General features: G+C 35.9%; 2 protein-coding genes across 2 annotated transcripts; both read left to right on the top strand.

Moving 5' to 3' along the window:
• Nucleotides 1-2,620: 2,620 nt before the first annotated feature.
• Nucleotides 2,621-48,821, top strand: LOC136218638 (callose synthase 9). The gene is made up of 52 exons (XM_066005653.1): nt 2,621-2,801; nt 2,885-3,099; nt 3,941-4,038; nt 5,001-5,164; nt 6,508-6,604; nt 8,147-8,257; nt 8,335-8,460; nt 9,469-9,558; nt 12,183-12,280; nt 12,390-12,507; nt 12,868-12,993; nt 14,578-14,654; nt 16,633-16,711; nt 18,223-18,345; nt 18,582-18,684; nt 18,843-18,966; nt 19,262-19,451; nt 19,611-19,663; nt 19,993-20,053; nt 20,128-20,212; nt 21,570-21,619; nt 23,434-23,520; nt 23,726-23,811; nt 24,237-24,261; nt 25,709-25,803; nt 29,727-29,808; nt 30,959-31,119; nt 31,213-31,333; nt 31,903-32,000; nt 32,087-32,177; nt 32,269-32,429; nt 32,529-32,638; nt 33,799-33,933; nt 34,960-35,028; nt 35,113-35,290; nt 35,436-35,550; nt 36,802-36,921; nt 38,734-38,849; nt 38,930-39,013; nt 39,107-39,219; nt 41,065-41,117; nt 41,184-41,360; nt 41,900-41,947; nt 42,353-42,511; nt 43,823-43,936; nt 44,025-44,113; nt 44,198-44,356; nt 44,437-44,539; nt 46,454-46,573; nt 46,757-46,807; nt 46,908-47,090; nt 48,291-48,821. Exons 2-52 carry the CDS (start codon nt 2,892-2,894, stop codon nt 48,525-48,527), a joined length of 5,721 nt encoding a protein of 1,906 aa, XP_065861725.1. The 5' UTR covers nt 2,621-2,801; nt 2,885-2,891; the 3' UTR covers nt 48,528-48,821.
• A 9,107-nt stretch (nt 48,822-57,928) lies between these two features.
• LOC136218639 (callose synthase 9-like) lies at nt 57,929-60,335 on the top strand. Its single transcript, XM_066005655.1, has 4 exons — nt 57,929-58,087; nt 58,271-58,321; nt 58,422-58,604; nt 59,805-60,335. Exons 1-4 carry the CDS (start codon nt 57,944-57,946, stop codon nt 60,039-60,041), a joined length of 615 nt encoding a protein of 204 aa, XP_065861727.1. The 5' UTR covers nt 57,929-57,943; the 3' UTR covers nt 60,042-60,335.
• The last annotated feature ends 11,754 nt before the right edge of the window (nt 60,336-72,089 follow it).

The following is a 72,089-nucleotide window of genomic DNA, read 5'->3' on the forward strand; positions in this document are numbered from 1 at the left end:
AAGTTTCATTTTATAGTGAAAAGTCACATATACTCCCGAAAACCAAGTTTATTATGTCCCCCAACCCTATAATCTTCCAAATTAAGCTTTAAATGGGGTGGCACTAAACTTTGACAACTTAGGAGTTGAAAATGTGTGAAAGTTGGAAAGGAATCTTAGGGTTTAATAAATACGTCAACTTGTGACAATATTTTAAGCCTGTTACAGTTGGAATTTGGAAATTATTACTGTTGGTAATTTTTTTCGTCTATCTCCTAGGTTTCCACAACATTTTGAATCGCCTCACTCCGAGTTCATATGAGTGAGTTATGATTAAAATATGAAAATATGTCAAATCTGCCAGCAATGAGAACTAAGGAAGTTTCTACAATTTCTGCATGCACCTCGGCGAGGTGCTTACACACCTCGACGAGGTGTAGAGACTTAAGTGAATAAAACTCACTTAAGTTCCACCTTAGTGAGGTTGGGATGTACCTCGACGAGGTGCATGGACCTGGGTGAAAAATCTTTATTAACTTTTCATCTTGACTAGGTTGTGATGCACCTCGACAAGATGAGTTGTTTCTTTTGCCATAATGATTCCATTTCACCTCGAAGTCCTCGTATTAAGCCCCAACTTTGGTTATTTATAACGAAACCTTGTGAAAATGCATGAAAACACACAAAAATGACTCAGATCCATAAAATGATGAAAGTGAAAACTATCATTATAACTTATTAAAATGGTATGAAACAATAGTAATTAAGTATAAAAATTCTATAATTTACGATGATAACAATGCACAACACCCATATTCTGGAAAACGTCCATAATTAAGATCCAAAGCATCCTTTCCAAACCCCAACCAACTAAACAAAAACACCAACATTATGCCAAACTTACTTTAGGCTTTGTTCTTTATTTCCTTAAGTTTTCAACTCTAACTTCATTCCAAAAACGTCTTTTAAGCCTCAATTTACTATTTAACAACCTATTTTTTAAGTTCTTATCTTACGATTATCAATCACGAGTCAAAAAGTTAACAATTTTATAGCTTAAAGTTCACCAAAATCACTTTCTATCCATTTTTCTACATTCTGCCTAGCCAATTCGTTTCCATATTTCAGACCCTTTACATCCCGTTTTGGTCCTTAATTTTTACACAAACTCGTTTTTAACGTCTTGAATTTGATTTAAGCATTTTGTTTCACTTTATTCCGTGTCCGAAAACTCGTTTTACAAGTCCTTCTTTGGACCCCAAATCATTCTGCATAATCTGCCCAACTTTTATACATTATGTTTAGCCATATCATTTTTACGTTTTTGAGCCTTTAAAGTTCGTTTCTATTCTCGATTCTCATACACACCCATTCTTGACATCCTAAACTTCACTTTAGCCTTTCGTTTTGCTTTATTCCGTGCCCTAAAACTCATGTACGAGTAATCCAAAATCCAACCCAAATCTGCCCAAATTTAGTTACTCTTCCCATTTTTAATCCGTTTAATATCGTTCAAATCAGAAACCCATCGATGAAGTCATTTTTGCTCTTTTTCGACTCAAGGTGCTCGCATTTATGGATCCAAAGCCGACCGTAGTTCAATGCCTCGTCGAGATACCAATTATTGGCCCCAAGTTTGTCGTTTCAATTATTGATTCTGATTTCATTACTTTTATTGTAATTATGCATTTCAATTTCTGCTTATGTTATTGAGTTGTCTACATTCTACAATTGGTTTAACTATATGTTGATATAGAAATTATTTCAATTGTAAAATAAACTTTTTTTTTCCATCAAATCTGTGTCAATTACGCACTTGCACTTCCTTTACTTATTTGCAAGAGCCTTAAATTATCCAGCAAAGTTTCTATAACGGTGCTAGAAACCAAAGAGAGATTTTTTTAATCTTTGCGTCCATCGCCATCGTTTTGTTTAGATTTCAAGTTTTGATGGGCAAAATCCATAAACTTAACCCACATTAATTGAGAATTAATTTCTCTGGTACGTCCGCATCCAAATCACACGTGATAAGATTGAAATTAACATTGTTCGTAAAATAACACTAACAATATATATTTTAGCATTTATTATATATTATTTTCTTAAAAAATTTAAAAATAAAATAACATTAATATTTTTAAAAATAAGGTGCGTACAAGTTCCGGCTTTGGGAAAGATCAAACCAACGCTCACGTTACAGTAGTAGTAGCGTATAGGCCGTAAGTCAGAGAGATCCGCTAAATGAGCAACTCCACTGTATGTTTTTTCTTTTAGTTTTAAGTTATTTTATATTTTATATAAAATTGAAATTTTTTACCATAAAATTTAAAGGTGGATTCTTTTAAAAGGACCAATTGGGGAATTATGCAGGTGGTTAAAAATCTGTAAATTCTTAGAGAATCAAAACGAGGTGGCCTACGGCTATAACCAATTTTTAGAACAGTTTAAGCCCGTTGGCCTATGTATGGGTCTAGTGCCTCCCTTAAGCAACTAACAGCAGCTTAACTAAAGTGAGTTAAGCGCGTGAAACGAGTCTGATCTTTTCGTCTAAAAGGAGTTTTACTTCTCCGCGCAAGCAAATCAAAAGTGAGGTCCATAAACGACCGGCAGTAGCCGGTAAAGTCTGGGTTAGATTCCGTTTTATTATTTTATGCTGTAGAGTTTCTTCTTTTCCGCATTCCCTCCTCCCAACGCTTGTGTTCCTTCCTTCCCTGTTTCATTTTCAAAACCCACCATCTTTTTCTTCATTTCTATTTCTACGACTAGTTGAGACCGATTCAACTTTAGTAATCAGTGTCCAGGGTTTTGTCATCGAGATTCTGGTACTCCATTTTCCATTTCTTAAGCCCTAGAAGATGCATTAATTCTTTGCTGTTACTGAGCTTTATTTTCTACCAATTTTCAGCTAGAAAATGTCTCGAGTAGAGGACCTCTGGGAGCGGTTAGTACGAGCTGCGTTAAGGAGGGAAAGAATAGGGACAGATGCGCTTGGGCGGCCTGCTGGTGGCGGTGGCATTGCCGGATATGTTCCTTCCTCTCTCTCCAATAACAGAGATATAGATGCAATTTTGAGGGCTGCTGACGAAATTCAAGATGAAGATCCGAACGTCTCTAGAATTTGTATGGGATTTTCGTTTTGGGCGTTTCTTCTTCCATATTCTGTTTTCCTTGCATATGCAGAATCTAGCTGAGATGCGTGTCTCGTATTGTAGAATACTTAAAACACTTGCTCATGTAGATGCAACACTTACCTATTATAGAAACTTAAGAACTTCTGGCTTCATGGGGGAATATTTTGGAACAAATATAACCGGATGTCTAAAATCAGGTTCTAAGAAGAAAAAATTGACACTATTGATTGAATTGAAAGATTCAGTACTAAATTGACGAGCCATGAAATTCCTTGGAAGGACTCTTGAACCGTGCAAATTAACATAAAGCTGGAGAGAAATTTCACCATTATGTGGTGCTAATGGTTAATGGTTGACCCCCTTTGTTGCTGGGCCTGTAGCTGTAATGTTGATGTTCTAAAACATTGTTGTTTTAGTACATTCTACTTAATTTTGGAAGTTTAATGGTCTTATATTTCTATGATTGCATAATTTTTCCTTGTATATACCAAATAATTTGGATTGAGTAGTCAGATAGTTCTGGTTTGAATTTAATTGCTGAGTTGTAAGGTGTGAAGTTTCTAAGAAATAACTAAAATATATGTAATAATAAATACGGGATTACAGTTTGACATATATTAGATATTGATCCTTGGTTAAAGTCTTGAGGGTGTTCTTCCAGTATAGTTGGTTTCAATTGTTTATGGATTTCCGAATAGTTAAAAAGCAACTCTAGAACTGGTTTTTCACTTTGGGATGAAGAGTGGAATTTAAGCTAATAACCAATAGTTGGAATAACATTTATGATCTCAATGTAATTGATTATTTGTATTTTCTGTTGTTGCCTATAGTATGTGAGCACGCTTACTCACTTGCACAAAATTTGGATCCCAATAGTGAAGGAAGGGGTGTTCTGCAATTCAAGACTGGTTTGATGTCTGTCATTAAGGTATAGCTCTGGTTCATGAAAGTGTTTGGTTTTTGTCATATTGTGTCCTTTTCGTTTTTGCAATTGAAAATTTTAGATGTATCTTCACTACAAAGCTCTAACCTTGGTGGTTAGCCTTGGGCATAGGGAACGGGTTAGCCCAAGAATTGAATGTGGTTTATTTAGGAAGGGTGTTAGGGCCTCGAACATATGTATGTATCAGTGTCTGTGAACTCTTTGTTCTTTAGAATAACTTAATAACAACTCAAATAAATGCTAACTAGAATTGCATTGTCTATGCATCATAATCTTGAAGATCTAAGGAAAAAAAAAAATATGGAATAGCATTATTTTTGTGTAGGTCCAACACCTTGTTCAAAAAAATAATGGCCCTGATTAATTTAGACCGAAAGTATACCTTATGTTGCAAAAAAGCTTGTGAGCAAATTTTAGATAAATATTGTGAAATCGATACAATTATGGTTCATATGCAAAGTAAATTCTGGTAGGTTGAAAGTTAGGATGTGCAAATGGGTTGGGGAATCATGTATCTCAATATTACAGGTTTAAAAGCTATTCCACAGGTATAATTGTGGTCTCAGTCAGACATTGTAATCTGTATTGGTTGATATGAATTGATGCATATATGAATAAGTGATCAACTTTGCTATCTGTATTGATTGAGGTGAACTGATGCATACATTAACAATGGATGACAGTCCTATTTTTCCCTGAGAATCTATTTCAACTTCAATGTTGTAGACGGCTATATGCAATATTCTGAAGCGAGCTCACTCATTTGGTGTTAGAGAGCCCTTAATGGATGACATTCTTGGACTCTTTGTTTGAAAGATTCAATTACTTACTACCATGCATTTTGCTGCCTAGATTTGCATTATGTAATTGTTTTACGTTGTTCATTGTTCTAGAATGTGTCCTCACGTGATCTACTTACTTTTCTTGTCTCTTTGAGAAAATTTCAGCAAAAGCTTGCGAAGAGGGATAGTGGAACTATTGACAGAAGCCAAGACATTGCTCGCTTGCAAGAGTACTACAAGCTCTATAGAGAGAAGAACAACGTTGATAAGCTTCGAGAAGAAGAAATGAAGCTAAGGGAGTCTGGAATTTTTAGTGGAAATCTTGGCGAGTAAGTGATTTTTACTTAATGCTTTTACTTAATATACTTTTACTTAATGCTTGTGCTTATTCTGGCTTTCGGCATGTGATTTTTTTTGTCATATGGTAGGCTGTCTTATATGATTCAAACATCGCTTTAGCTTCTATCTCCCAACCACAATCACCACCAACCTCAATGCAAAAAGTTAAAGGAACATATCCTCATATGTCAAAGCTATATTTGGTCACCGCTAGCATCTGTGAATGTTGAAGTTGGATAAGCAAGTCGTTTTCCTAATCTTGTATTCAACATGTTGTTTTGCGTAGTTGCACTAGTCCAAGCACTTGTCATGTTAGTAACAATGTGCTTGTGTAAGACTTAAATTTGACAGGTCCATACAAAAATGCATATGGGGTTTTAAATGGGACAGAATACCATTTGACATTCCAGTCCCATTATTTGCTAACCTTCCTAGAAAAAAGCGTTTCCCTTTCATATGGCTCTATTGTGGATATGATGTTTGAGAAATATTTGATTTGCATGCAAATAGGCTTTGAGAAGAATGCTTGATCATTCTGCAAAATTGATATCATTTTACATCGCTTATAATATTCTTCAAGATTTTTCTCAATAAGTTTTAATAGATGATGGTTTTGTTGAGATTATTGCCTTATAAAATACTGAGTGTTGGTATTTAGGCACTAATTAACATGGCATTGGATTTTTCTTTTAATCATTTTTGAGCATTGATCGACATATGATCATATGCCTAGTCTAAGCCAAATGATTACTTGTTGCTGTTTTTTCTGGTTTATGCATGTCTTAGAAACTGACAGGGTTGCAGTTGTTGCTGAGAATGTTCATTTGTATTTTGTGCGACAATACTGTAGCAATTGAGAAATCTAATTATGTAATCCTTACTTAATTCTATTCATGTTTAAGGATGGTGGCATTTTAGTCAAATGTTCACAGTTATTTTTCACGTGTTTATAACATACATTTTGCTTTCCATTCCAGTAGGAACTGCGTTTGTATTTGTTCATGAATGAGAACATGATGAATTTTCTCTGCATAGTGGACTCTACTAAGCAATTGAGAAAATCTAATTATGTTCCTTACTTAATTCTATTCATATTTAAGGACGCTGCCCATTTTTAGCCAAATGTTCACAATTATTTTTCTGTGTGTTTGTAACATAAATTTTTTGTTTTCCATTCCAATAGGAACTTAATGAATGAGACTATGATGAATTTTCTCTGAATAATGGATTTATTATGCTTTGTCCTCTTGGTATTCTAAGGTTTCTGGCATCTTTGGATTTTAGTAGAAGCCCCCAACTTATTCATGCTTGTTGCTTGCTTTTTACACTCTAGGTTGGAAAGAAAAACAGTTAAGAGGAAAAGAGTTTTTGCAACTCTGAAGGTTTTAGGATCAGTACTGGAGCAGCTGACCAAGGAAATTCCTGAAGAGGTTGGATCAATATTCCTGTGATACATTTTTTTTTTCTCCTGCATACCATGGTATAAAATCAGTTGGGCTTGTTGATTTGTGCGTGGTATGTTTGTTTTCAGTTTCTTATTTAATTGTTCATATATATATATATATATATATATATATTGTGTTTCTGTTTGTGGCAATCAAAGACAATCACTAAATGGCATCAAAGGAGCAACTCTAATTCAGAAAGCAAATAAAATTATGAAGCTTGATATTGATGCCTCTATAGTATGTGGAGCATCAACAATAAACCGTCTAGTATGTGAGGAACTTTTTATTCCAATCCAATAATACATCTATACCTCAATAATTCTCCTACTCTTGTCACTCCAAACTGACAAGGGAACAGTGGGAATCAACATGATAACTTATTGCTTTTCTGCAGAGGTGTATGTTACTTTGTGGTCCCAGACTTGCAATTTATTCTGAAGAAACTGTGCAGCCACTTAGCAAGCAGTCGTTTAGTTTAGCCAACCCATCTTTCCCCATCTATCCTCAGAAACAAATTTTTTTCCAGCAACTTTTGCTCTCTTTTTTCTGGAGTTAATCAAAAGTCAGAATTCTCTTCCAAGTTCCAAAAGTCCTAAGTGAGAAAACACAGAATTGCATACCTTTTTCAGAAGCCAATCAACTTTTGCAACTATAAAAATCACTTAATAAAGACAAGAAGAATTCAGTAAAATCCAAATGAGCCATTGATACGAAGTTTAGCCTATGTTTGTAAGTTCCTTTATATGTTCAACATAATTCTCTCAAGCTCTTTGTTTTGGTGTCACACAGAAGAGTGACAAAATTTGTTAGACAGTAGTTTTGGATTGTGTTAATGAGTTGGATGTTGAAATGGTTTTTATTTGTCCTGATACGATGCTTTAGAAAATTTGTTTAAAGAGTGGTGTCCAATGTTTTGGCAAATCTGCGTCAACGCTCCACTGGTGGCACTCTGCCCCTTATTTTTGCCAATCTCATGTTTTCGATGACCTTTGTAATGTTGCTCACATTTGTTTCCTTTAATTTCCCCCCCTTTTGTAATTTTCTATTTTTTTATTAATAATATTCAGGGTTGGTTAAGTGCGTTAGGGGTGCCAACCTAGTTGGGATGTCTAACCTCTTAATCGTGTCCCAATCTTTCATTAAAAAAAAGTTCTGTTACATTGATGACTTTCGTCCCCTAAAATTGGTTTAGACAGTGTTAGGTCTACATTCTGTAAAGTCATGTGCACCACCTATTCCCAAAGGCTGCCGGTCTTTAGGATTAGTTGGTGCACATGATTTCTCTCTTCATTTTTTTTAATTAATTTGATTATCATTCCATGGACACTCCTGCAGCATATGGAAGTAATTCTGATTCTGATTTTCATTTCCTCTGTTATCTACTCCTTACTTTTCTTCTGTGCTTTCTCCACATCCCCCAGTTTACTGTTTTCCTTCCCTTTTCTTGCTCTATTCAATTGTGATCAGTTGCATGCATAATAAAGTTGTTCTATTAATTATTTAAGCAAATATTTTGTTTTTCAGCTGAAGCAAGTAATTGAATCAGATGCAGCTATGACTGAGGACCTAATTGCTTACAACATTATTCCGCTTGATGTTCCAACTATAGCGAATGCTATTGTTGCCTTCCCTGAGGTAAAGTAGTTTCTTCTCTTCTGTCATATTTGTATTTTTCACTTTTGCGTTTTTCATCCAAAAATGTTTATGAGCAGGTGGGAGCAGCAGCGTCAGCTTTGAAGTATTTCCAAGGCCTGCCAAAACTGCCTCCTGATTTTCCTATTCCTGCCACAAGGAATGCTGATATGCTTGATTTTTTGCAGTTTGTGTTTGGATTTCAGGTTTGTCTTTTTCTTAATGCAATTTATGAGATTCAATTATTCTTCTTCTATCTTTTTCTTTTTTAAGTTCTTATTTTCTAAATTGTTATTGGTAATCATTTTCATGTGGGCCATCTCTTCTTAGTTAGTCAATGTGATTAGGTCCAATGTTACATGATTCTGTAATTGTTTTTATAGAGTGTATGAAGTGAGCCATATTGCTCATTCCATGCTATATGGGGGATAAAATAAGGAAAAGGGTCTCATTCTGTTGCCTGGGCTGCAGGAAGTTATTTGGATTAAAATCTGTGCAATTTGATGGTTTACCTGAACATTCTCTCGTCCCATTGTGCAACAGATGCCATCAATAGCTTTCTTCATTTTGCATGAATGAATTAAACCTGAAACTAATAAGTTGATGGTTCCAGATTGGTATTGAAGATGGTTATTGGACATGCTTCAAATTTTTATTCTAGCTATTGTGCCTGGGGAAAATGGGAAGGAAAATGATGAAGTAGTAAAAGAGATTAAATGTTAGCTGTTCACTAGAAAGTGATATGACTTGTTTTCTTTAGTTGGCCTGTGACATGACTTGTTTCTTTTAGTTGGCCTTGGCCCGGTGTCTCATATGTCATTGTGTTGGGCTAGTTCTTAATCCTTGCCTCTAGTCTTGTTCCTTTCTTCCCCTTAAAAGGTGAATAGCTTCAAGCTCTAATCCACTCTTTCCTGGGAAGAAAAACCCAATATAGAAACCATTTATCTCTCTACTTAAAGAGTTGATTAGCTGCCTTTTTGTAGAGGATTTTTATGGTGCCTTGAACCTGATATATTGGTAGTATTGCTCTAAAGGAAATCCACTATTGTACTGAGGAGCGCTGGCTGGTGCAATGAATTAAATTAGTGTTATCCCCTCCTAATTTGTTAAATTGACTATTATATTATTACTTCATATTCATCAAATTCGTTATAGTAATTTATGTTTTCAACTTCAAAATTTCCTTTGTAATTCTTGTTCTTTATGGATACCAGAAAGACAATGTTTCGAACCAGCGTGAACATATAGTTCACCTCCTTGCAAATGAGCAGTCTCGCCTTCGTATACCAGAGGAAGCTGAACCGGTAAGTCTCACATATGCTTGTTGCAAGCTTTAGGTTTTTTTTTTTCTTCTCAAGAATTTTGATTGCTTGCATAAGATGTCCTTTGTCAACCTCTTCCTTTTCTCTTTCAATTTTTCTAATGCAAGCAGAAGCTTCTGATTGGATTGATGCTATCTTGTAACTTATATATGGTATTCTCACATTATATGATTTGTAATATTTATGGTGCATTTAACTTGTTGGCATGTTTATCCAGCTTATTTTGCATTTATTTGTAGTTCTGTGATGCTGTTTATTGTCACATCTACAACAATCACTCAGCAGAACAATTAGATAGTTTCATCTTTGTAATGATCTTTCTAGAAAGTAAAAAACAAAACTTGCCTTCTTGCTGCGGCTTTTGCTGGGCAGGAAGTCACTTGTGCTACATCTATGGTGCGACTGTATAGGTTACTTGAAAATTGAAAAGATGAAATTAAAAAAGCATTCATCTTTGTATTTCTCAGTTCTCAAGATGTTTCATGAGGTATTGATAGTTGAGAAGATCAAATACCTTCTTTATAGTATTTTAATGTTTGGTTGACTCTCTTGGTTAGTAGAAAGAATATCCCAAATGACAAGAAGTTTGCACATGTGCATAGTTTATCACTTTTAGCCAATACTTTTAATTTGTATAAAAAAAAAAAAGGGCGGCCCGGTCGCATTACGCGTCCCCGCTGAGCGAGGGTCCGGGGAGGGGTCCCAAACTCAATTAAATAAAAAAAGATCATTATTGAACGATATGAATTACTATTTTTTTGTCAAACAAAAATGCAGAAGCCCAGAACTGAGGAGAATGAAGGAAAATGTTTTATGCAGTTGATAATTAGTTAAATTGAGATTGAGACAAAGCTGGTTTTGATTAATCATTTCCTCCACTTCTATATGTTATTAATATGTCAATCTATTTTGATCTACCAGTCCGCACATTGAATATTATTGCGTTTTGGGATTTGAAAGAACAAACCTTGATCTTTGAAGTGTCAGTGTTCCAGTGAGGTTTTGGTTGTATGGATGTTGCAAATGGAGATGTCAAGGTTGAATTACTTTTGAGTTTGTGGTCTATTGACTATTGAGATGTTGACAGCTTCCCAAAATGATAGGGCATTTTTCCATTAGGATTTTTACATGTGATGGGACATTGAATTGTTTTGAGATGGATAGTGGCGTTTCTGATGGGTGAAGGAGCTTGATGGCTAAGGAGATTGAAGAAGCTTCACAAGAGCAGAGTTTTTAGCATGACTCTCGCACTGCAAACAGGCTGATATGTGGAGATGGATGTAAATTCAACTTTCATCGGCATATGCTTTTTGCAGATACTGAATCATGGTTTTGTGTATTAGATCTTGGGGTCCTCACTCAATTAGCTCAGATTAAGACAACTGGTTGCACCATTGGTAACAATTACGTCAAAAGATAAATCATAAACTACTAACCATCTTACCTGTTTTCCTGCTCTTGAATGGCTCAAAAAATTGAAAACTTGTGAATATTATTACTTGTGGTCACATGAATTTGTATGCTAAATTTTCTACAACAGAAATATTTGTAACTTGAAACCTTTTTTTTTTTTTTTAGTTTTCAACAATGTTATTGCATTAAGAGTCACTTTGGCCAGCGTCTATTGAGTTCGGGTGATGATGTGTTAATCACATCAACAAAGTTCACATTTAAAAAAAAGTAAGAATTGGGACAAGAAAGTACTTTTTCTTTTGGTTATTAATCTGGCCTGCTCTCTCCTCTCAAAGTTATCTCTCCTGCCTCCCACCTTCACTAGCTCATACTTCCTATGTAATCATAGAATCTTTTCCAAAGTCCTCAATGTTTAATTTAAGTTGTGGATCTTCTCTTCGATTGCACACCATTACTTACATGGAACCATTCTCTGCACTATCCCTAAAAGGGAGGAAGAGCAAAGAGTTCTTCATTATGAGAAAATAAAGATATTTAGAGGTAAACGAGAGTTACTATTTAGCAATGGAAGGAGAGTCAATTACTGGAAATGTAGTTAACTGTTGCTGATGTGCATGTATGTGTGTGAGAGAGAGAGAGAGAGAGAGAGGAAAGAGCAAGTTAGGGAGGAGAAATTTTTTATGAGAGAATTAGATCAAGAGAAAATATGTTATTTTCTTTGGCTCATTTCTATTTGGTTAAAATTAAAATTAAAAATTATATTCTTTGTCGTTATAATCTATCAAGTTTCGTTATAAATCAATCAAGTTTCTCCAGTTCTGATTATAATGATGCGAACTGCAGTAGTATTTAAGGTTGATGGTGTTTTACATACAAATTGGGTTTATATATTGGTTCTGTTATGAGTTAGTTATGAAGTGTAGTGATGTTGGGTGAAATGAAGCCGAATATGAGCTTGGTTATGTTTATTAATTGTGATTTGCATGATTTTATGCTTGATTTTGCAATATTATTGCCAGGACCTTTTAAATACATTAAACTCACTCATGGTGCATGTAATCATTCAATTTTCTACTCAGCTGGTTTGCTTATGTTGTCAGTTCACACAAAAGCATACTGAATAACTTTTTTTTTTTTTTTTAGCTTCTTTAAACAATGTCATACTTCACTGTATGCTACTTCCTTTGCTGCAGATATTAGATGAGGGTGCTGTACAGAGAGTGTTTGTGAAGTCAATGGATAATTACATAAAATGGTGTAACTACTTGCACATTCAACCTGTTTGGAGCAAGTATGGACTCTTTAAAACTTTTTTGTGCTCTGTTGCTGGTGAAATATTAATTTGTTCCTTAATGACTCCTGATGATGATAAAATATTGAGCCCAAATGGTCCACTGCAGTTTGGATTCTGTTAGCAAGGAAAAGGAATTACTCTTTCTTTCACTGTACTTTTTAATATGGGGAGAAGCTGCTAATGTCAGATTCCTTCCAGAATGCTTGTGCTATATATTTCATCATGTAAGTCAATTCCGGAATTATTTGTCATTGGGATTCTGTTTGCACATGGTTTATTTTCCACGATCTTTTTCTTCAATTTTCGTCTATAGCCCTTCTAGGTCCATTGTCATTTCGCTGGACCTTATATAAGCATTTTGAAGTTCTGTTCTTTTCGACATTAACTTTTATGATCTTTGTGATTTCATTTGTTCGTTTTTTATAACTCTGCTATTATATGACTATGTATTTTTAATGCTTGGCTCATTTTTCCCTCTCCACTTTGGAAGTTTCCTACTAGGTTGAATATAGTAAATATTATAAAAAAATTTAGTGCTTCTTCTCATGTTGACTTTGACACTAGACTTTAAACTTGATATGCAGATGGTAAGGGAAATGGATGAGATTTTGAGACAACAAATTGCACAGCCTGCAAATAGTTGCAATTCTGAGAATGGTCCGTCATTCCTTGATAAGGTTATCACTCCGTTATATGAAGTTGTTGCAGCAGTAAGTATCATATTTGTCATTGCAGATTTTCATATTAGTGAAGTGTTCTTTTTCGTGGTGACATTTTTTACAATAATTATATGCATCCTTTTTTCATGTCTCAAGGCATTATACAATATTGTGATATGATGTTATGCAATGCTTAGAATGTCTTCTAACATAACAAGCTTATCCCAATAGGTTGATTGTGAATTCTGTTTGTATGGTGATGGAATATAATGCCATGTTTAGAATGTATGGTTTGCTTATGAGGTAATACTATGTTTAGAATGCCTTATTTGTGAATTCTTGGAGCACCACATTATACTAGATATTTATTCTTAGGTTGATTGCTCATTGTCATGGAACCAATTAAACTAAAAGCTTAAGCTGATAGTTAAAGGCCCAATTCATATTAATATCTGACATCCCCGCAAGCGAATGCCTGCTGGGCTTAAATCGTGCACAACACATGCCCATATTACCATGTCCTGAAATTTAATCAGCAAAGGAGGGTGTCAGGATTCGAACCCTTGACCACTTGATCTCTAATACCATGTCATGGAACCAGTTGAACTAAAAGCTTAAGCTTATAGTTGAAGGCCCAATTCATATTAATATCTGATACTCATGAATGTGGTGGATTTATTGTGCTTGTATCTCAAGTGTTAATTTGAAGAATGTTGTGTACCGATAGAAGACTTAGTATTTGACAAAATACGTTGTTTAGAGGGTTATAGTATGCCTATTTGTCTTGCATTTTTAGTTATTTAAAGTTTTGTTGAGTGATGCATCCTTTCTAATTTGTTGCTCTCCCTGCTTTTAGTTTCGTGTTTCTAGAATAATGAGAAGCAGTCTCATATTGAAGTTCTGATTTTGTTTCCATTTAATACTTTAAATTCCTTTTTCTTCCTCATCCAATTTTTGAAGTATCTGTGCGTTTCTTGATGTATTTTGTTGTTGAAGTTGTGTTAGGCTCTGGCTATAGAATTTGAGCTACCTCTTCTTGTAGTTGAGTTGGTTCTCTGAAAAGAAAGCTTATTACAAAGGAATGCCTGGGTGATTGGTTTAGTTAATAAAGAAATACACACAAATATGTCATCCGATGACAGTAATATCTAAGGAAATCCCATATATAACTTCAAATCATGCTTAAGTTAGATCTTCCTTTCTGAAAAGAAAATCAGCTGGTTTTGTTGGATCTGGTGAGCTTCCTGCGAAGCCTTTTGCAGTTTGAAATGCACCATTTTTTTGCGGGGATAGTTGCTTACTGAATTAGGTTCTTCTTGTGGAAAAGATATTTGAAAATATCTACATTTGGATTCTTGCATGCATATATTCAGTTGTGCTAGGCTATTAACTTAGGGTTTGCATTTTGTTGTATGGTAATTTTGCTTGATACTTTTGCTATTATTACACCTACTTATGCATGCAGCTTATCATATTATAGTTTTGTGGTGAATTAAATGTAGTGTAACTTTTAGTAAATGTTCCGCCTTAAAATAAAATTACCTATTTGTGTCTTAAATATCAGCTTAATGGTGATTGTAGCTCATGTGTTGTTGTGATTGACTTGTTATTTAACTTTTCTGTAACAATACATAGGAAGCAGGAAATAATGAGAACGGGAAAGCGCCTCATTCTGCCTGGAGAAACTATGATGATTTTAATGAATATTTTTGGTAAGATGCCTATATAAATTCGAGTGCCACTTCGTCTTCTATGAATTTGCCCATACAAATTTTACTTGAATTTCATTTTTTGTAATTTATATTCTGAGTGAGAAGTTATTTATGTGCAACATAGTTTAAATTGGTGAACTGGAAATTTTTTCTCTTGCAACCCTTTTAGAGTCCAATGAATTTGCAGAAACAGTTTTGATTCAATTCTTTTAGGCTATTCAGATTGGAGCAGAAGTTATTCATGCACGATAAGTTGATAGTTTAGTTTGGGTGAATTTGCATTAAAAACCAAAACTTTTGGCTTAAGTTTGTCAGTTTATCTGTTAATTCAATTGCAAGTACTTTGAATGGCTCTCTTTCCAAATTTCTTTTAAATTCTATAATTGTTTGTCTTCACATACAAACAAGGCTGAGTGCAGTATAAGAATTATCTTCAACCTTGGTAATGTACATTTTGTGGTTATAGAATTATTAGTTGATTCATAAGTATGTTGGAACAGAAGTAATTCATGCACAATAAATTGATAGTTTAATAGGATGAACTTGCATACTGTTATGGAATATAATTGTACATAACCTTTATCTAATTGTTGGAATCAAATCCCTTAATCATAGGGATCATAAAATAAATGTAATTAGATGTAATTATTTCTCTCCTAGTTTAGGTAGCTCTCCATATGAATACAAGAATTTTATTTTCCATTCTTCATTCTATTTAACATGGTATCAAAGCCTAGTTTTGCTTGTTTTCTAGGTTTAACATGAATACCAGGCTGCTCTAGTGAGCTGACTCTTCCTGTTGGTTTCACAGTCAGTCTGCCCTTGTGAGCATACTGTTGGACCTAGGGTTCCGGGTTTGGTTTCTGGGTTGAGTTTCCCGGGATTTATATTCTGCTTTGAGAGCAGTGTGGATTTTTGTTTGATGATGTAAATGTATTTCCAGATCTGCCCTTGAGAGCAGATGTTAGGGTTCCAGAACTCTGATTGGATTTTTTCTGGGTTTGGTTTCTGGGTTGCGTTTCCCAAGATTTATTTTCTGTCCTAAAGAACAACCTTGGATTTCTTTTGGGTGATATTGTTTTTGAGACTCTGTCTCACTGCCCCTTCCACTTGATTGTACTGGTGCTGATCAGCCTCTCCCCAGAATACACTCGCCACCTTCCTCTGGCGTCGTCTCCTTCTCCTCTGTCTGATTATCCTGTTGATTTCTTCTGGGTCCTGCTGTTCAGTGTTGGTGTGTGCGGACAGACCTGCCTTTTGACATGGTTTATTTTGTTACCTGTATTTTTACGAAGCTGGGCATGATTAGTATCTATGCTCCAGCTTGAGGGGGAGTGTTATGGAGTATGATAATTGTATATAGCTGTTATCTAATTGTAGGAATCAAATCCCTTAATAATAGGGACAATAGAATAAATGCATTTAAGTGTAATTATTTCTTTCCTAGTTTAGGTAGCTCTCTCATGTATATACAGTGTGTTTATGCACCGTATGAAATACAATAATTTTATTTTCCATTTCTGATTTCTATTTAACACACAAATAAATAAACTTGATGGCCGTACTTTAAATGGTTCTACTTTAATGGGATGAACTTGCAGTCATTCTTGCAGAATAAATTCATAGTTTACCTGTAAATTCATAGCTGACACGACTTGATTTCACGGTTTTATATGATGGTTCATGTTAGCCGACCCCGAATCATTTCGGGACTAAGGCTTTGTTGTTGTTGTTGTTGTATGCTAAGCTTGTTTTTATTTTTATTTTCGCTTACAATGAAGTTCAAGTTGCATTATAAGAATTATCTTCAGCTTCGGTCACGTACATTTTTTTTTTTCCTATGAAACAAATAATGAAATTGCAAGTATGTGCCAACTATCATACAATCAATTTGATTAACACCTTAAGTACAGTTCATGATTTCACTTTTCATATTTTTTTGGCTGAATACTCTTTTTTGCCTCTTCCAATGTTTCAGGTCACTTCATTGCTTTGAACTTAGCTGGCCATGGCGCCCGAGTTCGTCTTTTTTCCAAAAACCAAAACCAAGGACAAAGGTTCACTACTCTTCACTTGCAGAATTATGTTTTTGGTTTTTTGATCCCATGTATTTTAATTTTAGTCAGACATAATCTTTCCATTACATGCTTTGCTATCCTTATGAAATATCCGAAGTACAAATGCTCCATGAATTTGATTTCAAGATGGAAAAGAAAGAGGAGTCCTTGCTAAGGGTGTCAATAGTTGGCTAAATAGTCTGTTAGTGAACGTCAATGAGTTATCAATTCACGTTGGCTTTTTAAAGAAATTAACCTCAACCTTAACCATTATTATCTATTGAATAAGTCATATAGCAAGTCAATAGACTTAAGTCCAATTGTCTAAGTTCGATTAAAAATTAAAATAGATAAAAATAATGTGGGTTGTGCGTGTGTGTATGTGTATATTATAAACCAATTTGGTCAAGTTGTCTTGTATAATCATAATGGTTCTGGTGGATCTGTTATTTACTATGTTGTTATTTCTATCCTTAATTCCTATTTTATTTTTTTAATCATTTTCAAATATATTTTTGCTGGCTTGTTCTTTTGGTTTTTACCTTTTCTATGTAAACTCAATCTTTGTGGGTTATCATTGTTTTCCTCAGACTTCTTTTGTTCTTTATTATTTTTTTTAAATCATTTAGCTGCCTTTTTTTTTTAACATGAAACTTAGCCTTTATGAGCTATCTTTGTTTTCCTCATTTTGGGTTTCACACATCTATCTTTTCTTATTTAATTAACTTCTATGTTAAATATGTTTGGGAAGGTTAATTACTAGTTTGAGTGACTTGAAAAAGCCAATTGTTCAACTTTGTTAAAATAACATCTGGAAAATATGAAAAAGAGTAAAAAGAATATTCACAAAATGACAAATAAAAGAAGATACTTATCTAATTTTATTTGAAATAACCATATTAATAAAAATATTGATATGCTGAAAGATGATCAAGTTCGTTCCTTGTTTACAAATTAAAATAGTCAAGCAATAGAGAGGTGCACAACATATAGAGTAGCAATTTTTACAACTTGCATTGTAGACTTTTTAAGTGATTAAGAATAATAAATTATATGTTTGGAAATTAAGTTTCAAGTCTTTTTTTTTTTTTTTTTTTTCCATTTGCATCATCTTCAATAATTTTGCTAGTTATTAGTTATTTAGTTTATTCTGTCTTTATCTTTAGATTAAAATAATAATCTAGCCCATAAATTAGTATTCCGAAAACAGTTTATTTTGAATAACAATGAACTGTTAGTCCTTTTCTGAAGGATGGTAACTTCTGTATACTTTTTGAGTTGCAGAATACTTAATAAATATGCCTTTCAGAGCTCTAGTATCAAGTTGTCTATTCTCTATCACATTTGAACAAGATGGTCCAAAGATTTGATTCTATTATCAAAGAACCATGATTTGAAGAAGTCTTGCTGCTTTTCATGTGCTCTTAATCTTTTATTTCTTTATGCTGATTTTCATGTTTGCTACATTTAAAGCATGTTATTCAGTATTTTTATTTCTTTTATTTTTCTAGTATCTGCTCAAAACTGCTGGGAGTCAACGTCGAGGGAAAACTTCTTTTGTTGAGCACCGGACATTTCTTCATCTTTACCATAGTTTCCACCGTCTTTGGATATTTCTTGTTATGATGTTTCAGGTAAGGTTGTCTAATCAAAGGGTCTTTTAAGTAGTTTTCATTTGCTTCCTTCCTTTCTGCAATCAATGATGCTTCTAGCTTTAGAATTAAGATTTCACTTGCTGTGCATTGCAGATTGTTTACTTTTGTTCAGACTTTTCTAATCCCATTTGATGCCCTTTATCTGAATTCTCATCTTACTATTTGATTAAATTTTTACTGTTATTATGGGGTATACATTCTTTTTCTGTTTCCAGGGACTTGCCATATTTGCTTTCAATAATCAACGTTTCAACTCCAAAACCCTGCGTGAAGTTCTTAGTCTGGGTCCAACATTTATGGTGATGAAGTTTTTTGAGAGTATGGCATCCTTATTGCTTATAGTGGTGTCAACGTTTCGCTAAATTAAGTTAATTTCATTTTGTTACATTAATGCTATATATTACTGATGTGAGAGTGGCTGTTTTAGCATAGTGATTGCAGATTTTGTTGCTGAGGTTGTAAACTCCTTGATGCAGGTGTATTAGATGTACTCATGATGTACGGTGCTTATTCTACATCAAGACGTGTTGCTGTTGCTCGAATAACACTACGTTTTGTTTGGTTTAGCGGTGCTTCTGTCTTTATATGCTTCCTTTATGTGTATGTTTGGTTACTTTTGTCTTTATTTCTTAGCACTCAATATCCATGTCAATATGCCATATGTAAATGATCAGTTCTGATCACATGGACCTTAATGATCATGTAGTATTTGGTCATTCACCGTTAGATCTAGGCTTATTATAATCATAAGGTGGAGATTCAAAGCATCCTAAGGCTTGAATTTAATAAGCCTGTATCTAACGGTGAATGACCAAATTCATTTGGTCATTAAGGTGCATGTGAACATGGCTGTGTAAATGATAGGTTACATTCTGATTATTTGATTAAAATACAGGAAAGCACTTCAAGAACAGAGTGAGCAAAACCCAAGTTCAGTCATATTGAGGTTGTATGTGATCATTGTTGGTATCTATGCTGGTGTCCAATTTTTCCTTAGTTTCCTTATGCGGATACCTGCCTGCCACCGCATGACTGATCGGTGTGATAATTGGTCTGTAATCCGCTTTTTAAAGTGGATGCGTGAGGTTCTTATTGCTTCCATACTCTAATTCCTTCTTTGTTCTTGCATTTTTCTTCTGACTTCATTTCACAGTCCAGCTTTTGTTGATGCATGTCAATGTTTTCAATTGCATGAGTGTACTTTCTAATCTTAATTGTTTATTTATTTTTATTTATATATGAAGGAACGGTACTATGTTGGCCGAGGCATGTACGAAAGGACTACTGACTTTCTGAAGTAATCTCTTTCTCCCTCTGTTTTTGTGTGTTTATGTTCAACAAAAAAAAAGCAATATTAATAAGGATATCTAATGAAAGGTAAAGGAAGAAAATTGACCCAGGTAACTCTACAACGGCCATTATGCTTAAATCATTATGATCAATTATACGATGGATCATGAGAGATAGGAGAGGGAGAGACGTGAGGCAACTAGCTCTTTTGTTTTCTTCTTTCTCTTATTGCAAAATGGGAACTGACATATGAAAGAACTGAAATCTATATTTTCTATATATATATATATATATAGTATTATTTTGTTTCTTACTTACAAATGTGTTGCTGTGCAGGTACATGCTTTTCTGGCTTGTTGTTTTGAGTGCAAAATTCTCATTTGCATACTTTCTCTTGGTTAGTCACATCATAGTTCATTGGTTATATAGGTTTGTGCTATTCTCTTAATATTTTGAATTGTTATGTGGCAGATCAAGCCAATGGTGAAACCTACAAGGGAGATTGTGAAGATGACAGATAATATAAATTATTCGTGGCATGATATTGTATCAAAACGTATGGCTAATTTTACATATTCTCTGCATATTTGTGTTTTAAGTGGCATTCTGAACTATCTTCTCTGGATATGCATGATTTTTTTATTTTACATACACACACAAGTGATATTGAATAAACAAGTTGCTTGTAAATTAGATATTTTCATGTTGACATTGTGGCTTAAGAAAAGTGTCGTACCAAATATGTTTACATAGTCAAAAGGAAAAGTTAAGCTCGAAAAGAAAGAACATTTTGGATCAGTGAACATACTCATATACACTAGTATTCAGACATCTTTGATCATATCAGGTCGTCCATGGTCACTTTTAGCAGTCTCAATCTACTTTATTTTTTTATTTTTTTTATATTCAAGTATTGATTTTATATTTGGAACTTTTGTGTGAATATTTAAACAGCTACAGAAGAAAATTTATGGTTTGCAAATATATTTAAATTTAACCTAAAGTTCTATCACAGTGGTGAACTTCTAGTTTTGCTATAGTTTGTACTTTAAACAAACCAATTTCATAATCGGTTTCTATTTGTGACGGTTATAATTTGTGTATCAGAAAGTGTTTAATACCTAAATTAACACTAAGTTTCCTTGTGTTGTGGTCCAAAATTTCAAATTTTCGCCAATTATATTTACTTTTGTCTTACTTATAAGTACTTTCATTATATTTTGTTTTCAAACCACTAGAATTTAAATTGATACTCATTCAGGACCAAATTTACAGATTAATAAAGAATCAAGCTTTGTATCTCTCTCTCTCTCTACTTTACACCTTATCGTTTATTTAAGAAGGACTATTTAATAACTTATGTAGCACTTTAGATTTTTAGTGACTTTTCTGTCTGGTTCTCAGCCAAAAATAAGGTTAATTGTAGCAATTAAAATTTGCTAATCACAGTGAAACAAGCTGGTGTCCACTAACCATGATAAAATATTAGTGCAAAGCTTAGTGTCTATTTGAATGATTTACCCTAATGTAAACCAAAGGATTATTTTTGGTCATTGGGTAGGATTGTAGCAATTATTTACTTCTTTTTGCCTCAGGATTTCAATGCTGTAATTTCTTTCTCAAAACCAGGGGTTGTTGTGGGCCAGGTTTTGCAAAACCTGTACCTGACATGGCAAGAAAAGTAATACCTAATTAGTCTCAGGGTGTATGGGTTTGGTTTAGGTGTAAAGTAAACACGACTTGGGTTTCATTCTGGAATATGCACCCAAAAAACCTATTGAATGTATTGGTATGGTTGGGCTCCAATGAGTTTCGCCCTCTCATAAGTGTATGCACCTATGTAGTAGTTGTTTAGTTTGACATTGTTATGTCTCGAGTGCTTAGCTGCTTCTGACTTGTTGATGTGCATGCAGATAATCATAATGCCCTGGCTGTTGTGAGTCTGTGGGCTCCAATTGTTGCTGTAAGTAGCATTTAATTTTGAAGCATATATATTTTTTTTTGCATGTGGACATTTTGAGCGTACAGTTAATACTTTGTTCACCTAAGAATTCTGCCTTTTTTTTTGGTTTAATTGCTGTAATTTTGTTTATGGGCCTCGTGGTTATATTTTCTCCTCTGCTTTTCCTATGATTGACTAAATCTGAATTTTGGGAAATTTGGTTCCGAAAGTTTTCAATTTGTAAGTATGTAGGATATGCACGAAAAGTCTTAACTATTATGAAAAAAAATATAAGTGAATAGAAAGAACTAGTATGTTATTGATTCTGCATCAAATGGAAAATAAGAAAATGAAAGGAGAGGAGAATCCTAGAGAACAGAAAAGAGACCTTGAGATAGTCCAATTGAAGCTTAAGATGCGGCGGCTCAATCCCACAAGGCTTTTTCTCGTCTCATTCCAAATGCTGCATCAAGTATATAGTACAGTTTTTGAAATTTCCCTGTACTTCTGTTTCCAAAACTCTCCTGTCTTCCCTCGTTAAGTCTTAATTTGAGTGCAAATGAATAGAAAATCTGGACGGGCTGATGCTTATCTTTTTGCTAGCCTATTATTCTGTAGAGCTATCTTCTGTCACTTGGGAAAAATTTACCAATATTAAGACATTTATGATATTCTAAGAGCTGTATAGAGATGCACACATACCAACCAAGAAAGTTATACTTCTACCAAAATTCTTTAAGGGGTTTTGCCATATTTGATTATTTTTGTGTCATATGAAATCAAAAGAAATTTTATTATCATGGACTTACTAATCCAGAGGGCGAGCCTTGGCGCAACGGTAAACGTTGTTGTCGTGTGACCAAGAGGTCACAGATTCGAGTCATAGGAGCGGCCTCTTGCCAAAAAAAAAAAAATTGGTAGGGGAAGGCTTGCTCCCAATACACCCTTGTGGTGGGACCCCTCCCCAGACCCTCGCTTAGCGGGGACGCGTTGCCGCCCTATGGACTTACTAATCTATTCAGTCAATTTTCTGTAATACGATCTGCTATTCTGCCAAGGCCTTCTTAATGTACATAAAGGCAGAGCTTTACTGTTTCCAAATATACTGAAACGATGATACAGTCTTGATTTATGCCACCAGACTATCATGAATACTTGTTGTAATAACATTCTTGTGTTCTGACTATGTTACATGGAAACGAAACCGGACACCAAGAAATGGTATTTGTAAAAAATATAGGAAAGGTGAACATGGGGGAAATGTGAAAATAATAAAAATACACCTTATCTATAAAAATTTAAAATTATAATGATGTATATTTAATTTTGTTTTTTAATATATATATGAATTAACAAAAGTTGCATACAAGTCACATAATAGAGGGAAAAGAACAAATTTTTTCATTTTAAAAGCTTGTAAAAAATGATCTAGAATTATTGAACATATGATTCACATTGATCTACTTCTGGAAACAGATTACATCCTAGGAAACGAGTTCCCAAATTTTAAGAAAAGAGTTTCCAGGTTTGTTAAATTGCAGAAACGTGACCCATAACATTTTGTACAAATTTTTGAGAGTTTCCATTTCCGAAATGTTTTAGAAACATGAAATGCTCGAAAATCAAGGTTTCCGTGCAACATAGTATTCTGTAAATCAAAAGAAAGTGGCAACACATAGCACAAAGAGTGTATTGGATAAGTAAATAAATAATTACATAAAGGATAAGCCAATTAGTAAATCATGCGATTAACAAGTATCTGCCTCTTTTTATTAGGATAGACATTACTTTTCTTTGGTAAACATGTGATATTTATTACTTCCTTTCATCAACAGATTTATCTTTTGGATATTCATATATTCTACACTATCATATCTGCCATCTGGGGATTCTTGCTTGGAGCAAGAGACCGCCTTGGTGAAGTGAGTAACTTCTTACCTTTCTGCTTGTCTGTGTTCTTGTTTTTCATTTTCTCCTTCAATCTTAACTCACATCTTGCTTTCTGACTGCTTAAAAGTGGTTACTGATTGTTTTGTGTTGGTTACCAATATTTCTACGAGACTTTCATTGAAGTTTTGTTTCTCTTGAGTTTCTTCATTAAGACTCACTCTCAAGTTATATCTACAGATTAGATCTCTAGAAGCTGTACAAAAACTGTTTGAGGAGTTTCCTTGTGCTTTCATGAATACTCTTCATGTTCCACTTCGTGACAGGCAAGATTTTCTTTGTTTTCTTCCTTTCCCATAAGCTCTGTCAGATATTAATATGAAGTGGACCTTTAACTATAAGCTTGAGCTTTTAGTTCAAATGGTTCCATGACATGGTATCAGAGCCAGTTTGACCAAGTGGTCCAGGGTTCGATTCCTGACAGCCCCATTTGTTGAGTTAACTGCAGGACATGGTAATATGGGCCTGTGTTTGCACGCTTCAAGCCCAGTGGGCATTCGCGTGTGGGGCTGTGTCAGATATTAATATGAAGTGGACCTTTAACTATCAGCTTGAGCTTTTAGTTCAAATGGTTCCATGAATATTATGGTGCTTCCTGTTAGTTGAAAATATTGTCACTTTCTTTTATCCAAAAAAAGTAGCTTTTTAGTTATGCTTTTGTTCTGGCATGTGACAACTTTTCTTTCTGCAGGGTATTCGAAAGTACATCTAATCAGGTGAGTTCATTAAGGCTTGGAATTTTTGTGTGCAGTCTTTTTGTTATTTCTTGACACAAGACAGAGGCACAAGAACTATACTAGACATGTCTGAGTCTCAAAGATGCTTGAACATATTATAAAGGGGAGTAAAAGAAAGAACAGCTGATATTTGTTGTTGCGACCCTATCCTTATCTGCTACTAAATAGGAAAACTATTACTAAAATGGAAATCCTAAGTATTCCAGGAATACTTTTAAACAGAAATGTAGACAAATTGATTTACCAGAAGCACAAGAATTTATAACAATCATAAAAGGTTTGTAAGGCTTCTGCATCGGAGTCCACTTGAAGAGTACCCAACCCTAGTTTTGTAGTTGACTACAAATGCTGATGCTTTAGTTTTCTGATTGTCAGTAACATCTGCCTATTATTGAACAATGTTGCCATTGAATTTTGAATCTGAATGCCTATAGTCAATTTATTCCTGTCCTCGAACACTTTAAACATGGACTGATTATATGAGACTTGTGGATTATGCGCTCACTTTGAAACTCTTTAACTTGACCTGCCAAGAAGTTGCTTTGTTATTTTGAAGATATCAAACAATGCTATTAAATTGTTGCGGATTTCTTTCTTCGATTTTGCCCAGTTTTTCTTGATTTTCTTCTGTTATATTATTAACATTGTTATAATAAGGTAAATTTGTCCACCCAAGCTCACCTGTTTGTTCTGTTTATCCAGTTCTCCCCTAAATTCTCATACTCAAATATTATAATCTTCAGAAACTTAATCTGAATGCTCTTGCTCTTAACTTTTTCTTCTGATACCAAATTTTGAGAAGACTGAATTTAGCTTCATCTCAACGAATTTAATAAACACAGGCAAATGACTAATACCAACTGAATTTTATTTAAATTCGTCTTGACATGTATAATGAATATAACCACCTCAATAAATTGAAACCTATTTACATGAATTTATATGCAATAGTTATAAAGGATTTCAATGGCCAATTCCTTTATTATTTATATTGGGTCAACATTCTACTGTTGTTCTATTGCTTACCAAAGTTCCTGCAGTGTTTTCAAGTTAAGTTTATTTGATTATTTCATGTAGTTTGAGGATGTATATAAATATTTAGCAGAAAATGTCTTTCTCCTTTTTTTTTCTTTAATTGTTGAATTATATACTCTTTTGAATGTAAGTACTACCTATGTACTAAACAGAAATACTGTTTAAGTGGGCTGATATTGAGGCTACAAGTCCGAGATTGATGCGTTGTTGGTTCTTGTCCTAAGTCATTGGGAATGGAGACCTAATTGTAGCTGGTTCCCATCCCAGTTCCAGTGGATTCAGAAGTGGACATTCTGTCTTTGTTTCTGTTTTTCTTTTCTAGAAGAGATCTTTTATAAAATATGAAATTGATTATGAACTTCTGTTACTTAATTTCTGTCTGTGCATGAAGGTTTTGGAGAAGAGAAAGATTGATGCTGCCCGATTCTCTCCCTTTTGGAATGAGATTGTAAAAAACCTGAGGGAAGAAGATTATATTACTAATCTGTGAGTTCCACATCTGATAAGCTATTCTATATGTTGCTCATACTTTACGTGATAATGGTTGTGGCTGCTAGACTTTTTTGTTTCTTTTTTATTCATTCTATTGTGTAACCGGTTGCCATATCTATGAAAGAGCATTTTCAGATTTTTTTTTTATATAAATATGTTTCCTGTTAAGTTAATATTTTTGGTATGTAATTATGGTTAGAGTTCATCTTGAGTCAAGTTGTAGAATTATTTCAAACTAGTACAAAGTCTACATAATCATTTCTTGTATTTATTTGTCTAAAGAACAATACAATAGAGATTGACAAATGTTCTTGCTGTCAATTATTGATTAGCTATAGATATTTATACAACAGATAAAATATTAAACTAGGAAAGCTAATAAATTTACAGCAATTGACTATTTACTATGACTATTGACTATTTACATCTATTCACATTGTAACACTCCCCTCAAGCTGGAGCATAGATATTTATCATGTCCAACTTGTTATAGATATAGTTTACTCGAACCCTATTTAAGGCTTTAGTGAAGATATCTCCAATGTAAGCCGTTGAAATGCTGTTTTCTTCTAGCTTCTCACGAACAAAATGGCAGTGGTGATTTTGTATCCAAGTTCGGACAACAGATGACGAATCTACATAACTTCACAAACTGATTGAGACATTGCTCGATACTCAGATTTTGCACTGGAGCGAGATACAATATGTTGCTTCTTGCTCTTCCAAGAAACTAAATTTCCTCGCCTAGGAGTCCCTTTTAAGTAACATAAGATCTTTTCAAGAATATGCTATAGCAGGTCTAAGATAATTCAACTTTCCCGCCGAACGCCTATATCTTCCTGGATCTGCAAAAAGCTCTCCTTCCGATGTGAGATGCCAATTCGGAGTCATAGGCGCACTGCATGACTTAGCTCTAGATTTTCCTTTTTTGACAACAATTCAAGAACATATTTTCTTTGAGATAGTAGGATTCCTTGCATACTCCTTGATACCTCAATTCCCAAGAAGTACTTCAGAGCCCCCAGATCCTGACCATGACGAAAGAATTTAGTAACAATATTGTCTACATATACGAGAGGGCGAGCCTTGGCGCAACGGTAAAAACGTTGTTGCCGTGTGACCTGAGGTCACGGGTTCGAGTCTTAGGAGCGGCCTCTTGCCAATTAAATTGGCAAGGGAAGGCTTGCCCCCAATACACCCTTGTGGTGGGACCCCTCCCCGGACCCTCGCTCAGCGGGGACGCGTAATGCGACCGGGCCGCCCTTTTTTTTTTTTATTGTCTACATATACGATAAGGAGGAGGATACATACCTGATGTAGATGTTTATAGAAAATAGAGTGATCACACTTGCACTTCTTCATCCCAAATGTCTCAACTTCTTGGCTCAACTTCCCAAACCATGCCCGGGGACTTCGTTACAACCCATATAGAGATTTGCAGAGATGACAAACTTTGCCATACTTCCACTGAGCAACAAACTCGGGTGGTTGCTCCAAGTAAACTTATTATTGAAGGCCCCCATGTAAGAAAGCATTATTTATATCCAACTCATGCAAGGACCAATTGGAACTGGCTGGCATTGAGATAAAAAGACGCATAGAAGTCATCTTTGCCACTGAAGAGAAAGTGTCAACTCCATACGTCTGAGCATAGCCCTTTGCAACAAGGCGAGCCTTTAAACAAGCAACTGAACGATCAAAATTGACTTTCACAGTAAACACCCAGATGTGATAGGCCTCTGAGACAGATTTAGGAACAGTAGTAGAATCAAGTGAAGCAATAAAAGAACGTGGAGAGGATAATTTGTCATAGGAAACAAAAGCAGAAATAGGATATGTGCAAGATTGTTTACCTTTGCGAAGAGGAAGGTCATCACTATCTTGACTGGACTCAAAGGTTTGATCTGATGGAGAAATAGTGACTGGTACTGGATCAGATGCAGGAGGATGTTGTCGCCTTGAATACACCCGTTGATAGGAGTCCTAGATGGCTGTGAGGGCTGAGACTGAGGAATATGGTTGACTTGATAGACCAACATACTGTCAACATCAGTTTCGGAAGTGGATGTATCTGAAGGTAGGGGATATAAGGTAGGGCGCTCCAGAAATGTGACATTGGAAGACACAAGGTACTTATTAAGAATTGAGGAGAAACAACGATACCCTTTCTGAAGACAAGAGTAACCAAGGAAGACACATTTTAGTGCTTTAGGATTAAGTTTGGTGACTTGTGGTCGAACATCTCGAACAAAGCAAGTGGTCCAAAAAATTCGTGGTGACACCGGAAATAATGGTATGTTCGGAAAGAGAGTGCTGCAGGGAGTCTTACCTTGTAAGATGGAGGAGGGCATGCGATTTATCAGTGGAACATGTGTCTGGATCAAAAGAGCTCTGGCGGTTTGAAGTAGATGATGATTCTTTCGTTTAGCTACACCATTTTGAGATGGTGTATCAACACAGGAATATTGGTGAAGTGAAGGATACCATTCTGGAGCATAAAAGTTTGAAAAGGTCCAGAAAAGTATTCTTTAGTGTCAACGGCTTTGCACAGAGAATGCAAAAAATTTTGGGGGTAACGAGGAAAAATAGCTGCTAGTTAAAAGTCTGGCTCTGAAATATTGGAGAAAATATTCTCTCTATTAGACACTATTATTTACAACGATACTCTATTTATATACACTATATAAAGAAATTAATCATAGATGCAATTAGCATGTCTATGAACTTTTTGTAATGAACCGCTAAAATGTAATACAAGGAATTTTTCTAAATAATCACTCTAGTTACTTGTAAAATCCTTCTAAACATCAATAAACAGTCCTTTTGTCATTCCTATGAACAATTGTAAAAGATAATTTTTTTTTGCTTTAATCATAGTTAAAAGGACTGTTTACCATGGTCATACATAACAAAAATTTGAAAATGGTGAGGGTGGCTTAACTAGGGAAGTAGCATACTTCCATGTTTTTTTCAAGGAAATATGTTATCCCCTATATATTATTATAAGGAAATGATAGTAATATGCAAAGGTTTTCGACTGACTTAATTTAGTAATCTAATTGTCGTTTCTGTTTACTCCATTAGTTATCTATCTGTAATGACCTGCAATGATTACAATTTTCTTCTCTAAATGACATGCATTAAATAAATGTAATTTAATCACATGATTTTCTTTTGTTAATATGAATTAGATACAAAAGAAATTCCTCTTGATTTTTTTAAATGTTTAATTGTTTGCTTGTTTAAATTATCGGGGAAGTAAATGCCATGTATATTTTTGGATCATATTAGTTACAAAAGCAAAACATATGCTAATTTGAGGGTAAAATGCAAATGAGAGTTGCTCAACTCTGGCTATTGTTTCACTATAGTATGGCTATTAAAACTTACACTTGTGTCATAAAAATAATTGAACATTGATTTTTGTCCCACTAAAGTCGTTATGATTTTCCAGCCAAATCTAAATCTGGAATAGATGACGTGGCATTACTTCGGTCATGAATCAAGCCACTTTAAATTTTGAGCCACATCTTAGCTAATGCATTGTCAGCAACAAAATATGCCAATTGCTGTCTATAAGCAACAACAAATTGAAGTTTTGGGGTGTTTCTATTGTTGATGTGCTATTAGTCGAGCTGAAGTGGTGGCTCTTAGACTTTAACGTAGCTTGAGTCCATGGTAGAAGCATGCTAGGTTAGTTTTTGGCTGAGACTTTGGTCGGAAATTCATAACAGTGACTGTAGTGGGATAAAAATTCAAGTTGATTTATTTTTATAGCACAAAAATTGAAGTTTATTGACCATAGTGAAACAATAGGAGAAGTTGAGTGACCCTCATTGCATTTTACCTGTTAATTCGAACTTTACTGCATATCTTTTATGTTAAACTGATTTTTCTCTTATGTATTTTCCTTGAAGCGAAATGGAATTGCTTTTGATGCCCAAAAATTCTGGAAATCTTCCCCTCGTCCAGTGGCCCCTTTTTCTTCTTGCCAGCAAGGTTATTCCTTAGCTTTAAGCACATTGCTTCTCTTATGTTCTCCATATATATTAGGGCTAACTTAAAAAAGAAAAATACAGATTTTAGCTTGAAACAAGAACTTTGACAAGGAAAGCAATATACTTTCATATTCACTTCAATAGCAAAATTACATAATTGATCATATATGTATGTATGCGTGTGTGTTTGTATGTATTATGTATTTTCCATCTCTTTTTTTTTTCAATTGTAGCAAAAATATAAATATTTTTTTAAATTCAACTTGAAATCCATTTACTTGATTAAAAAGTGAAAGACAGTAAAATAAGAAGAAATATTGAATACTTATTGGAATGGTAATAGAATAAAATTTAATTACAATATCACTAAAATTTATGTATTCATTTTTATTGAACAATCTAGTAATACTTACATAATGTGTCCTACTTTTTGCATTTCTAAGTAGGAAAATCAAAATTTTAAAAGGTGACAAATGGAAAAATAAGAACAATTGTCCACAATTAGTATGTCCTTTCAAAGTGGAGGTGGGAGTTTCAGTTTCAAAATCCAGCTTTTAATCCCCATTCATCAATTTAGAAGGGGGGGAAAAGAAAAAAAATAACCAATTTAGAAAGATTATTTTTTATTAAAAATACCAAGCAATCTTACTGAATTTCCTTTGGAAGTACTTAATTTCATACACTTTTATCAGTTTATTTCAAATTTTCTTTGAATAACGTTGTTTCTCATTTTACTAATTTGTCGTATTTTCTTTTTTAATGTTAAGGGATTCATGACAAAACATGTTATTTGTCAAAATTGAAGTGAATATTAAAGACCAATGGTTTTTTTCTTTAAAATTTACTTTGTTATGCTAAAAGGGCGGCCCGGTCGCATTACGCGTCCCCGCTGAGCGAGGGTCCGGGGAGGGGTCCCACCACAAGGGTGTATTGGGGGCAAGCCTTCCCTTGTCAATTTAATTGGCAAGAGGCCGCTCCTAAGACTCGAACCCGTGACCTCTGGTCACACGACAACAACGTTTTACTTTGTTATGCTAAAATATGAAAAAAAAAACTAAACTTCGTGATTTTTAATAATTAGCCTGCTCTCTTATAATTTCATCCTTTTTTCTTGTGTGGAGAAACTTACTTTTTACACATGGTCTATGTAGATTTTTTTGGCTAAGGATATTGCTGTTGAGAACAGAGATTCACAGGATGAGCTATGGGAAAGGATTTGTAGAGATGACCATATGAAGTATGCAGTTGAAGAATGCTTTCATGCACTTAAATTTATTCTGACAGAAATATTTGAAGGTGAAGGCAAGATGTGGTAAGTTTGCTTTGAAGTAGTGGTCTCATATGTTTACAAGTTACACTGACAGGAATTGAAAATCTCCCAATCGTGATTATGCCTCCACATCAGGGTTGAGAGAGTTTATGGAGACATCCGATCAAGTATTGATAAGAGGAGTATTCATGTTGACTTTCAGCTAAACAAGCTATCACTGGTTATTTCACGAGTAACTGCTTTAATGGGAATTCTGGTATGTTTATTTCTAGTATTGAAGTTTATAACACTAATATCCCGAGAAATACATATGCATGAATAGCCTAGCTTGTGCCTAAAGTAATGAATAAAAAATTAGGGATTCAGAGAAAGTATCTTTTTTAGAAGAAAAAAAATAGTGTGGTTAGTTATTTTCAATTGTTTTTTCACAAGATGTCAACCTTTGTTGGATGGGAAGAATTACGCGTATTGGAAAGCCCCTTTTGCCCCCCCTTTTTGGCTTATCTTTTTGCGCAGTGGATTCGATAGCCCCTTTGTATCAATGAGGCGAACTCTGTCCACTATGTTGCATGGAACCAAATTTGATATTTGTAAAAGGACTCAATGGACACTGGAAACAGTTACTTGTATAAAGTATGGGAAATGGACACCAAGAAATGATATTTGTAAACAAAATTTTAGTGTCTCCTACTGTTTTAGCATATACTAGGTTTACTAGTACAGTAATCACCATTGTTATCATAATCTTACTAGGACTTGATACTGGTTAATATTTACTTTATGCTTATTTACTTGGGCATTGCGTTTCGAATGTTCCTCCTTTAGAAAGAGTCAGAAACATCAGATTTGAAGAAAGGTGCTATCAAAGCTGTTCAAGATCTCTATGATGTTATGCGGCATGATTTCCTGTCTGTCATTATGAGGTTTGCTTACCTTGCTTGTGTTTGCTTATGAGATGAACCTGTTTGTTGCGCTTTGTGCCAAAGTATTTTATGTGGAACATAATCAGGGAGCACTATGATGATTGGAATTTACTGTCAGAAGCAAGGTCTGAAGGCCGTTTGTTTACAGATTTGAAGTGGCCTAGAAATGCTGAGCTGGTTTGTTATGCTAGATTTTTCTTGTTTCATTTAAGAAGTGGTAATTTTTGTTGTTGTTTTATTTGATTTACTAACACAATAATATATGCAGAGAACACAAATCAAAAGAATGCATTCACTTCTAACTATCAAAGAATCTGCTTCAAATGTTCCTAAAAATTTTGAAGCCAGACGTAGGCTGGAGTTCTTCACAAATTCCCTTTTCATGGATATGCCTCTGGCAAAGCCAGTCCGTGAAATGCTGTCATTCAGGTTATACTTTTTCAGAGCATAAATTGTTCTGAAAGGCACATATACAAATATGTATGCACAATGCATTTAGTTTTCTCATGTATTTTTACTTTCATGCAGCGTGTTTACTCCATATTACTCAGAGATTGTTCTTTACAGCATGGCTGAACTTCTAAAGAAAAATGAGGATGGAATATCAATTTTGTTTTACCTCCAGAAGATATATCCAGGTACTTTCTGCCTGATGTTTTATGTATGCTTTTGAGATGATGTGGTTCAGTGGATATTCTTAGATATCTGGATGCCTATCACTTCATGATCTTGAATGTTCTTATGCTTTTGTGGTTCCCTGTATTTTTGTTTTAGTCTATCACTTATGGGTTTTTTTTTTCTTTTTCTTTTTTCTGGATGTTGTTGGATGTTGATTCATCTAAATACTTGGGAAGAAGACATTATTTCCTGCTATTTGTCTTCTGTTGTTATATATTATTTTGTTTCTTAAATTCTGTAGAGCAGCAATTTGTCATTACACAACTTGACTTTTACTTCTCCATCTAATAGTCCAGTTGTATATGACTGGACGATATCCATTCCAATCTATAAGTTCTTTTCTGTTCCCTTAATTGTTTTTGCTGACCCTTATCTCTTAGTGAACTATGTGAATTCCTCCATATCTCTAACATGGTAGTAGAGGTCAAGGTCAATATGAAGTTCATTTGTTGATTTAGAAGTTGGGAGTTCCAAGTTACTGAAAAAAGGATAGGGACATTTAATAGTCTGAATAAATGTTAGGATTAAAGCTCTATTTGGCCCCTGTGGTATCCAAAATTTTGTCATTTGCCCCCTGTGGTATTATTTGGTAACATTTGCCCCCTAAGGTATTCCCATAGGTGACATTTGACCCATTTTGGATGAAAAATTATCTGATATGTTAAATTTTTCGCATGACACAATTTTTAACACCAATGTGCCAATTGTTTTAAATTTTTTTTGCCATATAGACTTAATATATGGATAAAATAAGGAATTAATTTTTTTTCTTATTTATCTACATATAAAGTCTATATGGAAAAAAAATAGTTAAAATAATTGGCCCGTATCCGTGCCACATGTTAAAAGTTGTGTCATGTAAGAAGAATTAGCAAATCAGATAAATTTTCATCCAAAATGGGTTAAATGTCACATATGGGAATACCACGTGGGGAAGGTGGCAAAATTTTGGATACCACATGGGCCAAGTAAGTCTTTATGCCTAAATGTTATTGTTACATTTCTTGCAATTAATTTTTTGGCATGCCATGTTGTCTTCAGAGATGGTTGACTTTGTAACAAGCATTATATTCTTTTTTCCAACTGCTTGTGGCCTGAACACAATTGGATTCTATCACAGATGAGTGGAAGAATTTTCTTTCCCGAATTGGCCGTGATGAAAATGCTTCTGATGTTGATCTCTTTGATAGTCCTAATGATATCCTTGAACTTCGATTTTGGGCCTCTTACAGGGGTCAAACGTTAGCGAGAACAGGTAAACATCATCTCTCTCTCTCTCTCTCTCTCCCTCCATACATTTTTATGGGGGCATGATGCTTTTCAGTCCTATTTTATTATAATAAAAATACTCTTTCTATTCTTGATTCTTGAATTACACATCTTTCATGTAAACATGTACCTTTTTGTCCGTATTCTATACTGGCGAACTTTTATATATAGGTAGTAGGAAACCCAAGCTCGGGCATGAAAATTGAGTGTTGACGTCAGAGGGGCTATAACAAAACATGAAGGTCCTAAATAGGTACACGGAGAATTATGAAGGGGCCATGATATTTAATAGCCCACCTCCACATTGGCTTGTGAGAAAGTGACAGGAAAACTAAGCTCTGTTACCACTTAATAGGAAACCTAAGTATAAACTCAAAACCCAGTTGTTGAGGTTATAGGGGCTAATAAACAATGGACTTCTTTAACAGATTATGGAAGGGAAAAATGGGGAACAAATTATTGCTTGTCCTCAAATTTTATTGTTACATTTGAAATCAGTTCTATATGTCTTTTGTCTTTGGCTGCAAACTCATATATTTTTATGTAGCATATTCTTCGAAAACTTTGCTAAAGATGACTTTGGGCTGTCACTTTAAATTAAAATTTTGTTTTTTTTGTACCTATAAAATGTTGTCTTCTTGTCATGTTTGTAGTTCTATATGCAATCTACAAGCAACCCTTCTTCTTCTTCTTCTTGTTAATTTTCTGTTTTAAAGGGCCTTAAAGATAGGGTACATGGTAAGGTTACTGATATGAATTTCTATCAGTGTTTAGATTTTTTGTACGTTGTTTGACTGAAATTTGATATGGAAGAGTGATAGAGGAAGCAACTTCTTGTTTTGTTGCACGAATTTAAATGGCTTCATGAAAAGATTAATAATTCAAAATATGATCATCTTGGGAGGAGAATGAACATATATTTTGTGATTTCTACTGATGCTTAGTTGGAAAAATACATATATGTTTCTATGCACCATTGGATACATAGTTTAATTTTATTTTGTATTTCCAGTTCGAGGAATGATGTACTACAGGAAAGCTCTTATGCTTCAAAGTTACTTGGAAAGAATAACTGCTGGAGGTTTGGGCTTCTTTGAACTTCACCCTTTTTTTTTTTTTTCACTCTTCTGCTTGTATTCTCAATGATCTTACTTACCTGCATCAGATACTGAAGCTGCAATTCAGAATAATGATGCAACTGATACTGGAGGCTTTGAGTTGTCTCCTGAGGCACGTGCTCAGGCTGATCTGAAGTTTACGTACGTGGTTACATGTCAAATTTATGGGAAACAGAAAGAGGATCAAAAACCTGAGGCTGCTGATATTGCCTTGCTCATGCAAAAGTGAGTGAAACCACCTTCTACAGCCTCTTTCTCTTTCTTTCATCCTCGCGTTCTGGGTTTTAGATATTCAAGGATTTCTTTTGGTAACCTTTCACTTTCATTTTCTTTTTGTTATGTAATATTCATTCATTCCTTATACTGTCAGAAATGAAGCTCTTCGTGTGGCTTTTATTGATGATGTTGAAACTATGAAGGATGGCAAAGTGCAGAGAGAATTTTACTCAAAGCTAGTGAAGGCAGATATTAACGGCAAAGACAAGGTCATTGTTTTAGCCTTCTATTATCCACCATCTGTCTGTAGCTGAATGTAAATCTGGGCAACAATAAGATTTCTGCTTTGTTATAGATGGTCCCGGGTTGGGATGACAGTCACAAAACAACCTTTCTTGTAGGAGCTGGAGGAAGGATTTGTACAGTAGACCTTTCTCCCCAACTCCTGCAAAGCAGGGAGTCCTATACACTTTAAGCGTGCACTGTTGTCGCCCTTTATCTTAAATATTAGCATTGAATCACCAATGGTTTCAAAGTTGTTTCATATATCATTTTTTTTTAACTAGGTATTCTATATAGGCAATTAACAGATTTTGTCCACTAAATATGGATAAGATGGTTGGGTACACTTGACTGTGATTCCACGGTCAAAATAATGTTGAAAATGAAAAAAAATGCTTCACGACTCAAAGAAATCTAAGGTTGAATTGTTTTATTCATTGGGGATTCATAGTGGATGTAAGGGGAAAACCATCGTAGTTATATGTAATTGTAAATTTGGAGGTGCTCAACCCCCTAGTCCTTACGGAGTTTGGAGTTCAAACATAAATTTAGACTTGATTACTTAACTACTTAGCACTTCAATATGGTAGGATCTAATAATTTTGAGGCGTGCAACTGGTATTTTGCCTGCACTGCTGGATTTTTAAGTTGTAAAACACGCAAGATGGGCCAATTATATTAGTAAACATGGAACCAAGACCATGAAACCTATAAAGTATTACATGGTTTCTGAAAATGCTGTAGTGACAGACATCACAGGCCTGCTACATCATTTACCCATTTGAAACATTGAGACTCGAGGTAATTAGCCTGTGTTAGCAGAGGTCTGAGTGTATAAGTTTCTATTGAGCTTGCTATTTGCATTTGAATGGCAAAACCTGGTTGATAAACTAAGTAGACACTTCACAACATAAATCTATGAAGTTTCTTATGCATGAACCTTCTATGCATTGAGATGTCTTGGCTAGTAACTTTGTAGGTATCCTTTTCTTCCTGGAATATGTATTGTCTGCGTCAACGTCTTCTCTTCAATAAAGTTATAGTTGGCTACTGCATTGAGAGTGCCTAATATGATTTGTTTTATTCTTACGTTTCTCCTGCACAAACATGAATGAAAATGTTTAGCTTCCTTGGCTGCTGTTAACCATGCTTCATCTGTTGCACTTTACTCTGATGCAGATTTTAAGAGCATTTCTCGTATTATTGTTTCTGTTATTTAATCTTTTAAACTTATGCAGGAAATTTACTCTATAAAGTTGCCTGGAAATCCTAAACTTGGAGAAGGAAAACCAGAGAACCAAAACCATGCAATTGTGTTTACTCGTGGAAATGCAGTTCAGACAATTGATATGAACCAGGTAACTAATTGCTTTAGTAGCCTGTTTGTTGAGATAATTTTCTTGGGCTAGCGTAGCTTAATGCTAGTAGAAGGGGTATTTTTAAGAAGAAAAAAAACTCTAATCATCCCTAACTTATATATATGGCATAACTGTATATTAAACTGTTAATACCTTTTCGATTCTCGTTTAGTACTCTATATCCTTTGTCGCCAGAGCATCTTATAACTTATTGCAAATATATGTAGTATCCTACAAAACTGATTTGGAGCAAGTTTAACTTAACTTTGCATGTGTGCTTGTTTTGTGGAAGTGAGGAATGTGATTGAACATAGAAGAATCCTGCTTAGCTTTGTTACTTAAGTTGGGTAGCATGTAGTATCAAGTATCCAATATTGGCTAGTTAAAGAGGCAGTATTCAATTTTATAAGTGAGGCAACAAGAGGTGCCTTTTGGGTGGAGTTAGACCCAAATTTCAACATGATATCAATAGTGGACTCCCCTATGTTGCATATTAGCAACAGAAACGAAAACTGAAACAGAAACCAGGAAACAATATTTGTACAAAAGATAGGAAATGAAATGTCGGAGAAACGTGTAAATAATAAAACTATAGGCACATATATTTAAGTTTTTTTTAATGATTATAAGGATGTATTTGTAATTTTATACTTGTATAAAAATAAGAAAAATTATATGCAAATAGTAATAGGAAAGAAAATAAGATATTTTCATTTTCAAAGCTTCAAGGACATCTATAAAAAAATTATGGATATAATGCAATATATGAGAGATCTGATAATGCGTTATTTCCTTCTAAAAAACAAATTGTATTTTAGGAAACGACTTTCCAAATTTTATGATTGGAGTTCCCAATTTTTTTAAATTACATAAAGGTGACTGAAACGTAAAGTTTCAGTTTCCAAGAGTTTTAGAAACTTAAACATTTTCAAAATGTGGAAACTCTTCAAACTCAAGGTTTCCGTGCAAATCTTGCTCTTTAACCCTGGCCACGAGGCTGTATGTTATGGCTAGTTAGAGAGGTAATGTGTCATTTATAAGTGTAGGACAAGAGATGTCCCTTGGGTGCAGTTAGGCCCATGTTTTCGGGTAAATAATATTGGCTGGCTGGAATTTTGATACCAAGTGTTTGTTGCAGGAAAATTTGAGTTGAGAAGAGGTGGAAGGAAAGCTGTAATACATAGTAAATGTAGGAATTGCCAAAAATGTTACACTTGGTAGTATGCATTCTTAGAAGTGAAACTATTCAAATGCTTTGTTCAGGCAGGAATTGGTAACCACTTAAGTGTTGTCAATTTCTGAGACAGACCCGTTTGATACAATTATTATTTTTTAGTTGCATTTCTATTCTATCATATATATTCAGGTGGTGTAAATATATCATATAACATGATTATTGTAACATAATTATGATATGATAACCTATTTTGACACCTTCATATATTCAAAAACTCCATAACTTCCAAACAAGAAAATTCTAGTATTCACTTAATTGGCAATTAAAATCCTTAGTAAGAAAATTTTATGGTTTGGAGATTGGAAACGGAATTCATCTCCTAAAAACCAAGGTAGAATTTGAATTGCCTAGGGTTCATAAATGGAAAGCTAGCAGGGATTTTAAATTATCGATAGAACCTGAATAACTCATGTTGAGTGCAACGAGATTCATATAATTTAGTTACTTTCTTCCTTTATTTTTATTACAAGCGGGAAAATATTTATATTGGTTTGTGACCTTTTCTTTCATGTTCTGTTGTGTAGTTTACTACTAATAATTTGTTGTAATAATGAGTGTTAATGTCAACAATTTAGGATAACTATTTTGAGGAAGCCTTGAAAATGAGAAATCTGCTGGAAGAATTCCATTACGATCATGGTATTCATCCTCCTACAATTCTTGGTGTCAGAGAACATGTTTTTACTGGAAGGTATGTATTTGTTGAGCCTTGTTTACTTATTTTGAATATATTTTATTTTTCCATGTGCATTGATTTAACCTCCTATGCAGTGTTTCTTCTTTAGCATCCTTCATGTCAAATCAGGAAACTAGCTTTGTGACACTTGGTCAGCGTGTTCTGGCTAATCCATTGAAGTAAGAAATGGTTTTGTGGAAGAGATTTGTAGACTCACTCGATAATTAATTCTCAAGCTAATTGATGTTGATAATATTGTATGTCACATGCAGAGTTCGTATGCATTATGGCCATCCAGATGTCTTTGATAGAGTCTTCCATATAACACGTGGTGGTATTAGCAAGGCTTCTCGAGTTATCAACATCAGTGAAGATATTTATGCAGGCATGCTTACTTTCCTAGAGAACTTGTTTCTTTTTTTCTTTGATCTTTTCTGTAATTAGGTTGTCTGTGGGATGCCAGCATATGCGGATATTTGGATTTAACATTTTAACCATGGTAATGAGATCGCTTGTCATTCAATTTCATTCAAAATGGTTTAATTGATACTGGAGTTTTTCTTTTGAAAAATGTTACTGGTTGTCCAACTACTGTATGTAAAGCTTAAGCCACAACTTTTGTGCTGGAATTATGAAACATGTAATAGAAAGCAGTCAATTTAAGTGCTGTAGCATATTTTGTTGGCAGTCACTCTAAAAATGTGGCTTCAATTGGCAGTTGCTGATCCGAAGGAAGGTTGCAGTGTCTAGCTTCTGGAGATAGAAATTATATCTTTTTGAAAGAAAAATACTCTTAGTCAAAATTATTACCTCACAAAGTTCCCTAAGCATAGTACAGTTGGAGCACATGGAAGTAACATGTCCATTTTAATATGGCATGATATTAGATGTGCCGAAAGATAATTCTGTTTGTCAAAGAACCATTTAACCTAAAAACCTAAAGCTGATAGATAAGGTAACAATAATAGTTTTTATTATCTTTAATACACTGATGCACTTGAATGTCCCTTGGTCTTGCAGCGTGTGCAAACATAGCCTCACTCTATTTTGTACTGAAATTTAATTAAAGGGTATTCTTAGGATTCAAATTTTAGACCTTTTGATTCAAGTGGCTCTACTATCACGTCTAAGAACTATTTGACCCAAAAGTTTAAGCCAATAGGTACTGATCCATTTCTTAATACTTCTTTATTTTTTAAACCTCTTTTGTACATATTGCTTGGTGGTCTAGCTGATAGAATGAGTTTTTTTTATATGTATGTATGTACGGATGTATATATGTATATATATATGGATAAATAATTTATTAGTCCCCACCTTTTTATGTAACGCACTGTTTAGTCCCCCTATTTTGAAAAACACATTATAAGGTCCCTATCTTTTGTCAATATTAATCCTTTGGTCCTTTTGTCTTTTTTTTTTTTTTAGATTTTTAACTGAACATATCTTATAGCTTTTAGCACAGCCATAGTACAATACAAAATGGCTATGTTACTCTGTTCTCTTCTGTCTGTTTACGCCAAATATAAGGGTTGAAGATCTAAAAAAGTAGACAGAAGGACCAAAGGGTTAACGGTGACAAAAGATAGGGACTTTATAATGTATTTTTCAAAATAGAAGGGCTAAACATTGTGTTACGTAAAAGGTAGAGGACTAATAAATTATTTACCCTTTATATATATATATATATGACATCAACCTGTTGGTATGGTAGCTACCATACTGTATCTGCAACAAACTAGAACTTCAAATACTAGAAACCGTCAACCGATTTTTGTTATCCAGCTTTTCTTTTTATCTTGTTCCCATACTTGATAGTTTTCCTTTGAGTCGTGGAATTTTTCTTATTATATATATGTAAGTGTGTGTGTGTGTGTGTTTCTTTTGGTCTTAGTAAGTTAATTTTGATGTATATGGCTTTTGTTACAAATATCATACAAATAAAGAGCTCTAGTCTTCATTCGAAAATAACTTGCGTGTTTATATTAATAAATTGTTTAGAATCAGTGTTATTATGCTCGCAATATTTTCTTCCAAGTGATCTATCAACGTTGATTTATTGCTTTTTTTATTTAATGTGATTAGATTTCTCCTTATTTGCACAAATACCAATCCATTTTGAAGTTTAAAAGTTATGGAAGGAAGCAAGAAAAGAAAAGATATATATATATATATATATATATATTCATTGTTTGAAGAATGTAAGTTGTCACTCTTAATTATCATGCAGGGTTCAATTCAACTTTGCGCCAAGGGAATATTACTCATCATGAGTATATCCAGGTATGCCTCCTTTCGACTTTAGCCTCGTTTGTTGCTTTATGATTCTAACCATGATTAAATTTACAGGTTGGCAAAGGACGGGATGTTGGTCTCAATCAGATTGCCTTATTTGAAGGGAAGGTTGCAAGTGGCAATGGTGAGCAAGTGCTTAGTCGGGACATATACAGGCTGGGACAGCTCTTTGATTTCTTTCGAATGATGTCATTTTACTTCACTACGGTGGGATTTTATTTTTGTACAATGGTAAGTGTGTACTATATTTCCATCTCTCAGCTTAAGAAATTTATTTTGGTTGATGAATTGGAATCTGAGATTTGGCTACAATCAATCAATGTAGTTACAGACAAAACATAACACGTACAAGTTAAGGACAGCCATGCTGGTGTTCGTGCAATTTGCCAATTCATCTATCTTTTGTTTTTCTGCCAATTCTTTTAGTGTACGGCTTTCAGATGGCTCTGTTTGCCTTTTCATGCAATTTGCCAATCCATCCAACTTTGTCTATTTCTTCCAAATGCCCCTTCTACTAGTTTTTTGTTTGTCGAATTTAAATGGTTAATTAGATAAGTCCTTTGTGCTCATATTATGAAAGAACTTCACATTCCCTTCATGCCTACCTGAAAATATAATTGCTCAGCATTTTCTGCTATAAAAAGTATTGAATAAAATATAATTTGAAAATAAAATAAGAAGTCTGTGGGAAACTGCATGATGCTTTTTGAACACTTGGCAACCTTTTTATGATTTTTGACGATTCACTTCTCAATTTTTTTTTTTTGCAGTTAACAGTTCTGACTGTCTACATTTTCCTGTATGGAAAGACATACCTGGTAAGGCTTTGGCTTTTTTGAGGGACATTTTAGCATTGTTATATTTCGGCACTTTTGCCTGTGTATCTTTGATTGCTGCATTCTATCAGTAGCAGGGTTTTGGTATTTGAGAAAGTACATCACACATGCCAGTTTTCATAACCATAGAAGTTCTACTGTCCATGTCCTGTTGCATTGTAGTTGCATTTTTTACATATGAACTTTTCAGTTCAGGATATTGTTAATCATTTTTCTCAGACTGGTAAATGAATATTCTTTTTAGGAGATTTTTTTCTTTTTTCCTTTCTTGCTTGGCAACACAGTATTATATTGTGTTTTGCTAGCTCGGCCACACCTCTCACTTGCTCATTGTAAAATGTTAACGTGTTCCATCATTCTTGGCACTCTAATGCAGTTCTTTTACAGGCACTATCCGGACTTGGTGAAACTCTTCAAATTAGAGCTGGAATTATGCAGAACGATGCCCTAAGTGCTGCTCTAAATGCACAGTTTCTGTTTCAAATTGGTATTTTTACTGCTGTGCCCATGATTCTGGGCTTCATTTTGGAGCAAGGTTTTTTGAAGGTATTGATTTTATCTGCCTATTTTCTACTTATTTGTTGCTGTCCATAAAAGTTCCTGCATCCTTATTACAAATTCACGCGTTCCTCCATTCTCTCTCTCTCTCTCTCTCTTCTCTCTCTCTGTATATATGCTATTTGTCATTTAGTATTTTGGACAATACCATCTGATTAGTTTACGTTCTCAAGTTGCATGACATTCATGTATTACGATAATAACTAGCTAATTTTTTAACAAAGTAGAATATATATGATAATACACTATATCTGCAATCTAAAGTTGACATGAATTCTGTATCAACTCTGTTTTCTGGAACTTGTGGACTCGTACATAGACTTAAATTTTGGGTGGGTAGACTTTGAGTCAGTAATTCTCATTCCGTTATTGTTTGCCAGTTTATGCTATGAGTTCTGGTTATGCTGAATCTTGAAGTTACTAGAAATTGCTTTCAATTTCTTAGCATAATGAGTTCCTGTTAATTTGTGACCAAACTGTAGGTAAGTTCTCTTATAACGTATTAGATTATGTAATCCATCCAAGTTTTCTTCACATAGGCTACTTACACAAGCTTAGCTCTCAGATAAGGTTCAGTATTTAGTTGCTTTTGAGATGTGTCTATTGACTTGAGGGCTGCGAGTTTAAGACTGACTAGATTTTGGCCTTCTGGCTCTTGTTGTGATTTCCTGCTTGATGTAGTTGAATTATGATGCATCTTGTCAAGTGGTCAAATATCATTCTTTTTTACTTCTCCTTTCTGTCACGCTGACATTTTTTAATTGATCACATATAATATTTTAGCATAATGAATTCCTGTTATTATGTGGCCAACCTGCAGCTAAGTTGGTCCAGTTATGGTATTAGAATGTAACTAATCCAAGTTTCTTCACATTTGGATTACTTGTGCACATTGTGCTCTTGAATGAGGTACATATATATGTTTGTTGTTTTTTTATCTGTATTTCTAATGACTTTGAAACCTCAATTTTGAAGTAATGGTTCTGGCTCTAGTTGTTAAGTTGCGGGATGATGCAGTTGAATTATGATAGGTCTTGTTAAATGATCTTTGTTGTTGAAAGATAATATAGTAAATCTTTTTCACTTTTCATTTGTCATGCTAAATTTGTTTTAGTACGATATGGTGACAGAGTTTCCAAGGTAGATAGAAAGCACATTAGATTTTTCTCAAATCTAACATCTGCTCGAATTTAGTTGTCACACACCATCCTTGATTTTTTTGATATTGCTGGCAGTCCACAGTTTCAGTACTTGTGTACTTGGCGTGCATACTCTTGATAAATCTGTTATATGATGCAGGCCATTGTCAGTTTTATCACAATGCAGCTTCAACTTTGTTCCGTCTTCTTCACATTTTCATTGGGCACAAGAACACATTATTTTGGCCGGACTATTCTTCATGGTGGTGCAAGGGTAAGTTTTCTTGCTTCGTGGTGCAATCTCTCTCTCTCTCTCTCTGCTTCCTGTTGATATGTGAAAGTAAACTAATGTATTTCAACAGTATCAAGCCACTGGCAGGGGTTTTGTGGTCCGACATATTAAATTCTCTGAGAACTATAGGCTCTATTCACGCAGTCATTTCATTAAAGGGTATTGCCTCTATGATCTCTTTAACTCCTCAGACATGTATTAATGCGGAGTGATGTTCTAATTTTTTTTCTCTCTCCTATTCAGGCTAGAAGTTGTACTTTTGCTGATAGTATACCTTGCGTATGGATATAATGAAGGTGGTGGTCTGTCCTATATTCTTCTTACAATTAGCAGTTGGTTTATGGCTCTATCTTGGCTTTTTGCTCCCTATTTGTTCAATCCATCTGGATTTGAATGGCAAAAGTAAGCACTGGTTTATGCGTATTTTTTATTAAAGTTTGCACCCCCCATTAGTTGAAATATTCCATTTTATGTATTTTTAGGACAGTAGAGGACTTCAGAGATTGGACAAATTGGCTTCTCTATAGAGGTGGAATTGGGGTTAAAGGAGAAGAAAGCTGGGAAGCTTGGTGGGATGAGGAACTGGTACTACTTGTGTTCCTCAACAATCCAATTTAACAAATAGGCACAAAAGATGTTTCTGACTTACTATTTTCTTCCAGCCTGTGACATTTTTTGGAACAGGGACCTGCATATCATTGTTACTGTGGGTTGTGGTAACATGTGCATTTCATTCCTAAGTTGTAGGGTTCTTATTTGTTCGACATGGTAAAACTATTCTTGGAGTCTTTACCTATAGTTTAAGCTTCAGTTTTTATGCTTAATGGTTTTTAACAGCATTATATCATGAGTTTGTACTGTAATCAACCTTTTACTGGTACTAAGTACACTGAACGAATAGGATCTCTCAATTTTCCTAGTGCTTTGTCTTCCATTAGCTACATTTTGTGTGAGTGGTGAACAACATTCATTTCTTGTAGTCATTTGCCAATTTAAAAGTTTTATCTGAATGTTTAATAAAATGACATTGTTTGTCATGATATTTTTCGTACAAGATTCAACTTGCACATTATTTAATGTAGCTGTTTATTTTCCTTTTCTGAAAGATCCGTCCCTATAAATTTCAATGTGGGATATAGAGGATGCTTAGTATGAAGGGTACCTTATTCTTCTTGATCCTGCAAATATAGCCTTCTTATACTCTATATGCCAATTATATTCTTCTTGGTTCATTGGAGGTTCCTTGTTTAAATTATCTTTCCCTCTGAAATACAATCTCAATACATTTTTCGTTTCTTCTCAATTTGGGAACCTCCAATTTTTGGTTCTCCAAAAGCTCATTAGGCCATTTGGAAATAGCATTTTCTCATCACATAAATCTCATTTGTTGTCTCACTTGGATGCGATCATGGGTTCATCAAATTAGTGTTTCCATGTTCAGTCCTTGGGCCGATCTCATATTGGAGTTGCCATGTGTTACAAAATAAGTCAATGTAATTAATGAATAGCATGCCTAAGGCTGCTGTAGGGCTGCTAGAGCTGCTGGTAGGGTCAGTTTGTCTCCTTGATTGAAGGAGAACCTTGTATATATATGTTTATTGCTCTTAAATAAAATATATTCATGTAGGCTCTTAATCTACATGGTATCCCATGTATTCTAGTGTATTACATGGTCTGTTACATGGTATCAGAGCCTTGTTTCGGCTTCTGTACTCGGTTTATGGATTGAGATTCCAGAATTTGTTTTCTGCTTTGTGAGCAGAATTTATGGGTTCGTATTTTTGGGCTGTTTCTTTCAGCATTACTGTCTGCCTTGCGAGCAGACTGTTTGGATCTAGGGTTCCAAGTCTAAGTTCTTCTTCCGCTGCCGCCTCTCTGTTTCCGTCCTGCCTGTCCGGTGAATCTCCATTTGTGTTGATGTTGCTGGCAGCCTCTTGTGATGATATTTTAAATGGGTTCTGCTTTTCCGTTTCCAACGAGGATTGTTGTTCCGTTGTTGTCTCGTCGTCTACCTTCTGCCTGACCGATTTGTTCTTCTGAGTTGCGTCTCCAGGATTATACTTTATATTCTAAAGTATCTTAAGCTTTTTGTTTTCAGTTGTATTGTTTGGAAGACTATGTTATCTATATCTTTAGCAAGTTAAGCATGATTAAAATCCATGCTTCAGCTTGAGGGGGAATGTTACAAAATAAGTCAATGTAATTAATGAATAGCATGCCTAAGGCTGCTGTAGGACTGCTAGAGCTGCTGGTAGGGTCAGTTTGTCTCCTTGATTGAAGGAGAACCTTGTATATATATGTGTATTGCTCTTAAATAAAATATATTCATGTAGGCTCTTAATCTACATGGTATCCCATGTATTCTAGTGTATTACATGGTCTGTTACACCATGCAATTCTCATATGGTTAATTTTTTATTTATTTATTTTAATTTTTCATTTGCTGTTATTATTTATTGACATTGATTCATTTGGATGATCCCAAATGTTACTCTGCAGGCACATATTCGAACGTTCGGTGGGAGGATAATGGAAACTATTTTAAGTCTGAGATTCTTTATATTCCAGTATGGTATTGTCTACAAGTTAGATATACAAGGAAACAATACATCATTATCGGTAACAGCTCTCCTTGGATCATTCATATTATATGCTACATTTTCATTAATTCTACATCATAACTGTGATACTACTTTATTGACTTCTTTGTCTGGAGTATCCTATCTCCAGTTTTTCTACTGCTATCTTCTTTTTATCCACTCGATGGAGATCTTAATTCTTTCTGGTTGATATTTGGTCTAGGTGTATGGGTTTTCATGGATTGTTCTGGCTGTGCTTATAATCCTTTTCAAGGTGCAATATTATGACTTATTAAACCCCGATCATTGGGAATAAATGTTGTTGTGCCTTTGCATATGGTTTGGATATTAATAAACGCTGTTGCGTTTCACAGGTATTCACCTTCAGTCAGAAGATATCTGTCAATTTTCAGCTTTTGCTGCGGTTCATCCAAGGAGTCTCCTTCTTGTTGGCGTTCGCGGGTTTGGCTGTTGCAGTTATTTTAACAGATTTGTCAGTTGCAGACATTTTTGCTTGCATCCTAGCATTTATACCTACTGGATGGGGAATTCTATCTGTGAGTTCTCATAAACTCGAGTGTATTTTTCTTAATGTTTTATCTTATGAAATGTGATGAATTCTTACTAGAAAAACAATGTCTCTAGGCTCTTTGCATTTCAAAAATCTTAATCGTGCTTTATGGGTCTACTCGTATTAGATCAACATAATTTTCATGGACAAAATTCTTATTGATAAAGGGTCAATTTGGCTGTTAATTTGGTTCGCCGAGTCAATTTGCCCAAAAATCAACTTAGTTTAATAATTTGGTCCTTCAACTCGTCTTTTTTTTGTCAAATTAATCCATAAAGGTGTGTCAAAAAAATAACATGTCTAAAAGCCATAAATTATATGTTTACATATGTTACTTCTGCACTAATTTGACCAAATATGTCTTGTTTGGGAATAATTGATACCCAGAGTTCATTTTAGAACTCAATCCTGTGAGCCAAGTCGAATGGGAAAATTGACACTTCATCCAAATTCTTTTTATCATGAATGGTATACTTGGAGTCGAGTCCTTCAAGGTGTTGTTATATTAAGTGCGCCTGCTTTTCACAATCTTGGTGTTCGTCATGCTGGAGTATAAACTAGTAATGCTGCATTGCAAACTATTTGAATATTGGTTCTACTTTTGAGTAGCTCGCTTCCTTAAGTGTAGCTGAGTTTCTGTTTATTTCATTTGTTATATATGGTATTTAAATAATGATACCAATTTACTGTATCCTAAGAGATATAAATTCCAACTCGTAGGTTGGAGCTTATTCTAGCTTTATATGTAATTGTGTGAGGCTTGAACTCGATCACAAGTATCTTATTGAATTGAGCTTTGTCAAATATAATAATAATAAAAAACCTACTCTTGGAACCTTGGCTATCAGCATAAGCTTTTGGATTGAATGATTGTTCGACATGGTACCAGACTCGCTTAGACCAAGAAGTCTAGAGTTCGAGTCCTAGCAACCCGGTTTATTGAATAAATTTCAGAATAATGTAAGCGAGTCTATGCTTGTATGCTTCAAGCCCTAAGGGAATTCACATCGGCGGTGTGTTAGAAATGATAAAACTATTCTTGGAACCTTACCTATCAGCATAAGCTTTTGAGGTTGAATGTTACTTACAGAAAGGTGAATCTTAGATTGAGAATGTCTATTGTGGACTGCACAGTGTGCTTCTTTACCAACTCATTTTAATGATAGGAGTGTTATTTTATTTTCAGATTGCTGCTGCATGGAAGCCTCTGATGAAGAAACTTGGATTATGGAAATCCATCCGTTCAATTGCCCGCCTATATGATGCTGGGATGGGAATGATTATCTTTATTCCAATAGCCTTATTTTCGTGGTTTCCATTTGTATCAACATTCCAAACCAGGCTCATGTTCAACCAAGCCTTCAGCCGAGGATTGGAAATTTCTCTAATTCTTGCTGGAAACAACGCCAACAATGGCATATGATAAGAGTCCATGGTATGTTTCAATGGTAAAACATTCTCATGCATACGTGGCATCCAGATGTTAAGTGTTCTTAGCTTTGGTCATCATTAACACGATTATTGTCTTTTAATTGTAATCTTATGTACAGATCAAAATTTTGGTGATAATATTTTAAATTTGCTTCTGTACATAGAAACACTCCTGTTGTGTTAGAATCCTACTTTAATTGAACTTACGTAATTGTATAACTAGTTGCTAAACAACGATAGTGTTTTTGCTTTGTTAATTTATTGGAATATTCCGATTCATTTGTCATAGTTTGAAGAGGATATTGATAGGATTTTGTTAGTTCCCAGAAAGGAAATTGATGAATGAAAATATTTTGGTGGACAAATTAGCAACTACTGGAGGAGAATAAGCTTCTTTGAAGAAAAATGTATTAGAGGTCTATCTGGATGAGGACGCTGCCTGCGCCGGGATGAGCTCTTTGTGTACTAGAAAATATATAGAGAGAATAAATAGTTTCTAGCTTAAACACCTTTTCATCCCTTTGAGAAGCGCTTAGTTCTTTGGGCTATTCATAAAAAAAAGTTGGTCTTTGTGGAATTGAGCCTTGTATTAGCTTGCTAATACATTTCCTTTTAGCCTAGTCCGAATCATAATTGTTACATGATTTCTATTAGAATTGAATAAAGGAATGATAAACATTGAATAGATGAACCTTGAATTCCAGAACAATGGAATGAAGCTTACAAAATAGAAAATCCCCAAATTTTTCTTAACCTAAAACTAACTCTAACTATCCTTTACATATTCGTTCAATTACAACGGATATTTTCTAATTAACATGATGAAAGTACTTAAATGCCCCTGTTCAATATAAATAATTACAAACGGATCCTTGAGTCTTGTTACTCCTCTCAAGTTGGAAGGTATATTGATTGTACACCCACCTTACAAGTAAGAACAGAGAAAGATTTTGGTGGAAGAGGTTTAGTAAAAATGTCAGCAATTTTGAAAATAGTAGAAATGGCTAAAGGTTTGATAAGGCAATAAAGGAATTTTTCACGCACAAAATGGCAATCTAATTCGATGTGTTTTGTGTGTTCATGGAAAGTAGAGTTCTTGACAGTATAGAGAGCAGAAAGATTATCACAGAACAAAGGTGTTGGTTGAGGATGAGGAATATTAAGGGCTTGGAAAAGATATTGAAGCCATTGTATTTCACTAGAAACAGAGGACATTGCACGATATTCTGATTCTGATGAGGATTTAGAAACAGTTGTTTCTTACTCTTCCAACTAATGAAAGAGGTACCTAAGAAGACACAAAAGCCTGTAATAGATCTTCTTGTGTCAAGGCATGTAGCCCAATCATCATCTGAAAAAGCTTGTAGTTGAAGAGGAGAAGTAGAGGAGTAAAACAGCCATTTGCCTGGATCTTGTTTGAGATAATGGAGAATTCTCAAGGCTGCTTTGTAATGTATGTCAGTTGGTTTAGAGAGGAACTGACTTAGAGTGTTGACAGCAAAAGTGATGTCTGGTCTTGTATTAGTGAGGTAGATGAGTCTGCCAATGAGCTTTCTGTAAGAAGTAGGATCCTGGAGAGCTGTGCCTTCTTCTTTTGTCAATCTCAGAGTTGGATCCATAGGAGTGGAAACAGGTCTAGCAGCTAGCAAACCTGCATCAGAAAGAATATCAAGAGTGTATTTTCGCTGAGAAATATTAATGCCCTTTGCTGACCTAGCAATTTCCAATCCAAGAAAGTATTTCAGGTCACCTAAATCTTTGATTTTAAATTCTAAATCAAGTAACTGTTTAATACTATCAATCTCTTGTTGATCTGTATCAGTTAATATAATGTCATCAACATATATCAACAAGATACAACTTTTACCATTAACCATTTTAGTAAACATACTATGGTCAGCAGAAGATTGTTGATAATGATGTTGAATTAGAAAAGAAGAAAGCCTGGCAAACCATTGTTTGCTGGCTTGTTTTAATCCATAAATGGATTTTTCAAGTTTGCAAACAAGGTTTGGTTCAGGTAAAGATAAACCTGGAGGAGGTTTCATGTAAACTTCCTCATCCAAAAAACCATGCAGAAAAGCATTATTAACATCACATTGGTAAAGGGACCAATTGTTAATAGCTGCTATAGTAAGAACAAGTCTAACAGTGGTTAGCTTGACAACAGGTGAAAAAGTTGTTGGTCCCGTGTGATTAGTTCAAAGGGGGGGGGGGGGGAGGTTAGGAACTAATGTAACTTTTTCGTTCTAATTAATCTTGCTGACTTGATAATTTTGGTGAGTTTATTAACTCAGCTTTGGTCCGCTTAGCCGATCTTAATGTAAGACAGCTTTAGTCAGATGCTGACTAAGGCTGTTTCACTTGAGAGTTGGGAATTGACACTTTTGTGGTCAGCTTCCAACTCAACACTCTAATTTACTCAGTGTCAGCTTTAAACAGTTTATATGCTGAGTAGATATAACAAGCAACACATGCACATATACATATATTTAAGAGAGTTAGAAATTACTCAGTATCACTTATCCTGGTTCGGCCTCTCTGCTTACGTCCAGTCCCCAGAGTCGTCCGGGCTTTTAGAATCCAATACTGAGCCCTTTAAAGGTAGAGCACAAACCAGTTACAAGGCAGCTGAATATGCAAGAGTACATTCCTCTATTCGTTTACTCAACTCCTACTAAGTGCTACAACCCAACACCTAGATTTCTCCACCACTGAGTATTTACAACCAAATACTCAGCACAACACTCTCAATTCACAATTGATACAATTTGCTCTTTTTCAGATAAAAAACACTTTAGATGATTACAAAATAATCAATCTAGCATTTACACAAGGAATAGAAAGTGGGTGTAAGATTTCTTTCTTGTTTTTGAGTGCTTTGAGCTTGGATTTTTCTCTCTTGTATATTCTGTAATTCGGCAATGATCCAAGAGAATTGCTTGTCCTTTTATAGTTGAACCTTGAGGATCAAATGATTTGAATTTAATTTGTCCGTTGAATCCAAAACGGCTCTTTTGGGGGACAAGCTTCTGGTCAGCTTCAGACGTGAAGGCCAATCTTGTTTTCTGATTTCTTCAGATGTCAGGCTTGTCTTCTTCCTACAGGCTTTGTCTTTTTGCGGCAGTTTGTCTTATAGCAGAGAACAATTGACCCATGCATCTCGGAATTTGGCTTTTGCATAATTCCAAGGCTTCGATTATTGGTGCAGACAGTTGTCGGATTTGTCTTTTAGCTAACATATCATACATGTTGTCCTGAAGATCACTCAGCTTTACTTCGCTAGTCATTGTCTTTGATTGTCACCAAATCTTATACTGAGTTTTTTTTCACTCAGCTTCAATGGTCAGCTTCGTTCTGCAAGATCTAGTTCTGAAGCAGACTTCTTTTATGCTGAGTTCCGTTCCACTCAGCTTCTTTGATCAGCTTCAATCTTAAGCTGTTGTTTTGAAGATGACTTATCTTCTCTTGTGCTGAGTTGCTCTTCACTCAGCTTGTGTTGTATTCTCATGCTGACTTTGACCTGTCTTAATTTTTATTTCCTTTTTCATTTATATTTATACTCAATATTGAACAAACGGATTAGTACAATTAAATCAAAGCACTTAAATTTAATTGTCTCTTAATCATGGATTAAACTTAAATGATTTTGTCAAATCAAAATCTTGTGGAAAGGTGTTTCAACAAACTCCCCCATTTTGATGTTGGCAAAATATTTAATTTATGGAACTCAGTATTGAAATTCCCCATGATTGAATTACATTTTATTCTTCTGAAATGACTCCCCCGTAAGGGTTGCATACATTGTCTTAACTTAACTCTAAACCTTCTAAGATTTAATTGAGTACTAAAAGAAGACATGTTTATACCGACTTAGTTCAATCCTGGACTTTCTAAAATCTAATTCAGATGAACCTAGGTCAATTTTCAGAAGAGTTCAATGTTTACTCAGTTTGATATATGAATAGTTTTTGTATCAGAGTTTATGTGTGGATGTATCAGAGTTAATGTGTACTGAGTATATTTTTAATTTGAATTTATTTGTTTGTTCAATTTTAGACAGATCAGCATATAGTATAAAAGTAAGCATCACTAATTAAAAACAATGTGAATAAAAGATGCTTAAGATGTTATACATGGTCAGCATACAAAATACACAGGGCAATTTTTTAAAGCTAATCTTGAGCTACCCCTTTGCCTTTGTCTTTCCTCTTTTGCTTACTGCCTGAAGCTTCTCCTGCCTTTGGCTGAGTTCCATCAGCTTGTGCTTTCTCTCCCGTTTTTCCACCATCAGGCGGAGGAGCAATGAAGGTGTCATTGAGAGCAGCACGAGTCAGCTTGACCGAATATGCCTTTAGACGTTTCGTGCTTTCAAATAACCCATCAAGCACTGGGACTCCATCATCCAGAACTGTACCAGGGACGCGAATAGATGCGCTGATCATGCTGAGCATGTATTCCTGTGACTTAGTTAGCCAAGATATTGCGTCAGTTAGCTGGGCATAAGATTGATGATACATTCGAAGTACAGCCTTGTCGTAGATATCACGCTGAGCGTTTGTGTGACGCACATGTCTAAATAAGCTCTGAGTAGTCTGGAGGATAGTATTGGTTTTCACCACGTCAGTTTCCATTTCCTCTTTACTCAGGTTTAGAAGACGGACAGCTTCGCTAATTTCATCCATCGAACATTGGGAAGATGAGGAAAGAAGTTCACGAGTACCAGTCAGCTCAGAAGACAACTTGGTAAAATAATGACCTAACTCAGCAGAGGTAGCATAGCCCATGTTGACTGTAGGTAGAGCGTTGATTTGTCCCTGAAGTGAATTCATATGATTCACCATCATCAATATTAGCTTGGTCAGCTTGGCAAATGATTCTTGCTTGGGTTGCTGTGTTTGGACCGAGGTCATGACACTTACTAAATCTTTGAGATTCTTGATCTCGTTGAGAAGCTGAGTGACAGACGAGAAGTCTTGTGATTCAGCATTGGCAGACCCAGCAGCATTGGCATGAGAAGTGTGTAAATCCTGGAGAAGATGTTGAGCCGAGTCAATGATGCGATGTCCAGACTCAGTTGCATGAAGATAGGCAAATTGTGCCTCAGGATTTAGCTCAGTGGCCGGGATTCTAGTGGCACCAGATGGAGGAGGTGTGTGGTGTTGTCCTTGAGTGGAAGTGCCAGTATGGTCAGCAACTGGACTTTGATTTTGATTAGCAGCAGGAACTGACTGCTCAATATTCTGCGAAATGTGATGGGAAGGAGGTGGATCTGCAGAGATATTGACCTGCTCAACATGGACTTGAGTTGGTGTAGGAAGAGGCACCTCAGGTTGAGCAGGATTTTCCTTAGCTTGCTTGTCTCCTTGATCAGCTAGGACTTCGAGCTGTTGCTCGGCTTGGTTTGGATTTTCTGGAGTCTTGGCATGTTGCTCAACATGAGTAACAGAGGCTTGTTTTTCCTGTGTAGAGGGCTCAGGATGTGTTGAGAAGAACTTAAATTGAGTAGCTGTGAGGTCAGTGATTTCATCCATCAGAGGCAAATCATCCAGGAGATCAATGACTGGAGATTTGTAGGCCTTCTTCTTAAGCCTTTTCAACTTTTTGGTCCTTGGAGGGGAAGGGTCAGCAGGAATGGAATCAAGAGATGACTCTTCCTCGAGATTAGCGTTGAGACTTTCCATGACTCGTTCTTGCTCTGTGAGCTCCGCATCAACTGTCTTACTCTGTACAGCTGGATTTTCATCTTGCTCAATATTCCCTGTTTGTTCTTGCTCATCATGAGCTTCTTGATGTTGCTCAACATCCTCATCGTTATCATACTGACCTTCATTATTGCTTAGTTCTTCTGCTTCTTTATCAGCAGGAATTTTCTCAAGGTCAATCTCTTGGCTTCTGATGAAGCGGGAATCATCAGGAGCTGCAAAGCCGAGAGGGACATCATCCACTAGACTCAGGTCAGCATTTTTCTTTTTCTTCTTCAGAGGGGTTTCCTCACTTTCTAGTTCCTCAGGCTCATCCTGCCTCTTTCTTTTCTCTGCTGACTTAGCCTGCTCAGCATTAACTTGCTTTCCCTTTGACACAACCCGGATTTTCTTGGGGACAGCATCAACATCTTTTGAGTTGGTTTGGATTGCTTTCCGTTTCTTCTCTCGCTTGGTTTGGTCAGCAGGTTCGGCTATAGCAATGTTCTCTTCATGAGGTTGCTCATCATCCTCTTCCTCCTGACCTTCCTCGATGACCCCTTTTCCCTTCTTGGGCTTGATAGGTTGGTCATATACTAACCCAAACAACAAAGCAGCCGTGATTTCAGTTCCCACGGTTTCTGTTTCATTAATCAAGTCAATTTGATGATCTTCGAGGATTCTGGTTATAAGAGAACCCAGCCTGAGCTTGATAGTACTCCGTTGAAGTGCTCCTACCAGGAATACGGGCATATTGAGTGGGTTGTAGGTCAACATGTGCCAAATGAAGCACTGCTCAAAATTTGAAGCTGATGATGCAGAGTTGATTTTTGGGAAGATGAAGTTAGTGAGGAGATAGTGAGCCATCTTTTGATTTTGACCCATGCATGTACTGGGTATTTCTCCTTTATGTTTTGCTGGTTTGCAGAACGTTGCAGTGTGGTCAAGCTTTTCCTTAGTAGTCCTGAATTCCGTTCCGGTGTTTGGCAGATTTAGTAAGGTTGCGAGATAGGATGGGGTAATCGTTAGCTTCTTACCTTTAACGTGGGTTACCAGATGGTCAGCATCATTTCCATCAACACAGAGGTTGGAGTAAAATTCCCGTACTAACCTAGGGTAGGTTCTACCAGCAAGTGAAAAGAGTCCAGCCCATTCATTCTTCTCAATCCATTCACAGAACGGTTGCTCATCTGTTATGAAGCTTGGAGAGAACCATCGACATCTGAGAACCTCATGATTCTTTACGCTTGGGTACACTTTAACGAAGAATTTTTCATTTGGCTGCTTGTCCTTCTTCTTCTTCTTTGAAGAGGTTGCGAGGTTAGTTTTAGGGTTCTTGTTTGGAGTTAGGTCATGCTGACCTTGTTGGGGAAGAGACTTAGGATTTTCGTCGGTGTGGTCATCGTTGTTACCGCCACCGGAAAGATTTTGGGATTTCGTCATGATTACGAATTCTTTTAGAGGATTTTGGAATTCAGAGAGAGAGGGATTTGAATGCCAAGGATTTCGAATGTAAAGAGTGATAAGTGGGGATACTTCCACTATTTATAGAGGTGCGAATTGATCCTATTCGTTGAACTAGCCGTTTAACCTCGAGATGATCAACCGACAGAGATTCTGGCATTTATGACACGTTCGGCGCATGGGTTTTCTGATTATTGCTTACGTTATCCTAGGTGGCTATTTAATACGCGTGCTAGCATTAATTACGCAACGAAACTTTACTCAGTATATGGAATATCAAACGTTTTGGAACTTTGAGTAGTCAGTTTTACGTAGGATAGTTGTTTGTGAACTTAGTAACTCAGCTTAGGATAATCACTCAGCATGTATGTCTACTCAGCATATAGTGATTTCATGTCATTTTTAACTCAGCATGCAACAGTTACTAATTTATCACAAATCACTCAGTATGGTAATCACTCAACATTCAATTAAGCACATAGAATTATTGAAGAGGATTAGACATATCGATAGCTTCCCTTAATATGTTAAATTGCTCACGAGCCAAAGGCTTGGTGAAGATATCCGCAAGCTGTTCAACTGTTGGAACGTAGGTCAGCTTGATCTCACCCTTGAGTACATGATCTCTAATGAAGTGATGCCTTATGCTGACATGCTTCATCCTGCTGTGTTGGATTGGATTTTTAGATAGGTCAATGGCGCTTTTATTATCGCATTTGACTTCAATTGTTTCTGTTTTGACTCCATAATCCTCAAGCTGTTGCTTAATCCATAGGACTTGTGTAACACAGCTTCCAGCAGCTACGTACTCAGCTTCAGTTGTAGACAGGGCAACTGATGACTGCTTCTTGCTGAACCAAGATACTACACAGCTTCCAAGGAAGTGACATCCTCCCGAGGTACTTTTTCGCTCTAGCTTATCTCGTCCATAGTCAGCGTCAGGGTACCTTATTCTTCTTGATCCTGCAAATATAGCCTTCTTATACTCTATATGCCAATTATATTCTTCTTGGTTCATTGGAGGTTCCTTGTTTAAATTATCTTTCCCTCTGAAATACAATCTCAATACATTTTTCGTTTCTTCTCAATTTGGGAACCTCCAATTTTTGGTTCTCCAAAAGCTCATTAGGCCATTTGGAAATAGCATTTTCTCATCACATAAATCTCATTTGTTGTCTCACTTGGATGCGATCATGGGTTCATCAAATTAGTGTTTCCATGTTCAGTCCTTGGGCCGATCTCATATTGGAGTTGCCATGTGTTACAAAATAAGTCAATGTAATTAATGAATAGCATGCCTAAGGCTGCTGTAGGGCTGCTAGAGCTGCTGGTAGGGTCAGTTTGTCTCCTTGATTGAAGGAGAACCTTGTATATATATGTTTATTGCTCTTAAATAAAATATATTCATGTAGGCTCTTAATCTACATGGTATCCCATGTATTCTAGTGTATTACATGGTCTGTTACATGGTATCAGAGCCTTGTTTCGGCTTCTGTACTCGGTTTATGGATTGAGATTCCAGAATTTGTTTTCTGCTTTGTGAGCAGAATTTATGGGTTCGTATTTTTGGGCTGTTTCTTTCAGCATTACTGTCTGCCTTGCGAGCAGACTGTTTGGATCTAGGGTTCCAAGTCTAAGTTCTTCTTCCGCTGCCGCCTCTCTGTTTCCGTCCTGCCTGTCCGGTGAATCTCCATTTGTGTTGATGTTGCTGGCAGCCTCTTGTGATGATATTTTAAATGGGTTCTGCTTTTCCGTTTCCAACGAGGATTGTTGTTCCGTTGTTGTCTCGTCGTCTACCTTCTGCCTGACCGATTTGTTCTTCTGAGTTGCGTCTCCAGGATTATACTTTATATTCTAAAGTATCTTAAGCTTTTTGTTTTCAGTTGTATTGTTTGGAAGACTATGTTATCTATATCTTTAGCAAGTTAAGCATGATTAAAATCCATGCTTCAGCTTGAGGGGGAATGTTACAAAATAAGTCAATGTAATTAATGAATAGCATGCCTAAGGCTGCTGTAGGACTGCTAGAGCTGCTGGTAGGGTCAGTTTGTCTCCTTGATTGAAGGAGAACCTTGTATATATATGTGTATTGCTCTTAAATAAAATATATTCATGTAGGCTCTTAATCTACATGGTATCCCATGTATTCTAGTGTATTACATGGTCTGTTACACCATGCAATTCTCATATGGTTAATTTTTTATTTATTTATTTTAATTTTTCATTTGCTGTTATTATTTATTGACATTGATTCATTTGGATGATCCCAAATGTTACTCTGCAGGCACATATTCGAACGTTCGGTGGGAGGATAATGGAAACTATTTTAAGTCTGAGATTCTTTATATTCCAGTATGGTATTGTCTACAAGTTAGATATACAAGGAAACAATACATCATTATCGGTAACAGCTCTCCTTGGATCATTCATATTATATGCTACATTTTCATTAATTCTACATCATAACTGTGATACTACTTTATTGACTTCTTTGTCTGGAGTATCCTATCTCCAGTTTTTCTACTGCTATCTTCTTTTTATCCACTCGATGGAGATCTTAATTCTTTCTGGTTGATATTTGGTCTAGGTGTATGGGTTTTCATGGATTGTTCTGGCTGTGCTTATAATCCTTTTCAAGGTGCAATATTATGACTTATTAAACCCCGATCATTGGGAATAAATGTTGTTGTGCCTTTGCATATGGTTTGGATATTAATAAACGCTGTTGCGTTTCACAGGTATTCACCTTCAGTCAGAAGATATCTGTCAATTTTCAGCTTTTGCTGCGGTTCATCCAAGGAGTCTCCTTCTTGTTGGCGTTCGCGGGTTTGGCTGTTGCAGTTATTTTAACAGATTTGTCAGTTGCAGACATTTTTGCTTGCATCCTAGCATTTATACCTACTGGATGGGGAATTCTATCTGTGAGTTCTCATAAACTCGAGTGTATTTTTCTTAATGTTTTATCTTATGAAATGTGATGAATTCTTACTAGAAAAACAATGTCTCTAGGCTCTTTGCATTTCAAAAATCTTAATCGTGCTTTATGGGTCTACTCGTATTAGATCAACATAATTTTCATGGACAAAATTCTTATTGATAAAGGGTCAATTTGGCTGTTAATTTGGTTCGCCGAGTCAATTTGCCCAAAAATCAACTTAGTTTAATAATTTGGTCCTTCAACTCGTCTTTTTTTTGTCAAATTAATCCATAAAGGTGTGTCAAAAAAATAACATGTCTAAAAGCCATAAATTATATGTTTACATATGTTACTTCTGCACTAATTTGACCAAATATGTCTTGTTTGGGAATAATTGATACCCAGAGTTCATTTTAGAACTCAATCCTGTGAGCCAAGTCGAATGGGAAAATTGACACTTCATCCAAATTCTTTTTATCATGAATGGTATACTTGGAGTCGAGTCCTTCAAGGTGTTGTTATATTAAGTGCGCCTGCTTTTCACAATCTTGGTGTTCGTCATGCTGGAGTATAAACTAGTAATGCTGCATTGCAAACTATTTGAATATTGGTTCTACTTTTGAGTAGCTCGCTTCCTTAAGTGTAGCTGAGTTTCTGTTTATTTCATTTGTTATATATGGTATTTAAATAATGATACCAATTTACTGTATCCTAAGAGATATAAATTCCAACTCGTAGGTTGGAGCTTATTCTAGCTTTATATGTAATTGTGTGAGGCTTGAACTCGATCACAAGTATCTTATTGAATTGAGCTTTGTCAAATATAATAATAATAAAAAACCTACTCTTGGAACCTTGGCTATCAGCATAAGCTTTTGGATTGAATGATTGTTCGACATGGTACCAGACTCGCTTAGACCAAGAAGTCTAGAGTTCGAGTCCTAGCAACCCGGTTTATTGAATAAATTTCAGAATAATGTAAGCGAGTCTATGCTTGTATGCTTCAAGCCCTAAGGGAATTCACATCGGCGGTGTGTTAGAAATGATAAAACTATTCTTGGAACCTTACCTATCAGCATAAGCTTTTGAGGTTGAATGTTACTTACAGAAAGGTGAATCTTAGATTGAGAATGTCTATTGTGGACTGCACAGTGTGCTTCTTTACCAACTCATTTTAATGATAGGAGTGTTATTTTATTTTCAGATTGCTGCTGCATGGAAGCCTCTGATGAAGAAACTTGGATTATGGAAATCCATCCGTTCAATTGCCCGCCTATATGATGCTGGGATGGGAATGATTATCTTTATTCCAATAGCCTTATTTTCGTGGTTTCCATTTGTATCAACATTCCAAACCAGGCTCATGTTCAACCAAGCCTTCAGCCGAGGATTGGAAATTTCTCTAATTCTTGCTGGAAACAACGCCAACAATGGCATATGATAAGAGTCCATGGTATGTTTCAATGGTAAAACATTCTCATGCATACGTGGCATCCAGATGTTAAGTGTTCTTAGCTTTGGTCATCATTAACACGATTATTGTCTTTTAATTGTAATCTTATGTACAGATCAAAATTTTGGTGATAATATTTTAAATTTGCTTCTGTACATAGAAACACTCCTGTTGTGTTAGAATCCTACTTTAATTGAACTTACGTAATTGTATAACTAGTTGCTAAACAACGATAGTGTTTTTGCTTTGTTAATTTATTGGAATATTCCGATTCATTTGTCATAGTTTGAAGAGGATATTGATAGGATTTTGTTAGTTCCCAGAAAGGAAATTGATGAATGAAAATATTTTGGTGGACAAATTAGCAACTACTGGAGGAGAATAAGCTTCTTTGAAGAAAAATGTATTAGAGGTCTATCTGGATGAGGACGCTGCCTGCGCCGGGATGAGCTCTTTGTGTACTAGAAAATATATAGAGAGAATAAATAGTTTCTAGCTTAAACACCTTTTCATCCCTTTGAGAAGCGCTTAGTTCTTTGGGCTATTCATAAAAAAAAGTTGGTCTTTGTGGAATTGAGCCTTGTATTAGCTTGCTAATACATTTCCTTTTAGCCTAGTCCGAATCATAATTGTTACATGATTTCTATTAGAATTGAATAAAGGAATGATAAACATTGAATAGATGAACCTTGAATTCCAGAACAATGGAATGAAGCTTACAAAATAGAAAATCCCCAAATTTTTCTTAACCTAAAACTAACTCTAACTATCCTTTACATATTCGTTCAATTACAACGGATATTTTCTAATTAACATGATGAAAGTACTTAAATGCCCCTGTTCAATATAAATAATTACAAACGGATCCTTGAGTCTTGTTACTCCTCTCAAGTTGGAAGGTATATTGATTGTACACCCACCTTACAAGTAAGAACAGAGAAAGATTTTGGTGGAAGAGGTTTAGTAAAAATGTCAGCAATTTTGAAAATAGTAGAAATGGCTAAAGGTTTGATAAGGCAATAAAGGAATTTTTCACGCACAAAATGGCAATCTAATTCGATGTGTTTTGTGTGTTCATGGAAAGTAGAGTTCTTGACAGTATAGAGAGCAGAAAGATTATCACAGAACAAAGGTGTTGGTTGAGGATGAGGAATATTAAGGGCTTGGAAAAGATATTGAAGCCATTGTATTTCACTAGAAACAGAGGACATTGCACGATATTCTGATTCTGATGAGGATTTAGAAACAGTTGTTTCTTACTCTTCCAACTAATGAAAGAGGTACCTAAGAAGACACAAAAGCCTGTAATAGATCTTCTTGTGTCAAGGCATGTAGCCCAATCATCATCTGAAAAAGCTTGTAGTTGAAGAGGAGAAGTAGAGGAGTAAAACAGCCATTTGCCTGGATCTTGTTTGAGATAATGGAGAATTCTCAAGGCTGCTTTGTAATGTATGTCAGTTGGTTTAGAGAGGAACTGACTTAGAGTGTTGACAGCAAAAGTGATGTCTGGTCTTGTATTAGTGAGGTAGATGAGTCTGCCAATGAGCTTTCTGTAAGAAGTAGGATCCTGGAGAGCTGTGCCTTCTTCTTTTGTCAATCTCAGAGTTGGATCCATAGGAGTGGAAACAGGTCTAGCAGCTAGCAAACCTGCATCAGAAAGAATATCAAGAGTGTATTTTCGCTGAGAAATATTAATGCCCTTTGCTGACCTAGCAATTTCCAATCCAAGAAAGTATTTCAGGTCACCTAAATCTTTGATTTTAAATTCTAAATCAAGTAACTGTTTAATACTATCAATCTCTTGTTGATCTGTATCAGTTAATATAATGTCATCAACATATATCAACAAGATACAACTTTTACCATTAACCATTTTAGTAAACATACTATGGTCAGCAGAAGATTGTTGATAATGATGTTGAATTAGAAAAGAAGAAAGCCTGGCAAACCATTGTTTGCTGGCTTGTTTTAATCCATAAATGGATTTTTCAAGTTTGCAAACAAGGTTTGGTTCAGGTAAAGATAAACCTGGAGGAGGTTTCATGTAAACTTCCTCATCCAAAAAACCATGCAGAAAAGCATTATTAACATCACATTGGTAAAGGGACCAATTGTTAATAGCTGCTATAGTAAGAACAAGTCTAACAGTGGTTAGCTTGACAACAGGTGAAAAAGTTGTTGGTCCCGTGCGATTAGTTCAAAGGGGGGGGGGGGGGGGAGGTTAGGAACTAATGTAACTTTTTCGTTCTAATTAATCTTGCTGACTTGATAATTTTGGTGAGTTTATTAACTCAGCTTTGGTCCGCTTAGCCGATCTTAATGTAAGACAGCTTTAGTCAGATGCTGACTAAGGCTGTTTCACTTGAGAGTTGGGAATTGACACTTTTGTGGTCAGCTTCCAACTCAACACTCTAATTTACTCAGTGTCAGCTTTAAACAGTTTATATGCTGAGTAGATATAACAAGCAACACATGCACATATACATATATTTAAGAGAGTTAGAAATTACTCAGTATCACTTATCCTGGTTCGGCCTCTCTGCTTACGTCCAGTCCCCAGAGTCGTCCGGGCTTTTAGAATCCAATACTGAGCCCTTTAAAGGTAGAGCACAAACCAGTTACAAGGCAGCTGAATATGCAAGAGTACATTCCTCTATTCGTTTACTCAACTCCTACTAAGTGCTACAACCCAACACCTAGATTTCTCCACCACTGAGTATTTACAACCAAATACTCAGCACAACACTCTCAATTCACAATTGATACAATTTGCTCTTTTTCAGATAAAAAACACTTTAGATGATTACAAAATAATCAATCTAGCATTTACACAAGGAATAGAAAGTGGGTGTAAGATTTCTTTCTTGTTTTTGAGTGCTTTGAGCTTGGATTTTTCTCTCTTGTATATTCTGTAATTCGGCAATGATCCAAGAGAATTGCTTGTCCTTTTATAGTTGAACCTTGAGGATCAAATGATTTGAATTTAATTTGTCCGTTGAATCCAAAACGGCTCTTTTGGGGGACAAGCTTCTGGTCAGCTTCAGACGTGAAGGCCAATCTTGTTTTCTGATTTCTTCAGATGTCAGGCTTGTCTTCTTCCTACAGGCTTTGTCTTTTTGCGGCAGTTTGTCTTATAGCAGAGAACAATTGACCCATGCATCTCGGAATTTGGCTTTTGCATAATTCCAAGGCTTCGATTATTGGTGCAGACAGTTGTCGGATTTGTCTTTTAGCTAACATATCATACATGTTGTCCTGAAGATCACTCAGCTTTACTTCGCTAGTCATTGTCTTTGATTGTCACCAAATCTTATACTGAGTTTTTTTTCACTCAGCTTCAATGGTCAGCTTCGTTCTGCAAGATCTAGTTCTGAAGCAGACTTCTTTTATGCTGAGTTCCGTTCCACTCAGCTTCTTTGATCAGCTTCAATCTTAAGCTGTTGTTTTGAAGATGACTTATCTTCTCTTGTGCTGAGTTGCTCTTCACTCAGCTTGTGTTGTATTCTCATGCTGACTTTGACCTGTCTTAATTTTTATTTCCTTTTTCATTTATATTTATACTCAATATTGAACAAACGGATTAGTACAATTAAATCAAAGCACTTAAATTTAATTGTCTCTTAATCATGGATTAAACTTAAATGATTTTGTCAAATCAAAATCTTGTGGAAAGGTGTTTCAACAAACTCCCCCATTTTGATGTTGGCAAAATATTTAATTTATGGAACTCAGTATTGAAATTCCCCATGATTGAATTACATTTTATTCTTCTGAAATGACTCCCCCGTAAGGGTTGCATACATTGTCTTAACTTAACTCTAAACCTTCTAAGATTTAATTGAGTACTAAAAGAAGACATGTTTATACCGACTTAGTTCAATCCTGGACTTTCTAAAATCTAATTCAGATGAACCTAGGTCAATTTTCAGAAGAGTTCAATGTTTACTCAGTTTGATATATGAATAGTTTTTGTATCAGAGTTTATGTGTGGATGTATCAGAGTTAATGTGTACTGAGTATATTTTTAATTTGAATTTATTTGTTTGTTCAATTTTAGACAGATCAGCATATAGTATAAAAGTAAGCATCACTAATTAAAAACAATGTGAATAAAAGATGCTTAAGATGTTATACATGGTCAGCATACAAAATACACAGGGCAATTTTTTAAAGCTAATCTTGAGCTACCCCTTTGCCTTTGTCTTTCCTCTTTTGCTTACTGCCTGAAGCTTCTCCTGCCTTTGGCTGAGTTCCATCAGCTTGTGCTTTCTCTCCCGTTTTTCCACCATCAGGCGGAGGAGCAATGAAGGTGTCATTGAGAGCAGCACGAGTCAGCTTGACCGAATATGCCTTTAGACGTTTCGTGCTTTCAAATAACCCATCAAGCACTGGGACTCCATCATCCAGAACTGTACCAGGGACGCGAATAGATGCGCTGATCATGCTGAGCATGTATTCCTGTGACTTAGTTAGCCAAGATATTGCGTCAGTTAGCTGGGCATAAGATTGATGATACATTCGAAGTACAGCCTTGTCGTAGATATCACGCTGAGCGTTTGTGTGACGCACATGTCTAAATAAGCTCTGAGTAGTCTGGAGGATAGTATTGGTTTTCACCACGTCAGTTTCCATTTCCTCTTTACTCAGGTTTAGAAGACGGACAGCTTCGCTAATTTCATCCATCGAACATTGGGAAGATGAGGAAAGAAGTTCACGAGTACCAGTCAGCTCAGAAGACAACTTGGTAAAATAATGACCTAACTCAGCAGAGGTAGCATAGCCCATGTTGACTGTAGGTAGAGCGTTGATTTGTCCCTGAAGTGAATTCATATGATTCACCATCATCAATATTAGCTTGGTCAGCTTGGCAAATGATTCTTGCTTGGGTTGCTGTGTTTGGACCGAGGTCATGACACTTACTAAATCTTTGAGATTCTTGATCTCGTTGAGAAGCTGAGTGACAGACGAGAAGTCTTGTGATTCAGCATTGGCAGACCCAGCAGCATTGGCATGAGAAGTGTGTAAATCCTGGAGAAGATGTTGAGCCGAGTCAATGATGCGATGTCCAGACTCAGTTGCATGAAGATAGGCAAATTGTGCCTCAGGATTTAGCTCAGTGGCCGGGATTCTAGTGGCACCAGATGGAGGAGGTGTGTGGTGTTGTCCTTGAGTGGAAGTGCCAGTATGGTCAGCAACTGGACTTTGATTTTGATTAGCAGCAGGAACTGACTGCTCAATATTCTGCGAAATGTGATGGGAAGGAGGTGGATCTGCAGAGATATTGACCTGCTCAACATGGACTTGAGTTGGTGTAGGAAGAGGCACCTCAGGTTGAGCAGGATTTTCCTTAGCTTGCTTGTCTCCTTGATCAGCTAGGACTTCGAGCTGTTGCTCGGCTTGGTTTGGATTTTCTGGAGTCTTGGCATGTTGCTCAACATGAGTAACAGAGGCTTGTTTTTCCTGTGTAGAGGGCTCAGGATGTGTTGAGAAGAACTTAAATTGAGTAGCTGTGAGGTCAGTGATTTCATCCATCAGAGGCAAATCATCCAGGAGATCAATGACTGGAGATTTGTAGGCCTTCTTCTTAAGCCTTTTCAACTTTTTGGTCCTTGGAGGGGAAGGGTCAGCAGGAATGGAATCAAGAGATGACTCTTCCTCGAGATTAGCGTTGAGACTTTCCATGACTCGTTCTTGCTCTGTGAGCTCCGCATCAACTGTCTTACTCTGTACAGCTGGATTTTCATCTTGCTCAATATTCCCTGTTTGTTCTTGCTCATCATGAGCTTCTTGATGTTGCTCAACATCCTCATCGTTATCATACTGACCTTCATTATTGCTTAGTTCTTCTGCTTCTTTATCAGCAGGAATTTTCTCAAGGTCAATCTCTTGGCTTCTGATGAAGCGGGAATCATCAGGAGCTGCAAAGCCGAGAGGGACATCATCCACTAGACTCAGGTCAGCATTTTTCTTTTTCTTCTTCAGAGGGGTTTCCTCACTTTCTAGTTCCTCAGGCTCATCCTGCCTCTTTCTTTTCTCTGCTGACTTAGCCTGCTCAGCATTAACTTGCTTTCCCTTTGACACAACCCGGATTTTCTTGGGGACAGCATCAACATCTTTTGAGTTGGTTTGGATTGCTTTCCGTTTCTTCTCTCGCTTGGTTTGGTCAGCAGGTTCGGCTATAGCAATGTTCTCTTCATGAGGTTGCTCATCATCCTCTTCCTCCTGACCTTCCTCGATGACCCCTTTTCCCTTCTTGGGCTTGATAGGTTGGTCATATACTAACCCAAACAACAAAGCAGCCGTGATTTCAGTTCCCACGGTTTCTGTTTCATTAATCAAGTCAATTTGATGATCTTCGAGGATTCTGGTTATAAGAGAACCCAGCCTGAGCTTGATAGTACTCCGTTGAAGTGCTCCTACCAGGAATACGGGCATATTGAGTGGGTTGTAGGTCAACATGTGCCAAATGAAGCACTGCTCAAAATTTGAAGCTGATGATGCAGAGTTGATTTTTGGGAAGATGAAGTTAGTGAGGAGATAGTGAGCCATCTTTTGATTTTGACCCATGCATGTACTGGGTATTTCTCCTTTATGTTTTGCTGGTTTGCAGAACGTTGCAGTGTGGTCAAGCTTTTCCTTAGTAGTCCTGAATTCCGTTCCGGTGTTTGGCAGATTTAGTAAGGTTGCGAGATAGGATGGGGTAATCGTTAGCTTCTTACCTTTAACGTGGGTTACCAGATGGTCAGCATCATTTCCATCAACACAGAGGTTGGAGTAAAATTCCCGTACTAACCTAGGGTAGGTTCTACCAGCAAGTGAAAAGAGTCCAGCCCATTCATTCTTCTCAATCCATTCACAGAACGGTTGCTCATCTGTTATGAAGCTTGGAGAGAACCATCGACATCTGAGAACCTCATGATTCTTTACGCTTGGGTACACTTTAACGAAGAATTTTTCATTTGGCTGCTTGTCCTTCTTCTTCTTCTTTGAAGAGGTTGCGAGGTTAGTTTTAGGGTTCTTGTTTGGAGTTAGGTCATGCTGACCTTGTTGGGGAAGAGACTTAGGATTTTCGTCGGTGTGGTCATCGTTGTTACCGCCACCGGAAAGATTTTGGGATTTCGTCATGATTACGAATTCTTTTAGAGGATTTTGGAATTCAGAGAGAGAGGGATTTGAATGCCAAGGATTTCGAATGTAAAGAGTGATAAGTGGGGATACTTCCACTATTTATAGAGGTGCGAATTGATCCTATTCGTTGAACTAGCCGTTTAACCTCGAGATGATCAACCGACAGAGATTCTGGCATTTATGACACGTTCGGCGCATGGGTTTTCTGATTATTGCTTACGTTATCCTAGGTGGCTATTTAATACGCGTGCTAGCATTAATTACGCAACGAAACTTTACTCAGTATATGGAATATCAAACGTTTTGGAACTTTGAGTAGTCAGTTTTACGTAGGATAGTTGTTTGTGAACTTAGTAACTCAGCTTAGGATAATCACTCAGCATGTATGTCTACTCAGCATATAGTGATTTCATGTCATTTTTAACTCAGCATGCAACAGTTACTAATTTATCACAAATCACTCAGTATGGTAATCACTCAACATTCAATTAAGCACATAGAATTATTGAAGAGGATTAGACATATCGATAGCTTCCCTTAATATGTTAAATTGCTCACGAGCCAAAGGCTTGGTGAAGATATCCGCAAGCTGTTCAACTGTTGGAACGTAGGTCAGCTTGATCTCACCCTTGAGTACATGATCTCTAATGAAGTGATGCCTTATGCTGACATGCTTCATCCTGCTGTGTTGGATTGGATTTTTAGATAGGTCAATGGCGCTTTTATTATCGCATTTGACTTCAATTGTTTCTGTTTTGACTCCATAATCCTCAAGCTGTTGCTTAATCCATAGGACTTGTGTAACACAGCTTCCAGCAGCTACGTACTCAGCTTCAGTTGTAGACAGGGCAACTGATGACTGCTTCTTGCTGAACCAAGATACTACACAGCTTCCAAGGAAGTGACATCCTCCCGAGGTACTTTTTCGCTCTAGCTTATCTCGTCCATAGTCAGCGTCAGTGTATCCAATGAGTGTGAAGTCATTTGAGGTTGGATACCATAAACCTGCATTAATTGAGCTCTGCAAATATCTGAAAATTCTTTTTACAGCTATTAAGTGAGATTCCCTGGGGCCAGCTTGATATCTTGCACAATAACATACTGAGTACTGAATATCAGGTCTACTAGCGGTAAGGTAAAGTAGAGAGCCAATCATACCTCGATATAGTTTGCTATCTACAGATTTACCTTTCTCATCTTTGCATAGGACAGTATCAGTACCCATTGGGGTTGATATGGGTTTACAATCTTCCATATCGAATTTCTTTAGCATTTCTTTGGCGTATTTGGACTGACTAATGAAGATGCCGTTCTTACCTTGCTTGATTTGAAGTCCAAGGAAGAAGTTGAGTTCTCCCATCATAGACATTTCGAACTCAGTTTGCATCTGTTTACTAAACTCTTTGCACAAAGATTCATCAGTAGCACCAAAGATTATATCATCTACGTAAATTTGTGCCAGCAGGGTATGTTTACCCTTTTTCTTGATGAACAAGGTTGTGTCAGCGTTGCCTCTGACATAATTCCTAGTCAGCAGGAAGTTGGTCAACCTCTCATACCAAGCACGTGGTGCTTGCTTAAGGCCATATAAGGCCTTCTTGAGATTATAAACGTGGTTTGGAAATTTTGGATCTTCAAACCCTGGAGGCTGACTAACATATACCTCTTCGTTTATAAAGCCATTAAGAAAAGCACTTTTAACATCCATTTGATATAACTTAAAATTCATATAGCTAGCATATGCACACAGTATACGTATAGCCTCTAACCTAGCAACGGGTGCAAAAGTCTCACCGTAGTCGATGCCCTCTTGCTGACTATAGCCTTGGGCTACAAGTCGGGCTTTATTTCGGACTACGTTGCCTAGCTCATCTAATTTATTTCTAAAAACCCACTTAGTTCTTATGGTCTTTTGATTCCTAGGTCTAGGTACTAAATCCCATACCTCATTTCTTGTGAATTGATCAAGCTCTTCTTGCATAGCGTTGATTCAATATTCATCGTTCTCAGCATCAGCGAAATTCTTTGGCTCATGTATTGAGACGAAGGCAACATTGCTGAGATACTTCCTAAGCTGATCTCTTGTCATCAGCTTGTTGTCAGCAGCATCAAGAATGGATTTCTCCAAATGTCCTCTTGGGATTTTTATTTCTTTGGGCAATGCTGAGTTGTTTGGAACATGTGTTTCTACAATCTCTGCAGGAATAGATTGGTCAGCAAAGATTATTTCAATTTCTTGCTTACCTTTGGTCAGCCCTTGTATTGATGACTCAGAGGCTCCATTTTGATCAGCGGAAGCTGAGCTTGGTTCATCTTCATCGAGCTGAGTTGATTTTCCTGCAGGGTCAGCTTCATCGAACTCAATATGGACAGACTCTTCTACAACCTGAGTTCGTTTATTATACACCCTATATGCTTTGCTGTTAGTTGAGTACCCTAAAAAGATCGCTTCGTCAGCTTTAGCATCAAATTTTGCAAGATTATCTTTTGTATTGAGTATAAAACATTTACACCCAAAGGCACGAAAGTAGCCAATGTTGGGCTTTCGTCCTTTCCAAAGTTCATATGGGGTTTTCTTAAGAATAGGTCTAACTAAAGCCCTATTGAGAATGTAGCATGCTGTGTGGACAGCTTCACCCCAGAAATACTTTGGAAGCCTATTTTCACTCAGCATTGTCCTAGCTATTTCGACAATTGTTCTATTCTTCCTTTCAACAACCCCATTTTGTTGAGGTGTTCTAGGAGCAGAGAAGTTGTGGTCAATACCACTGGTTTCACAAAATTCATCAAACTGTTGGTTTTTGAATTCTCCACCATTGTCACTTCTAATATGAGCTACTCTTAGGTCTTTGTCATTTTCAAGTTTCTTAATCAATGTTGTGAACATCTCAAATGTTTCATCCTTGCTACTCAGCAAGATGATCCAAGTGTACCGAGAAAAATCGTCTATAATAACCAAAGAAAATTTCTTACCTCCCAAGCTGAGTGGCTGGACAGGTCCGAAAAGATCCAAGTGTAGTAATTCCAATGGTCTCTTAGTTGAGACAATGTTTTTACTTTGAAATGACTTCTTAGTTTGTTTACCTTGCTGACAAGCATTACACAATTGATCTTTTTCAAATTTAAGTTTGGGCAATCCCTCAACTAGTTGCTTTCTAGCTAATTTGGCAAGAAGGTCCATGCTTACATGACCAAGTCTTCTATGCCATAGCCAGGAGTTATCCTCTTTAGACACTAAGCATATATTTTTAGAAAACTGTTTTTCCAAACTCAGCATGTATACATTGTCTACACGAGGGGCAGTTAAAATCAATTCGTTTGTTTTTCCCTCGAGTATTTGACACTGAGTATCATCAAATACAACCTTTCTGCCACTCTTGCAAAGCTGAGCTACACTCAGCAGATTGTATTTGAGACCTTTAACTAAGGAGACTGACACAATAGTAGGGTTACCTCCGATAGTACCTGAGCCGACTATCTTACCCTTCTTATTGTCTCCAAAGCTTACACTTCCACCTCGTTTAATCTCTAGTGTGATGAATTGAGTTTCATCACCAGTCATGTGCCTCGAGCATGCGCTGTCTATATACCACATTTTTTATTTCTCCACGCATCTCAGGCTCACCTGCATTTTAGACTATTCATCTTTAGGTACTCAATTCTTTTTGGGTCCTCGTTTGTTAGCACAAACAGGTGCAAAGTCATATTTTAATTTGTGACGACATACTTTTATAGTGTGGCCACTTTTGCCACAGAAGTCACAATGAATTACCCTTTGAGGGTGATGTTGAGTGTGGTCAGCATTATTGTGCTGAGCATGCCAACATACCTTAGTGGTATGTCCTTTCTTTCCGCAGAAGTCACATTGGACAATCCGCTTATTGTACCAACACACTTCTCTTGTGTGCCCCTTTTTCCCACAACAGTCACACTGTGTGAACTGTTTATGCTGACTAGTACTTGAGTACTCAGCATGAGATTTATTTTTATTTGAGCCTCTTATTTGGCTCTGTAGGGTAGTGACATCCTTTTTCAGTTTCTTTGAATCTGATTGGACCTCCGAGATAAACTTATGCACAAGTTCTATGTTACTATGCAAAGTTGAGTTGTCTTGGAGAAGATATCGGAGGTCACTCAGCTTGACCTCTTCAATCTCATCACACCGCCTGCTGAGTGCCTTTACTTTCTTATTGCACTTTTTAGTTAGCGCATATAAATCGCTCAGGGCGTTTATCATCTCATTTCTAAGCAAAATTAAGGATGTTACTGTTGGTCCCTAGTAATTAGTTCCAAGGGGGGTTAGGAACTAATATAACTTTTTTTGCGTTTTGATTATGCTGACCTGAAGTTATTTTAGGAGTTAGTCAGCTCAGCTTTTGGTCAGCACGGCTGATTGTATAATAAGGCAGTTTTAGTACGATGCTGACTAAGACTGCTTTACTTGTGAGTTGGGAATTGACACTGTTGTGGTCAGCTTCCAGCTCAGCACTCAGATTTACTCAGTTTCAGTTTTAACAATTTATAAGCTGAGTAAATATAACTAACAATACATGCACATACATATATATATATTGAGAGAGAGTTCAGAAGTTACTCAGCACGACTTATCCTGGTTCGGCCTCTCTGCCTACGTCCAGTCCCCAGTTCCTCCTGGGATTTTCAATCCAATACTGAGCTCTTTCAAGGTAGAGCACAAAACCCTTTACAAGGCAGTGAGTATGCAAGAGTACGTCCTCTATTCGTCTACTCAACTCCTACTAAGCACTACAACCGAGTACTTAGATTTTTCTACCACTGAATGCGTACAACCAAACACTCAATACATACCTCTCAATATTACTATTGATTACACACTTGTTCTTTTTCAGGTAAAGAACACTTTAGATGATTACAGACAATCAATCTAGC

Source organism: Euphorbia lathyris, chromosome 2 (assembly GCF_963576675.1).
Source record: "Euphorbia lathyris chromosome 2, ddEupLath1.1, whole genome shotgun sequence".
Lineage (NCBI taxonomy): Eukaryota > Viridiplantae > Streptophyta > Magnoliopsida > Malpighiales > Euphorbiaceae > Euphorbia > Euphorbia lathyris.

Coding starts and splice junctions, on each gene's coding strand:
- LOC136218639 (XM_066005655.1), top strand. CDS start 57,944: ATGATCCCAAATGTTACTCTGCAGGCACATATTCGAACGTTCGGTGGG. Junction 58,088..58,270: donor GAAACAATACATCATTATCG/GTAACAGCTCTC, acceptor TATTTGGTCTAG/GTGTATGGGTTTTCATGGAT. Junction 58,605..59,804: donor CTGGATGGGGAATTCTATCT/GTGAGTTCTCAT, acceptor TTTTATTTTCAG/ATTGCTGCTGCATGGAAGCC.
- LOC136218638 (XM_066005653.1), top strand. CDS start 2,892: ATGTCTCGAGTAGAGGACCTCTGGGAGCGGTTAGTACGAGCTGCGTTA. Junction 20,054..20,127: donor CATTTGCATACTTTCTCTTG/GTTAGTCACATC, acceptor GTTATGTGGCAG/ATCAAGCCAATGGTGAAACC. Junction 46,574..46,756: donor GAAACAATACATCATTATCG/GTAACAGCTCTC, acceptor TATTTGGTCTAG/GTGTATGGGTTTTCATGGAT.